This window comes from Podarcis vaucheri (genome assembly GCF_965113315.1).
Source record: "Podarcis vaucheri genome assembly, chromosome: 6".
Classification (NCBI taxonomy): domain Eukaryota; kingdom Metazoa; phylum Chordata; class Lepidosauria; order Squamata; family Lacertidae; genus Podarcis; species Podarcis vaucheri.
Window position 1 is genome coordinate 50,270,772 of NC_138764.1, and position 54,451 is coordinate 50,325,222.

Consider the following 54,451-nt stretch of genomic DNA (forward strand, 5'->3'; position numbering starts at 1 on the left):
ACAATGGAGTGCACCTCTTGGGGTGAAGTCAAACTGCTGCGTTAGCAGTACCAAAGTGACCTCCCCAGAGTACAAACCTGGGCAGTGTGTATGGAGGTCTTGAGCTGCCCAGACAACAAGGCTCCCCTTTCAGCCTTGCTGATGTGGTCCAAAGGAAAGCAATATGCTTGGCACCAGCTTGGCTGCGGGAGGTGCCAGAATGAGGCATACAAGGTGCTATGCAACCGTCTTAGATTAAAGAAAGATGACTAAGGAAGCTGATGGGGTAACCAATAATTTCCACATTTTAATTTCCATACAATCACCAATTTAAATCATTTGCATACAATTCACATAAGCATGGCAGAGTACCAACAATAGCTTTTGAAGTTGTCCCTTTTCTGTGATGCCAAATGCACATTTTCCGGGGGTAAGAGCAGCGGGTCCTTAGGGATTTTGATGAAAACAACTGGTTGAGATCTCATTCTACATTTTTAAAAAAGCTTTGGCAATAATGGAGTGGACAGATGGAGCAATTAGTGTTGGAGTACTGGCATGATGCATGGAGCATGCAGAATAAGATGCTAGACCATTTCTCATGCCAAAAATCAATTTAATATGACACTTTAAAAAAAAAAACCTATCACAAAAGCACTGTGATGGTGGGGCTTGTTGTCTCTGACTATTCATATCAGCTTCAGCCCCTACACTATGGAATAGAAAGGAAAAGTGCAGAGAGAGGAAAACAAAGTGATGTGTGGTTGCAGACAAACTTGTGAATAAGAAAAGAGAGGATTGGTAGACTAAAGTACAGAGGGGGAGCAGAGAGATAATGGAATTCAGAAATGGAATTCAGTGGAGGAGAATGTGGGCAAAAACAGATGAGGCAGTTGAGAAACTGAGTGTACAGTATCTGGGGAAAGCAAACAAAATGCAGACTTGTGATTGTGCAGAGAAAGAAATAGTTCGTGGAGAAGGGCTATAGTTTAGGGACAAAACATCTGCTTTGCATGCAGAAAGGTCTCAGGTTCAATCCCCAGCATCTCCAGATAGGGCTTTAAATGTCTCCCTGCCTGAAACCCTGGACTACAACTCCCATCAGCCCCAACTGACATGACCAATGATGAGGTATGATGGCACTTGGAGCCCAGCAACACGTGGAAGGCATAGCCTCCCCACTTCTGGGATACAGAAAGAAATGACAGTGTACTATGGAGCAGAGAGAAAGAAAGAAAAGGTGGGAAAATGATCAGAAAGTGGAGTTCGGTATTAGTGAAAAGTGAGAAAGCACTGCATAGCACAGAAATGAAATAGAGAATGAATTGAAAAGATGACAATGAGTTAACACTGTAATCAAAATACTTTTCTATGGTTCACATAACAATGTAGCTCACTTGAGTTAGCAGAACTACAGAAGTGGCCCTCAAAGTGATGTGCAGCCTTTCCTGCTATGAATGAAATATTTATTTATATAGCCATGGGTTTTCCACCCCATGCAAGTTTATGTCTATAATTAATATAGGAGAGTTGATCACTGTAAGCCTTCAAAAATAATAGTGTAAGCTAAACAGACTTGCTTATCGTTAACATGATGCATAGAAGACTGTCAGCCTATGGTTTAATGAGAAACAGCTGCTCTGATGAACAAAGGTGTCACTAACAGATGTCTTTATAAACCGTAAGCCACTGAAGCAGATCCTGTGGGCCTCAAATGCTCCTGGCAAATTAGTAAACTGTTTACTTACCTGCTTTTTAATTTTATCAAGCCAATTTCATGGAACTGGTTTTAATTGCTAATTGCATCTTTCTATTTAGGATTATGTAATACATTGAGGAGTCTCTTCAATTTGGCTTTGAACATGCACTTTTAACTCTTGCTCATGTTGGTGCCTTGAGTGAAGCACTGTTGGTTTTTGCTACAATTTGAATTGCCACAACTAACTTTAATAGTATATATAGTAAAGTTATCGTGCCTTCTCAACATCTGCCTATTTTCACCCTAAGAGCTGCAGGGGAGGCCCTGCTCAGGGTCAGTGAGCATGGCCCATTTGGCAGTGACATTGAACAAGACCTTCTCTGTGGTGGCACCCCAACTGTGGAACTCTCTCCTGCTAGAGTTGCATTTGTGCCCCCCTCCCTGATTCTGCCAACAGCTAATCCAGGCCTTTGGAGTAGAGTGAATGCAGCTGATCATTTGTAATCCCTTGTCTGATGTACTGTGAATTCTGTCTTTTAAATCATTTTACTGATATTACTTTGTATAATGTACTTAAGGTTTTTCTTTGCCATCTTAGACCCCTGGGAAGGAAGAGTGGGGCAGAAATAAATAAATAATATGTATGAGCAGATATCATCAAAATGTGTTTCCGCAGTACACAATGAAGACACAAATGAAATCTTAGGAAGCGGGGTATTGTCTGTTCAGAAAGAACCACGTGTTTAACGCAAATGTTTGCAGATGCATAATTCAAAGCAAATATTGGGACACAAAAAATCACTTTCTTAACGGAAGTTATGCAGATCAAAATATACTGTTGCATTTGCATTTTGGGCATGTAAGATGGTCTGTATGAACAACAGGTTACTTTTTTTAAAAAAAAAAGCAATAGTAGCTCATTTAATTAAAAGTGAACATTCCTGCAAATATAAGACAATACATACTTGTAAAACAGAGGGGGAAGGTTGTCAGTGGATCAGGGCCTGCAATGTACATGAATGGTGACAATCATGATTTCGTTTTCCTGGATACTTGTCCAGGTTGGCCCCTGAGCATCAATAGCCTTCACAGCAGCAATAGAACAACTTTCAAAGTGCTCCTTGGCTTCTTGAGTTGGATTCTTCCAGTCCAGCTTAAAGACAAGAGACTCCTTTTGTTTCTGTGGGGCTGTGTAGACAGTTTTGCTGGTGTGTTCTGAAAGATGCAGTTTTCTGCTATGGAAACAAAACAGAAACCACTATTAAAAACTCTCTCTCTCTCTCTCTCTCTCTCTCTCTCTCTTTCTTCTGAATAGATTTGTCTTTGTCATACTTGAATCTCACTCTTCCTCCATGGAGCTCAGGATTGCATACATGGGGCAATCATATTTTATTTGCACAATAACTCTGTGACTAATAACCTTAGAAGCAAGAAATAATGTTACCCCAGCCAAGATCAAGGGCTAAGCAGGAATGTGAACCCCAGGCTAGAATCCTAGATCTGGGAATGCCCCATTAAAGTCAACTGGACTTGCTTCCAGAGAACTGCACTATCCGTTTCCTACCCAGGAACACGTTAACTACTACAGCTGTAGCTCTACACATGCTTCATAAGTATAAGCTTTAAAAAAAGAAAAGACAAGAACACTGAGTTAACAATCCAGTTCTGTGATGAAGCACAGAAAGTTATTAATACTAGCCTAAAAGAATGCATGAAGAAGATGACAAAGATATCTTGGCATGGGGCCAAATCAAGTGTGATGTGGGACATCCACAATTAGGATCTTTCAGCTCCTGTTTTGCTTACAGTGACTTTGAAGATCAGCTCTGGGAAAGTTTCACCCTTTCTTCCTATGTGTTTTCTCTAGTGCAAATTGCTTTCCCCTCCCAAGCTATTATTAGCTCCAAAAGGAGGCAAAAGACAGGAAACTATTAGCAGCTCCATCAGAAAAGGGGCATGGGAAGAAAGGTTAAATAATATTCCTCAGAGCACTACTCTGCCAACCTCCAAAACAGCACAATAACAAAAACGCGGGAGAGTCTGTTAGTGGATTTCCGACCTCACAACTAACTTGTCACTAATTTAGCCAAATCAACAGCTATCTGCCATAAGCACAAACAGATTCATCAACAGATAGTAGCTGAAGTAGGAAAATGCCCTCTTGCATTCTGCTGGGGACAATGGATCAATAATGCCCAAGGTCAGAGTGCTAGGAAGCTTGCACTTCAACAGCTAAAACAACCATGAAGCTTCACTCCATTTGCCTGTATAAAATCCCCACTCATTTGTCAGAGCAATGCTGATACAAATGCCATGCACAGCATTGCCTCTTTCTCCATCGTTTTTGCCCCAAGTCAGTCTCTTGGATGCCAAAGCTGCTCCATGAAAGGGGCTTGCAGGTTTTCTTTTTGGTGTAGCTGAGTAAGATTGCCTTCCATGAACACAGTCTTAACAGTGAATCTGTAAGTGACTGTGGAGGCCAGTTCTAGATCCACATGTCCTTCCACATTGGGGACATAGGTTTCCGGGCGGAAGTTAATCATGGTGTGGATTTGCCAAGCTGTGCCTTTCTCTTAGCACATTTCTCCCTTTTGTCCTGAGTTCGAGCGTCTTTAAAGTCCATGACATCTTTGGTAAAGGCTGTTCTCCAACTGGAGCGCTCACAGGCCAGTGTTTCCCAATTGTCGGTGTTTATATTTTTCAAGATTTGCCTTCAGAGAGCCTTTAAACCTCTTTTGTTGACCACCAGCATTACGCTTTCCATTTATAAGTTCAGAATAGAGTAGTTGCTTTGGAAGACGATAATCAGACATCCAAACAACATGCCCAGTCCAACGAGGTTGATGTTGAAGAATCATTGCTTTAACAATGATCCTTGCAGGTACTGCTGCTACAGTGTCATGGCTTCAGCTCCTCCCCCAGCAGATGGAGTAGGGCAGCCTTGCAGTGGTGGAACAAAGATTTCATTTGCACAGGGACTAGTCAGTGTGAGAACAAGGCTTCCTGTTACACCAGCTTAGTGCTTGATGTAGTGCTATGTAACTACGGTATAACTACATCAAATCAGGTTTCAGTCCCATTGTTGAATCAGTGCTAGCTCTCGCACAGTTGGCTACATTACATTCTGTCATGCTGTGCATCAAAGGACGTAGCAATACAGGTGTGCATCAGAGATGTGCATCAAAGGCACAGCAGAAAGATCTGATCAAGCCACATTTCAAATGTGTACTAATAAAACATATCAACAGGCACAAAGTGCAAACAGAAGGAAACAGCTTCTTCATGAGCAGCAGAAGACTGTAAAGTGGCATCGGGGGGGGGGGGAGGACAGTTACACTTCTATAATATATGCTTGAGAAGACTTGCTTTTGAAACTCCAAGGGCTCTGATTTCAAAAACAATATTAAACTGCATGGTTTTTCTTTCTTTCTTTCTAGGCTATCAAGCTAAGTACCATAGAAAGCATATGTTATATATGCATTCCTCTTTGGCCATGGATTGATCTGTTCCCATTCACAATTCTGCATTAAGCAAAAACCATAGAAATTTATGGTAGCTGCTTTCCAGCCCTCTTTTTTATCTGCACTGAATTAGCCATCAGATCGTTTTCCTCATCTTAAATACACACGTGGACATGGAAGAAAGAAGTATATCTACATAAACTCTAAGCTCTGCTTCAAGACCCAGAAAAACAGCTTGGAGAAAAAGCCCCTGCTATTAATAATTTTGTTATCTTCACTTTGACCCTGCCTCCCATGTTCATCAATATACTAAGGCTTAATCACTGGTAACATAAGAGGGAAATGACTGTTATTCATATTTAATCTAAGCACACACACAAGGGCTTCTGATCACAAGGTGTTTAGCGCTGCAATGTTGAACGCTATCTGTTAACTCTGTTCTACCCTGTTTCCCCATTGTTTAAACCAATTCACAAACCAAGAACTTACACACCTAACGCTAATAATGAACCATATGTTGCAGATATTACACATGACAAGAAGACTTGGTCTATTTATTTGTATCATTTATTATGATCCTTGTTTATAAAACCCAATAAAAAGTTATTTTTAAAAATGCACCCTGAAACTCACAAATAAGATTATAAAGCCAACCAAAGGAATGCAGTATATTTCATTTGTTGACTAAAGCATGTTTCTTTTATCAGCATTTTTAGTTCAAATCCTCATTGATCAGTCAGCAACACTGTGCTGCCTCCCTTTCAATAATCCACAGACAAGTGCACTACAAAAATAATTTTCTTCTGTCCAGATGAATCAGTGTTTATTATCAACGGCTAAATCCTTCTGTCTCAGCTGAATTATGTGCTCTATGACGCAGACAGCTTGGCCTTTCACCTGAAATGTTACTACTGCAATACAACATACTATCTCCCCATCTCTCTGAGGAAGAAACAATCCACACTCATTATTCAGGAAGTAGAACAATGCTAAGCTACTTAGCCCAAACTTAATTTCCTGTCTTACCCAGGGGTCTATGTCCCAGAATATTTGCTTTCATGAAAATGTTTCATTGACTGTTTCCACAATGAGTTCTAACGCTTCCAATTGTCAGTTGTGAAATTCATTAACATTGCATAAGGGTGGGGAGGGCAACCGGTGGCTTTCAGCCTAATTTCATGGGGTAAGGGGCAGGGCCGGCCCACCCATGAGGCAAGTTGAGGCAATTGCCTCAGGTGACAGGATCCAGAGGCAGAAGATCCTAAAAGGGATCTTAATTCCCCCTTTGTTCCTGATGTAGATCTTCCCTCACCCCTTCTTCCCTGGCAGGGAGCAGAGTACCATTTTGTGGTTTGCCTCAACATCAAAATGTCTTGGACTAGCCACAGGTAGCTCAGAATAAGAAAACGAGGATTTGGGGAGAACCTCTGCCAAGTGATCGGTTCAGACCTCTAAGAAGAGTGATTTGTTCTACCCCCAGCAATCTGCTAAAGAGAGAAGGGGGTGACAGAAAGAGACGACTTCTCTCCTCTGTGAACCTTTAAAAGATGCTGGGGGGAGGCGTGTCTGGAGGGTGCACAGGGGTCTGGAGAGGAGGAATGGGGAAAGTTCCCTTTTGCAAATGGAAGTCTACTGCACTAGTGGAACATCAGTACTGGGTATAACCCAATGTTACCTAATCCCTGCATTTCACAAAAGCTAATATTTGACCTGAATGGGCCTGCTCAATGAAAGTCACAAAGATGGCAAGGACTCTTATGGACTAAATAATACAGCAACAAAGTAGGCATACAAATGAACAATCTTGCAAGTTCCATGACTGCATGAGAGGGTAGTGGGAACACACCCTCTGCCATTGTACAGGTGAAGGGATTTGTTTGAACACACCTATACTGTCTTTCAAATAGCAAACAATTCTCATCAATCCTGAATTCAAAAGCAAACATTCCCTCATGTACAAAGAAGAGACTGGGGGCTGTAACGGGAAGAACAGTGTACCTGTTTGCTTGCAGAACTGGTCCGTACATGTCCTGTTCCACACACCTTTCTTTAACATAAAGAACTTCCTCTAGTTTCTCGACCTGAAAAACAAAAAGGACATCTTTCTCAGTCAACCTGAAATGAAGGAGGCATCTTTCAGTTACAGGATCTAATGAGGATGCTCTGCTGGTATGGTCTGAAGGTACATGAAGCCATCACCTTGCTGAAGTTAAGTTGAGTCTGATCAATATCTGGATAGGTGACTGCCTTGGGTCCAATGACAGGGGGAAAAGGGGTTCTAACTCTAAGAAAATAAATAAAGGATGCTCCAGCCACATAGTTAGCAAGAGCAGGCAGTGCAGTGGGGAGGTGTCTTACCAGGGCAAGGCAGCAGCTAGAACAAGGCTGTGTCTGCACACTGGTGGGAGCATCCATTGGTGTGCTTGCACAGCCCCAACCTTGCACACTGCCCTGCTCTGCCTCATCCCAATAAGTGACGGTGATTACTGTGTTAGGTGGGTAGCTCTGCAGCGCTGCCCCATCTCCTCCTGGTAGTTATTCTTGATGGGATGAATTAGCATAATTTCTTTCCAGATCTGATCTCTGAGCTTCTGACAAAGCAAGGTTTAGGAAGGCAATGGCTGCATAAGCTGAAATTGAGTTTGCCGCTTAGTTCTGAACTTGCTCTATTGTCACAATTAAAATGCATCTTGTACTATTCTAGTAAGTTGGCAACCCTAATAAGCAGAGACACCAAAGTCAACTTGTGTAGTTGGCCTTTTAACACTTACTGCACAGAGTGTCAGCTGTTCCTCAAAGCCTCAGATTTATCACTTAAAAAGGCCAAGTAGAAAGTTTCAACAGCTTTACTGTTTCTAATTAAGCAGATTAGGGACATTCAAAGCATGACTGACTAGTTCCAAAGGAAATGAACAGATATCCAGTTATGATAAAGCAACTTGATCATCAGCTAACCTTATAATTAAGAGAGATAAGAACAGGTATCAACAAATTTAAGTTAACGCACTCAAGAGTATAATAATCATTTTTAACAAGCTGGAAAACTTCAAATTCACATATATATATTTCAAATCAACCTAATTAAGGTTGTCATAGTTACCAAATGTGCCACTTAGTGATCTTTCCCCAGGTCATTCTTTTAAGGGGAAAAACAGGAAATAAATGAGTTTATCTGATTCTGAAGTTCCTTTAATAATTAGACCAATATGTCTGCTGCTGTATCTGTACCCACAAGCAATTGTTGCTCAAAGATGGACATTAAAGCTTATTCCTTTTCTAGTCCATTGACAGCTAAGTCATATTTTCTACTGTGACCTGGTGTTTTCTGATGGTAGATAAAGTTCCACAAAATCAACTGTTTTACCATAGTTATGACGACATATGAGGCAGAAAGGGGGTGCTTCCAGATGGGAGGTTTTGTCATGACCCCACTGAAGGAAACCTCTTTGGAGGATCTGGAGAAGCAGCCTACATCACAGGGTCATGAAGCAGAGGAGAGGAAGGGACCCTGGGGGGTCAACTAGTCCAACTCCCTGCATTGCAGGAACCTCCCATACAATTTGAAACCATCCCGGACCATGCTTAGCTTTGCAAATGTGCTAGCAGTCTTATTGCTGCACCACTAGTTGACAGTATATATGCTGCTAGAGCTTTAGTGAAACACCACAGCTGCCCCCCCCCCCCAATTTCAAAAGATTGAAATAATAACTAGAAAAGTAGCTGGAGACTGATGATGGGTTTAATTCCAATTTCAGAGGATAATCAATACAGTTCCCTTGAATTCACAGAACAAAAAGTTTTCATCTGGAATTGAATTAAATTGAGTAGGTCTGTTGCCTAAGGATGAGACAACTAGGACTAAGAATCTCTTAATTAGCAGGCCGATATGCTTGCCATCTCTAGAGAATGTCCCATTAGGAACCCTTTAACAAAAAAAGGGAGCAAAGAAGGCAGCTTGCTGTTTCTGTCAGGCTCAACTTTGCCTTTCAAAAAAAAAAGTATTAGGTGTTTTTGCTAATTAAAATAAAATAAGAGAGCTGACAGAATTCTCTATAATATGATTGCACCTCAAAGATCTTTCCACACCTCTCTGTTGGAATCAGGAAATCTTTCGTATTAGAAAAAAAATTCTCTGCTGCTCCTTCAGCATGGCTTATAATACTCAGCAAGAAGGTGAACAGGAGGTCTCTCTTTAAAGAAATGCTGGCTCCTGTCATTTATGAACATTTTCAATATGACCTTTGATATGAGTTTGTTTGGTCTTATTTTCTGTATATCAGCAGTAATGAAGGAACAGAAATTGGTGATGATTAGCCCGAACCAGAACTTGCTAACATCAATGGGAGCCTTTAGTCTGGAGCTGAAGCCAGACCAGGCAGTTGTGGTTATGGGCAAGGGAGCTGCATGCTTTGTATAGTGTGGGGGTGCCCATGATTAAGGTGGCTACCATGCATGTGGTAATCAGATTCAGCATCTGAATGTAGTCCTGGACCCAGCACCAGTTTTGGAGTTGCAGGGCACTAACAGTGTGGGATTATGACCACACTTCAAAATCAAGGATCTGCCAACTATCATCCATGTTCCCCTAACTGCCAGGATGAACGCATCAGATAAGTCTTCTGATATTGTATTTAAAGACAAAAAGACACTGTGGTGATCAGTTCATAGGTCAGGCCATAGCTCTCACTCAAATGGTGATAAGGTCTTCCCCAACATGATAGTGGCAAGATCTAAGAGAACTGCTAAGTTCTCCCAGTCCAGGTGTGCATCTTTTCCAACAAGCTATACAACAGCCCATTCCCTTCCTTTCCTAATGAGCATAAAATGAAGCCCTGTGATTGGCTTGCTCCTTTTCACTGTTGTACTGAGTGACTGTTCTATTGCCCAATGGACTACTTGTTCTCCTGCTACATACTGTCTGAATATTTTTTTGCCTCTAGAACTTCAAGAAGGAATAAATGTTGCCTGAGCCATCTGAATTTGGAAGACTCGGAGAGCTTAGTGTTGATTTAGAGAGAGGCTAAAATTTGAGACTGCTTGATATCAGAACAATTTAAAAACCCAGGTGGTGAGGAATCTTGGAACTACTAAGGAAACATCTGAATGTTCTCTGCTAAATGAAGAGCTCTTACCTGCTGACTGTAAGCTTAAACTGAGGCCTCTATCCAGTTTGCTTTGTGGCTTCGTGCTGATAAACAAGTAACAAAGAACGCACACAGTGATGATAAAAGCCAGCAGGACCACTGCTGCAATTGACAAGCCAATAAGTGCTCCAACACTGAGAAAAGAAAGCAACAGAATTTAATGTGCTGGACATTCTAGGAGCATTGTCAAGCACACCACAACAAGAAATTATCAGCATCACATGTACTTAAAGAAGGAAGACAGATGTTTTGACAGAATAGAGATAAACTGATTTGTCTTTAATATTCTCATGGGAACTGAATTTGTCATGAAATTCTACTCTTATTGATCCAGAGCAGAACTCCAACGTATAGTGAGCAGAGTAAAAACTTAAACACGTTGCAGGATTCCCAAAAAATAGATCAGAGGCAATTGTATTTCATCCAGCAGAGCTTTACTGCTACCGAAGGCAAATGAGCATAATGGTCACAAATCCAATACAATCAGGATTGGCACTGTCCATAAGAAATCTAGTTGCAGCGGACTTAACTTAAACTTACAATAACTTATAATAAGACTAAAACTTAGCACTATATACAGAACACCACACCAGAAGGAAAAGAGAAAGAAAGAGAAAGTGAAACCCAGGCTCCTTCTGGCCTCACTTTTATAGTCAGCATGATCTTGACAGAAAAGAGATCCAGTTTCAACCAGCTGTACTCAGCTTCTCTGAAGGAATAACCCAAACATCATGAACCTTCTGCTTGTTTCTTTCACACAGAGAAGCTTCCAGAACCCTCTTGAATTAAGTAGAATAGGAAAGATTTTTACACATCAGAACAATACTTTCTGTACTGAGAAAATGCAAACTGATACTCCCCCCATTTATTAGGTACAGGAAGTACTGATATGCAAAACACCTATAGAAAAACATTGCATGTACACCTTCCTTCTACAAGAATAAATCCTAGCCTTTTGTTGCTAGACCTGCAATTTACAGCAAACACATTCCTTCACTATTCCCGGGGAGATAAACATGGACTCAGAGAGAGAAGGGGACTGAAGCTATCTAGTCCAACTTCCTGCTGCAGGAAGGACAATATGCCTGTCAGCCACACACACCCATTGTGATATTCAGTTCTAAATGGACTAAAACAGAAGTGGTGTCCTGAAGCAAATGTTTTGCCACAGGCCCCCATTGTAGATTCCATTTGCTGGTCTGGTCTTCGCATGCAACAGAAACAGGTGTAGAGTCCCAAGGTATGGACTGTACCACTTCAGACCACATGTGGAGGATCATTATTTTGAATGATCCTTTGTATAAAATTATTACTTTTTAATATGAAAAAAGTGAAATTCCGCAGGTTTCTTTTTAACTCCTACACAGGAATTTAATTCCTACACAGCCTTTGCTGTAGAAATTTTGTATTCTGTGAGGTGGACTTCTCTCACATGAAATGTAGTAGCACCATCTGCCTGAATAGCTTAGTACCTAAATTCAGTCACTGATGATTGATATTCTTGTTTTGAGATGGCATCTGTTACTTCTGAGGAAGAAACTGGCAGACGAGAGAGTGTAATGAAGAACGTTAAGTGTTATGTTGCTATTCCAACCATAGTTGACATCCCATCCCTAATGACGCCGTCAGCATTGAAAGTGCTGCTGTTTTTGACTAGTCATGACAATAAAATAGCTGTTCTTGTTGGTAGCTATTTGGTCTGTCTACTTTTCTGAAATAACTCAGCATGGTGTCAGAAGTCTAAGCCTTAAAACTCACAATTGCTTACTATGACAGTTTTAAGCTCCAGAAAGCTTCAACTTTGATGATACATGTGCAAGGCTATGCCTCCTAGGAGCCACTTATTTGGCCACAGTACTTAGTGATGTCTGCATGTACAATAGGTGTCACTGAACACATGAGGGGGAGGCAGGATCCCACCCACAAGATGTCATTTGCAAATACTCTTTTACTCAATATCCAAGTGATCACAGTTGATACTCCTTAAAAATATAAACTTATTCAATACTTTGGTTTCTCTTCAGATTGGAGAAATCTTTTTATCTTTTACTCATACAAACTTAGCAGTAACATAGAACTTTTTTTAAAGTGTTCAAAGTGTTTTCTGTGCATTAGCACAGGCTTGTTGTAAACCACTCACAGGGTTGGTTGCCTGTGACAATTATTAATCACCTCCAGGTAACCAGGCAGGGAAACCTCTACAATAGTTTGTTCCTCTTTTGAGCACAAGTAAATACAATAATATATTGGAGGACTAGACAAGGGATTCTGCCTCCCCCTGCCCCCTCAGCTTGTTAACTCAGGTGGACTTTTCCAAGGCTGCACAAAGCCTTGCCACAGCTACACTATCCATATTGCAAATGTGACATGGAGGCTACAAGCTTATACTGTACCCACTTATCTGGGAGTAAGCCTCACTGAATTCAACAGGATTTACTTCGAAGTGGAAATGCATAGGATTGCACTGTGAATATAACATGACTTGCCTAAAACCACCTGGATTAAGTTTGAACCAAATCAGATTCTTGTTAAGAAAACTCTTTCGCCAATTATTAATGATCAGTTATTTCTACAAAGAGACAAATCTTTCATTTGGATTAGACTAGGCTAGTAGCTACCATTATCCTGTTCTGTACCACTAATATTAATTAGAGTTAATGAAAAGGCATGCATTGGAGTCTCAGACAACCCATCCTTTTGTCACTCTGGTTGTTGCCAGTAATAGATATACAATGATTCAAAGGACAAGAGGGGAAATTACGGTATTATATGTTAAGTCGTCTCTTGAGCATACCTCTTTGTCTCGCTGCAAAGTGACGATCCTCTCACACTGCTGCTGCTACAAGGTTGCTAAAACAGGGGTAAAAAAAAATCCCCTCCTAAAATAATACAAGCTCTAAGCAATCGGTTTAGATTGCAGAAAGTTCCCATATTTGGTTACACTACCAGTTTGCACATTCACACCCCTGCCACACACATTCCCTCTCTGCTAGTGGCTCAGCTTAACTTAGTGCCACAGCTTAGCCTGGTGCTAAGGCAGCACTGAAACGGCCACAGAATCATTATACAACCTCTGAGCGTGTGCAGAGCGCATTCCACTAATTCCACACACAGAGACACACCAAAGGGTCTTGGCACTGTGGTGGACTGGGCGGGCAGCCCCCCAGCCTGTCTCCTCGTCTCACCTGAGCCACCACATGTAGTTGTGCTCGTAGGGGAAGAAGCTGTTCGGGTCATCGCAACAATACTTGAGGTCCTGGAAGCCGCAACAGTAGATGGAGCCGGGCTCGCCTTCCTCCCCCGGGCAGCTGAAGGCGCTGACCAGCACCTTGTCGGCGTTCATGTAACTCGTGCAGTCGGCGCTCATGGTGCAGCCGAGCGAGCGGAGTCTGCGGCGAGGCAGCTCGGCTTCTCCTTTCAGAAGCGGCGGGGAATTGGAATCGAAGGCGCCGCAGAGCAAGGAACCGCGCGCCGGAGGCAGAGCGGGTAAAAGACGCCCGCGCTAAGGGAGGAAGAAAGGCGCAACCCGAGGGCGCAGGAGGAGCCGGCTCGCCTTTCCTGCCACTTCTGAGGCGCCACAGGCGCGCCCCCTTCCACCTCCGCCGACGGACTGTCTGCTGTCGCCAAGGCGGAGGGTTTCTTTCTCCCTCTGCCGCCACTCCCGCGCTCGCCCTGTGCGACGCCCCGCCTCCCTCGCCCTGCTGAGCCTTCTGGCCATTGCTAACGCAGCAGCGATCCTGTGAAGGGAAGCGAAAAGGATGGATCACGCAGCCTCGGCGCAGCGTCGAGGGGATTTCAAGAGAAACCATTTCAGGCGTTATTCCAGACCCTTTTTCTTGTCCGGAGGGTCCCATTCATGGGTGCGAATAAATCCACATCAGCGCCCAACTCTGTGTTTGAGGAGCCAGGTCTGGCAGGCTGCAGCAGCCTGAAAGATTGCCGTCGTCTGAAGAACCCGTCCAACCAACGCAGTTAAAACGGTGAGGTGACAGACCACGATCTTTGGACACCTGGTTTCCAGTTTTGACATTTGATAAGCAAAAGACGCCCCGGAATCAACCACCCTGGGATCACACGGATAGTTTTGGATTGATCCAAGAATGGAAGAGGCAGGGTAAGAAGGAGATCAGGGTAGCTAAGAACCAGCTCTGAACTGTGAAGGTGGCACCTGGTGCTAGGTGACAAAAGTGCACACACTTCAGTCTAGACTCAGGATAAGTTATGGGTTGGCCCTACCATTAGGCAAAGTGAGGCAACCGCCTCTGGTGGCAGATTTGGGGTCACAGATTCCCCTCTACCAGAGGAGAGAGCTAGGTATGCACTCCCTAACCTAGCCTCCTTATCTTGGGTGTCATGGAGGGTGCCATCCTAGTGCCAGTACTGCAAGTCACATTTCACTGCTGATTTTGTTGACTTCCATATATGGAGCATCAGGCACCACCTTGCCTCTCTTTCAAAGCGGCTGAAGTCGGGGGGGGCCAGAGAGAGCCCCACCCCACCTCCAACCCCAGTTCCCACCCGTCAGCCCTCCCTTCCCGGTTTCTACATTCACCTGCCAACCCAAGTCTGATCCCAACAGTGCTGCAGGCCTTTTGACAAACAGCATAAAGAAAGAAGTGAGGGTGACACTGTGATCTAAACCACTGAGCCTAGGGCTTGCCGATCGGAAGGTCACCGGTTCGAATCCCCATGACGGGGTGAGCTCCCATTGTTCAGTCCCAGCTCCTTCCCACCTAGCAGTTTGAAAGCACGTCAAAGTGCAAGTAGATAAATAGGTACCACTCCAGCGGGAAGGTAAACGGCGTTTCCGTGCGCTGCTCTGGTTTCACTGGAAGTGGCTTAGTCATTCTGGCCACATGACCCGGAAAAACTGTCTGTGGACAAACGTTGGCTCCCTCGGCCAGTAAAGTGAGATGAGTGTCGCAACCCCAGAATCATTCACGACTGGACTTAACTGTCAGTGGTCCTTTACCTTTACCTATGCCCTGCCCTTAAAACAAACATTGGCTCATTCTAAAATCTTGCACCCCATAACCAGGATGAACTTCAGCCTTGTAATTACAAAATGCACTTTAAGTATCCTTAGTGTTACAAAATGCACACTGTAAGTCTAAATAGTGTTCTAGGACATTGTCACTTGGGGCTTTAGTTCTTGGTATAAGGGCTAAGACAGCGGTTAACCAAACGGTGAAGTACAATGGTACCTCAGTTTACGAACTTAATCTGTTCCGGAAGTCCGTTCTTAAACAGAAACCATTCTTAAACTGAAGCACGCTTTCCCTAATGAGGCCTCCCGCCGCCGGTGCCCTTCCACTGTTCAGATTCCGTTCTTAGACCAAGGTGGAGTTCGTAAACCAAATAGTTTGTAAACAGGGCTGTTCTTAAACCGAGGTACCACTGTAAAGCTCTACAGCACTAAAGTCAGGTGGGCCAAAAATACTGAGGGTAAGGAAGGAATTTGCCCTAAATCACACACCCACACCCATTTATCCAGGGGACTGTTTGTTTACTCAGCTAAATCTCAAAGTCATATTATCTCAGTTTTACTTTAGGGCAATAGCAGTGAACTTTGGTGCTACACAGGCTGCAAGTCACCCTACAACTAGAGCACAGAGATTTAGCAGTATCAGGAAATTGCTATGCAGTAAGGCCACAACTTTTGCAAAGGTTATGTTCAGGGCATTGTGCCCAAAGTCAAAACCCAAAAAGTAAAAACAACAACAAGCAAAGTCAAAATTGTGTGTATAGTCAAAACCCATTGGCTTCTATAAAGCATATAATTTAAATGTGTACAAGTTGCAGGCATACTATATTGCTCTGAGGTTTTACCTAATTAAGCAGTATGTTCCCAGTTCACTTCTATAATGCTCAACATCAGGGTGACATTAAGAATAAAAAGGGAAAAAACAAAGAACACATCCATGCCAGCACACACACGGATGCAAAATTGTAGGATATAATCTTCAAACAGAAATGCTAAACTAATGCAGAAAATTAGGCATTACTGACAACTGTTAGCACCATCAAGTGGAACTATGGAAGCCTGGGAAATGTTTACATCATGCAACAGAACGCTCAGTCCCAGTGCCAGACTGCCACTGGTGCTATTTAAAAGAACACAGAGGTTCTAAACTGTTCTAACTGTTAGAGAGAAACGAGTAACGTAGCTACAAAAAGGAAAGTAGCAGATCAAGGAGCTGAATCATCCAGAATAGTAAGTGAACAACAAGAGGAAGTAGGATATTAAACTGGGCTAATGTTGTAACCGTTAAAGATTTAAAAAAATAAGTCAGTCGCTAGTAACAAAAAGTGGGGGGGGGGCAATTTCTTGTTGCAACACAACATAGGACCCCAGCCCCTTTTTCTCTTTCACATTAAAGAGCAGGTATTCACCTGCCTCGGGGATGGCAAAAACCTGTTCTGCCTGCAATTCATTTTGGAAATAGGACCATGAACACATACCTTTAACTAGGCAGCAGTGTTGGGGCTAACCAGTGGGGCTAACCAGTAGGGCCACAAAACAGGACCCCTCACGGATAGGGTAGCAGTTTCTGTATATTGGAGGTGGGGGCATCTGATATAAGCAAATACTACTTTGTTACAAAAAAAGGAGATAATCATATTCCCCTGCCAATCCACTACTGATATAAATCTGGTTTATTACTCTTAAATACTTTTGGTTGTTTTTTTTAAAAAAAACTTCTCTGCTATGTCTTGCTGTTAAAGCTTAGATTTTAATTTGGCAAGCCACTTTGAGTTTATAATTATTAAAGAGAAAGGCTGATGAGAGTGGTGATGGCGGTGCTACAATTTTTAAGTTCTAATTGTTTCCACACACAAAGCAAACTTTTCTTATCAGTCCTTTAAGAACATGTTCTCTCATGTTCTTGTTCAACTTATTTCTTTGTTATTTAGAGCATTTGTACCCCACTCTTCAGCCAAGAAGGCTCCCAGAAGGGCCTTTACGCAGTCATTTAAAACAAGAGAGTCCCTACCCACCAGCTTGCCTGGAAGACACAGCACAAAAGGAAAGAGGAAGGGGGAGCCAAGAAAAGCAAATTCAGGTGCCAATTCTTAAAGTTCAGTTGTAGTTCTTATAACTACCAGATAGAATATAAATACAATTATTTTTATCCTTTTACTTATCCTCTAGCCTCTTTCAGTCTTTCTCATATAACCAGCCCATAGGTGCTGTTGCACTAATATGAAAAAACTATCTAGAATTTGTGGGAAATTATTAGTTATTCTTCATGTTGTGATGTCAGATTATCCAGAAGCTTTTTGATTTTCCAAAAGGCGTGAATCAAACACCCCCCCCAATGGCACCTTCCATGCTATTGCTGATCAAAAATAATAATAATTAAAATCTGTCTTAGTGGATAAAAAAGGATAATGAAATGGCTAATGATCCTTCTATTCTATTTCTTTCTTGGCTGATTCATGAATGTAATTCTCTCAATTACGCTGAAAGGACTGCCACAAAGAACAGCACTTCTGTTTTCTGTCACTGGATGGAAGTACTGAATAGTTCTTAGAAGCCAGCCAATCCATTTTCCAGGGACAAATATCACTAAGTATTAAGGCTTGACATTTTCATTATTTGTGTAACTGGTTCTTTTTAAAGGATATTCGCCACAAATGACATTTTTTAACAAAACAGATCAATAGATCTCAAATAACATCTGCCTATCAACCTCCAAGGTCATTTTAAAATCATTAACAAGACCATGTAAAATTATTTCCATCTCTTTCTGCCTCATTGATTCTCCATTCTTTTAACTATTTCATACAAAAGTATAATTTGCCTGGTTTCATGTGAGCCCCCTAATATAATTTTTTCCTCTCTTGTTGTTAACTCAGTTCTGAAAAAGAAAAAGAAACCCTTTGCAGGCACAAGTTGTAAGATGAATTCTATAGAAATAATATATTGGGTTAAGTTAGGTTTAATGCATTCGCCGTGGGGAACTTCAGGAAAAGCCACCCTGATAATAATAATAATGGGACAATACATTGTTTTATAAGGCATATTAGGAAAACTAGTTTTTTTCTTCATCAAATTCTGAATTTTTAAATTTTAATCATTATTTTATATACAATCAAGGTGACCAGAGAGCTGCTAGTACAGATAAACCTCTCTCCCCCCCCAAATGTTTATTGGCATGTAAATAAAAAGCAGGCCTTCTCTTTACCAGGCTCTCATATTTCATATCTGAGACTTCTTGAACTATGTTTCCACCACTATGTGGTGGATGCACTGATCAGCAGTTGACCTGGTTTTGCTTTGTGGACTGAGAACTTCAGTCTCCGGGGTCAGGCTTGCCCCTGCTATAACTATAACTTTCTGATTTCAAAAACCTTACGAAGTGGCAGGAGATTAACTCTCCTGATCTCATTGGTTTTTTGTGTTAATATGTTAGAACCACTGTGACTAAATGGACTCAAATGAGAATATTGTTAATGAGAGACATCCACTGAGGGTGACATACCACATCAACCGAAAAGTGTACAATGAAGAAGAATTCCAACAAGATCATGACCAAAAGATTTATGCCACCTCCACCAGGGAACTTGATACCCCTCCAACAAGGCGGAAAATCCAGTGCAGGTATTGTAAACTGGGACTCCTATCCCTTTGAAGATTACCATTGACACTTTATATTATAAGTGAGCAGCAAAAGCACTGAACCCAAATAGATCCCCATTTCCTGTATATATTAGAAATGTTAGCACTATTTATAAACTGTGCCTGGAGAGCTTACACCATGAATAAAACACATACATAGTTAGACTGAAATTTCAGGCAACTACCAATCCCTGAGCTATGTGGAGAAGAGCCCTTTTATTGGAATGGATAAACATAAGGATACATATAAGGATCCCAGAACTCCTCTTGACGTAAGGCATTCAGAGAAGAAATTAAATAAGTGCTGGGAGAGAAAAACTTTGCAATGGAATGCAGAAAGCACCCTGGTGGTTGAATCCATTGCATCTGATATCCATTCCTCTTCCTGCCTGCAGAGCTAAACTTGCCCAAGGAGTGGCCCAAGGAGAGGAAAGCAATGAAATGGCATGGATAAGGACTAGATCGGGGTCAGCAACCTAAGGCCCATGGGCCACAAGCAGCCCACGGGGGTTGTTTAACCGGCCCACGAGCGGCCCCCAAACTGAGCCACTCACTTGGCGAGTCCCCGTGCGCTGCACTAAACCAGGGTGGCGCGAGGACTCGTTTCTGCAGCGCTGGAAATCGCGCATGAGCAGACACCGAGAATTGTGGCTGCACAGATGCAGCTGCCGGAAATTGTGTCTGCACATACGCAGATGCCCGAAATTGTGTCTGCGCAGACACCGCGGCAGGCGGGCATGCGCGCTCATGTAATCCAGCCCACAAAGGGATCTCCGCTGGAGTGAACCAGCCCAGGCAAGGTAAACCTTGCCAACCCCTGGACTAGATCAATAGTGGCATGTGATGAATTCCAAGACCAACATCAGACCATTTCAAACTTTGCCTGCAAATGGCCCCATGGCTCAAAAGGCCACCGCTGCAGTTCCTACTGCTTCATTCTGCAGCTGCCAGTCGTTCACCTCCCTTCCTCCCTACAAATGTATTGTGAGCTAAGAGAAGTGGCTGGGGAAGGGGGAGAAATAGGATTCAATTTGTATTTAAAGCCGAAACAATATGAGAACTGAAGCAGAGCCATCCTTCCTAAAGTTGCACGTCTCTGAATTTTGTGATGCAGTTCTCTAACCAAACAAAAATGCAAAATTAGGGGGAAATGTGTATAAGAATGAATATGTTAGTAAAACAGCATACCAAAATGCATTATATGAGGATAATTTGCTTGCAAAAATGTGTATATTAGTTGAAACTGCAGGCCAAAATGTGTTTATTAGGGTAAATTTCACACGATTTAAAAAAATATTCATTTTCCAGAAAAACTGATGCCTATTGGGTGGTGGGGAGACCCTTAAATTTCACATATACACTTATGGAGTCAGAACTGTCAGTATCATCTCAATGAAGATGTCAACCTAGTGTGTGGCAGCTGTGGAAAAAGCAAATTCCTGCTGATAATGCATTGATGGTGTGATTGTATTTGGAACGCTGTGTATAGTTCTGGTTCCCTCACCCCTGAAAGGATACTGTAGAATTGGGGAAAGGTTCAGAAAGGGGCAGCCAAAATGACCAAGGGATAGAGCAGCTCCCACCCCCACCCCCCACCATGAGGGTATATTAAGTTTGAGGATTTTTAGTATAGAGAAATGGCAAATAGGAGGAGACGGGACTGAGGTGCGTTGTGTGGGGAAGTGGAGGAAGAAAGGTTTTTCTCCCTCTCTCATAACACTAGAATTTAAGGACATCCCAAGAAGCCGGGTGTTGGCAGATTCAAGGCAAACAAAATAAAGTACTTACTCACACAGTGCATTGTTAAACTATGGAATCCGCTCCCATAAAAGGCAGTGATGGCCACTGACTTGGATGGCTTTAAAAGAGGATTAGGCAAATTCATAGGGGATATGGCTATTGGGGCAACTAACCATGAATACCAGTTGCTGCAAATCAGAGGAGAGGGCTCTTGTGCGTGGGTCCTGCTCGTTGGTTTCCTACAGGCATCTGCTTGGCCACTGTGAGAGGAGGATGCTGAGCTAGATGAGCTAATGGCCTGATCCAGCAGCTGCTTCTTTCATTCTTACGACGTTTATGTATTCAGAATTTCTGTCTCCTGGAATGAAACCCTCACATTTTTATTTTTTATCTTTTTTGCAAACATGGATGTAAAATTGATATTAAGCTTAACACAATTTAAAGGCATCAGGGATATTGGCATTTGTCACCAAACATAAATGAAAGCACAGGGCTGATAAGTATTAATCCACAAAGGTGTCGCTCTAGTTAGTGGAGAAAGTCATCCAGTTGATGAGTTGCAAAGCTTTTTCTTAGAAACAGCACAGTTCAATTTGTTTCAGATTCTCGTGGGTACTCTTCCGGAAGTTCATTCTCAATGTGTTTCCCTTTCTAAACTGGCTTTGTTCATATCGTGTCACTGAATGGATTTTAGGAGACATACACGCTGGCATAAATGTTGGGATGGTGCAGATTTTTCAAGGTAAACAAGCTGTCTTTATTATTTATTTTAAGTTCTCTCCCCTTTCCCTTAGGAAATACTTAAGAGTTTCCACCCTTGGATAACACAAGCTTAAAAAGTATTAGGGCTGGGGTGGTGAAACTGGGGTTCCCCAAATGTTGCTAGACTCCAGCTCCTATCTGCCCCAGGCAACACAGCCAATGGTCAGGGGTGATGGGAGCTTGGACCAAAAACATCTGGAAGATTGCAGGTTCTCCATCCCTGCCCTGGAGTCCCCCTTATGCAGGGCTGGTCTGCCCACGAGGCATGGGAAATCGGTCACCACAAGGTGGCAGGCTCCAGACAGCTGAGAGGGGCACTGCTGGTGCCAGCATATGGTTGTTGTAACCACCACACACCCTCTTCCCACCCATGCACCTGCCACACACTACCTGCTCCTCTCCATCTTTCTCTGAATACCTGGGCAGAGGAGGAGGGGCATTTTCAGTTTTGCCTGGAAAAGCGAAACATCCTGGGCCAGCCCTGCCCTTACCTTACTCCAGAGGAGAAGTAGTCCTCTGTTTGGCAGACCAGAAAATATGGGAGCTAGAGAATCTTCTCCTTTACCGCTCCTTGACTCCTAGGTGATAAGGGGAGTCATTAAACGTTGTGCTACTTATAATTTTATTTGTGTACGGCTGACCGAGAAAGCCAAACCGAAAGGAAAGGCAGATCAATGCCATAAGCACATCCAATATGTATTTAAAGCACCTGACTTCCCTTCAAAGAATTTTGCAAACTGTGGTTTCCCCATCAAACAGCTACAATTCCCAATGCCCTTAAGAAATCACAGTCCCCAAGCTTTTTGGTCATGTGCTTTTAATGTGCATTAGCTGTGCTTTAAAAGTATGGTAAAAGAGAGGCCAAAGAGACTCAGGAGGGAGAAGAAGTGGGCTTTGAAGGCCAAAAGAAGACCTTACTTTAATTGCCCAACTAGGAAGCCTGCCAGGGAAGTTTTTTTTATTCACTTATAGAGGGCATGGCTGCAGTTTCATTGGAACCACAGCATACACGGAGGGAAGGTTCCTTAATTCAAATTAGTATCACCCCTTGCACTGAAATTAGCCTTAAGGAAAAACTCCTATTGAAACCATTGTAAAGCACTTTGTGCACAGAAAAGTGCTATAAGAGTAATTTATCACTTATTCTAGGCTTGGCTTGCTTCCAGTACTTAATGAACTGTCTGCTTTGACACAATCTGTCTGATACTTTTGATACATTGTTTGTAAAACACATTCTTCCAGGGCTATCAGGAATAGTGATAACCGGACTACCGCTACCAGTTATCAATAGTTTTTATTCTGCATTTTGCTGCTCTCTAGCATATGTCATATTTGGAACTTCACGTCATATGTCCATTGGTGAGTACTGTTCTGCCCGGCTATTTCAGTCTTCTAGGGAATGTACTGTTTGCCAACAGAGATTGTAAACTTTGTTTTTATTAATCTAGGGGTCATATCCATGTGGATAGGAGGTTATTTGCTCCAGCAGAGGCTTCTATCAGTAGAAGAAGGAGGGAGGAGAATTTTGCTGATGGCCCCTCCTCTCTGAAGCCCCTCCACTCCCAAATTTGCTCCAAAGAATTAACTGACCCTTTAGCACAGTGTGGGAGGTGGTGTGGGGCATTGTAGTGGGACAGGAAATTGGGAGAAATTGCCTCCCTCCCCATTTTGTTGATAGAAATCTCTGCTGAATCACAAGGGCCTTTAATCTGCATGAGTAATACCATTAGATATTACCCTCTGTCTTCTGACATATCATCTTCTGTTTCATTTTGATTTATTGGTAATAAATATTTCACTCACAACTCACCAAGCCCCTTAAATATCAGTTGTCTTGTTTTTACTGAAGTGCTGTTTGATGATCTCTTTTCTGCTAAAACCTGTACCACGTGAAAAGGTTTGCAGAGATATTCAAAACAGTTTAATAATGTGTCAAAATGGGTTATTCTCTTCTTCTTCTTCAAGATTCATTAATTATAATTTTCTCTATACATGCCATTACCATATGGAAATGTATTCATATCTGTGTCCTCACCTGTTTGTGGGGAGTGATTCATGTCCTATTCTTTGTCAATGTGTAATGGGCCACCCATGTAGAGTGAGCTAGTGGATGATGCCGACTGAGGCCTAGGAAAGCTCTGCTTAAACTGCCTGGCATGGCAGAGGAGAGTAGCAAGTATGTTGGAAGGAGAACCCCATTACCACCTTCTCTCTGAACCTGAAAGAACAACACCAGCTCCAGGTTTACTGAGGCCCTTGAGCAAGCTGGTCTTGGCAGGCTTTCTTCCTGATTGGGCCACTTCCTCTTTACTGCTGCCACCAATTCTCATTCACTCGCCCTCTCCCTTTGGGCCCTGTTGCAACGCAGCCAGGTGAATGGAGAATACTGTTCCTTGCTCCTCCTGCCAATGTCCACTTGCTTAGGGGAGACAGGCAGAGGAACATCAAAGAGAATGAGCAACAGAGGCAGGGCCAAGAGGTGTCAGTGGAGCATATTCTGGGACGTAGGCTTCTGCAGGTGCACAGCAATGCCAACCCTGGACAGCAGCCCTGTAGAGCCAGGAAGGGGAACTTCTGGCCTATGAGCTGAATACAGCCCTCTGAGCCTCTCTAACCAGCCTTCAGGATTCTTCCCTAGGCCAGACCACTCACTGGCCCTGTTCTGTGTACTCTCCATTTTTGCCTGGCTGGCATATGTCCTAGAACTCTGATGACGCCTCTTCCTTGCCTATACAGACAGGTATATGTGTGTGAGACTTCCAGCTGTTGAAGGGTTGTCATGTGGCTTACTGTACAAAGTTAAGAATGGCTGTCCCTGCCCACCATAAGTGTGTGGCCCCTGGAAGGCTGCCCGTAAGGGAATGTGGTCCCTGGGCTAAAAAGTGTTTCCCCTTCCTGCTGTAATGGGGCAAGGTTATAGCTCCGACCACTTGGCAGCCCAGGTCAGTCATATACTCTAAATGCAGACTGGCTGTCCTTATACCTTCTGTGCAGGGAGTCTGGCTGTCCTTATACCATCTGCTCAGGCCAGAACAGTGGGGGTCCAATTAGCATGGGCCAACAATTTTGAGGGCACCTGCTCAAATCCCCCCATTGAGGCAAAGGGGATTGAAATGGGGCCTACATTTCCCATCTGGTCTGGGCCTGTTACCAGCTCTGCACAGCCCTGCTACTGTGAAACCTATCGATGGACATTTTATGCCTTGAGCTCTCTGGTGGAAAAGTGGGATATAAATTTAATTTTTAAAGTGGTTGTTGGAATTGCTTTGTTTTTAGCTCTGGGTTTTCTCCTTCTGTTGGTAACAGGTTCTTTCAGCATTTTGAATGCAATGGTGGCAAATTTTCAGAACACCCTTAATCTCAATTTAAGAATGCCATTTAACGGAACTGTGGCCAACTTCTCAGATGCAGCGTTTATGGTCAATTATATGGAAGTATTAACTTACACTGCATCTACGACATTTTTGGTTGGGATTATACAGGTAGGAAACACACTTGGATATTGGTTATCATTTCTGAAATGTTAATTTTTTCTGCAGAAAGCTTTCCATTCATTAAAACTGGTTCATGAAATTAACGATTGACATAGCATATGGCTTCAATACCAGTACACTGGGCAGTTTCAGTGTTGTAAGTAACTTCCCCCAAATAACCATATTTCCCTTCCCATGTTCCATACATACATTTTATATTGGACGAGAAAAGGCTATGCATGCCTAGGTCTGTTCTTGCTACCAGGAAAGGTGCCACAATTGAGTTTCCGGATCCCACATAGAGTTGTATGGATATAGAACACATTCTCACACTCCACTCCCTGTGAGGAGGATATGGACAAGACAAGCAAGCATGATCCCTCTTCACGCTTGATCAAATAGGTGGGAAACATGAGAACAGGGCTTATGGTCAGAAAATATACTAACATTAGCTGAGTATTAGCTTATATAGATATCTTGTGCAGATACTTTAAATAGGTGAACATTTTCCAGTGCCTTCGTGCTTCTCCTTAGAACTTAAACCAGGGATCAGCAACTTGGTGCCTGCAGAAGCACATGCAGCCACAGATGCCCTTCTCTGGCACTTACAGGGTCTTTGGCCCCCCACCATGCTGAAATTATATTGATTCCAACTGTTCGTCTCATTTGCAAATGTGCCTACTTTAGGGTTGGACGTTAAGAGCAGGCTAGGGTGTGAGTGAGATTTAGAATTATAAGGGAGGGCGGGAAGTAGGTCTGAGGATGGGGGGGGGCAATGGTCTCTGAGGTTAGATAGAAAGAGGTTGCTGAAAAGTGTGGGGGATGGCAACAATAGACTTACTTCAGGCAACTGAAAGGGTGGACTAATTTGGAGACTCCCCAGAACAGTCTCTTCCTGCCTTCCTTGCAGAATGGACAGCTGGAAAAATGCCTGCCTGCCTCTAACTCTAAGCAAGTAATATGGCAAGCTTTTATAAGTAGACTTGGCACGGCAGAAAGTTGGGGTGTACAACTGGGCCTTAAAGGTGCCATTTTCTTTCTTTGCCTCTCTTCCTTTCAGCTGTTCTTGTGCTGCATTGGCTTGGGTTTTGTCACAACATATCTTTCAGAAAGTCTCATCAATGCTTACCTCACTGCAGCAGCGCTACATGTTATTATCTCCCAGTTCTCCTTCATTTTTGGGATTGTAATTGACTTCCATTCAGGACCCTTGGCATTTTTTTACGTGAGTAAATCCAGCCTTTACTCAAAGCTAATCCTGTTTCTTGGCAGGGGACAGGGAGATCAGTTTAAGAAGTTGCAAGCAGAAAGTTGTAAGCCACTAGTTGAAATGTCTGTGAATTTTTTTGGGGGGGCGGGGCAAATGAATGCAGTACCAGTTCCCTCCAGAGGCTTCCCTTATGTCTCCCTCATGCGTTCGATGTAGGAATGCAGAAGGAATTGATTCACTTCCCATTTAAAGGCAAATCTGCCTACCGTATTTTTTGCTCTATAAGACTCACTTTTTCCCTCCTAAAAAGTAAGGGGAAATGTGTGTGCGTCTTATGGAGCGAATGCAGGCTGCGCAGCTATCCCAGAAGCCAGAACAGCAAGAGGGATTGTTGCTTTCACTGCGCAACGATCCCTCTTGCTGTTCTGGCTTCTGGGATTCAGAATATTTTTTTTCTTGTTTTCCTCCTCCAAAAACTAGGTGCGTCTTATGGTCTGGTGCATCTTATAGAGCGAAAAATACGGTGATTTGCCATGTTATGACCTGTACAGACTTACACAATTTTGCTAGAGTGTTTGAACATTCCCAGTGCATTTACTTGAGTAAAAATGTATATGTGACTGAGGACTATGCTTTTTGCCTCTGATGTAAAGTCTGGATGCACACAAGGGCTGTACGCATAGTCTAATGACACTGCATAAATGGGAATTAGGTACAGATAGGATCCCACTTTTTATTTTTTAACTTAGGTCAGCCATGTTTCTTTTAGACAATTCCATCTGAAAGTGTTCGAGCACCACCAAGTCCCATTGCTCCCAGGGTGGACTGAAGTTGTGCATGATAGCTGCTCTAGGTTGTGGGCAGATGTATAACCTTCCTTGAGCCTTTAAAAACAGGATTTTAATAAATCCCGAAGCAATGGATTCAACTTGCAGAAAAGAAGTTTCTTACTAGACATTAGGAATAACTTTCTGGCAATAAGAGCTGTTCAGCAGTGGAACGGACTACCTTGGAAAGGGGTGCACTCTCTTTCTTTGGAGGTTCTTAAGCAGTGATTGGATGGCCATCTGTCAGGGATTCTTTATTTGTGATTCCTGCATAGCTGGGTCATTCCAACTGTACAATTATTTGATGGTGTGTTTTTTTATTGAGAGAGAGAGAGAGAGAGAGAGAGAGAGAGAAACAGTTTGGTAACTCTTAGACCGCCCTGTACAGGGACCAGCAGCACTGCAGATTCTGAAGTGGACACATGATCCAATCTGGAATATAGCCCACCTAGATCAAATCATTTGAGTCTGCTTTTGAATCTGAGTTCTGCAAATTTCTTCCCCATCCCTGGTTGTGGGACACATGAATGATGAATACAGATTTCTTCTGTTGTAATATACAGAAATGTATAGCAACGTTGTGAAGAAAGCATACTTGCCTGCAGTTGCTATATTTTGTGTGTGCATGTTAGTGATTTTCCATACTACTGAATTTGATTTCCATGCTACTGAATTAATTAACCCTTATAAAAATTCCTCCTGCTGAGTATTTTCTTTTCCCCTCAGAACTTGGTGTATTATTGCATGGGCCTCCCAAAAGCTAATTCGACCAGTATCCTGCTCTTCTTGCTATCTGTACTAATGCTGAGAGTCAGCAAATGCATTAAGATAACTTACAAACATAGTCCCGTTGAGTTTCCCATGGAGCTTCTTTTGGTAGGTACCTTACATTCTTTGAATAAGAAATATGTTAGGTTTCACAGACAGTCATTTCCTCACTAGATGGAAAATAACCTGAGTGGTGTTTTAAGCATAGAACCTGTCCAAGGAACAATATCCGTGAACCTTTGTATTATATTTAGGCTTTGGTACAGAGAAGAGAGGTTCACCAAGTAAATTCAGCTTCTCTAAGGCTGAAATCCTAGGCACCCTTATGGAGTAATTCAAACTACCAGTTCTGCTGGCTGGGAGGGGTCAGGATGAGCAGGAAGACATACACCTCTGGTGGAAATAGGTCCATACCAACGGAAAATCCACATGCTGTTAGAACCACATCCTCATACCAGTGGAAAGCATGATAGGAACAAGAGATGCCTGGGAAGAGACAGAAGAGAGATAAAAAATGGGGTGTGCTAAGGGTGCATTTAGGGAAAGACATTTTGCCACTTACCCTCACTGGTCTTGCCTTTGGAATGGGGCAAAACTGAAAGGGCAGGATTAATGAAATTCAACTCTACAGGAGTTGGAAGCTCCACATTACAGGAGCACTATCTCAGTTGCCAATCACAGCACAACAGGATATAAGCCCTGCATGTGCCAGCCACAACTCCAGAGACTGTCTGCATGTCATGGAGCTATGCCCAACATTACCTGGTTGTATGGGCTTTGATCTCATGAGATGGGACCTTTGATGAAAGGGGACCATGGTGAAAGAGCACAAACACAATGCACTTTCTGCAATAACACAGAACCACGGAGGAATCTCAAAGCTGAATTTCAGTGGGTGAGTTCAGTGTAGGTTCAGTCGCCATGGCTGTCTGAAGCAGAGTCAATGTTAAGAGTTGGCATTAGAATTTCAGGTTAGCTTTTAAAAAATTCCTGTAACATATTGTTGGAAGCATCCTATTTGAATATGTACACATCACCCCACAGAAGAGATTTGCATAAAATGTGGATATGCATATTTGTACGCATGGATACAGATTTAGAAATAGCCACTATAATTTAAATATAGTACATGTTGTCTTATTGAGGAAGGTTGTGAACAGGCGGCCAATATGCCTGCTCAGTTGGCTACCCAGGTACCTTCAAGGCTCTTGCTTTCCTTTCTTAAGGTTCTTTAGCTCTAAAATCTGACCAGATATCTCTTCAGATAGAGGACTGTCCTCTGTAAAATGGGCACACATGGTGACCCTAACAGGGAAGGTGAAATGGTATTCCTGAGACATTTCGAACTTTAATCAGAGCAAGATGTAGGAATTGTAGGGATGTGCTTCTAATTACTTGGTTAGTATTTTGTTACCTGCTCCAAGGTGGGTGGGTAGGTAGGTAGATATTATACATTGTACATTAAAAATATATATATTATCTGTTGGTTAATTTCATTTTCTTTTACAGATTATTGTGTTTACCATACTTTCCACCCACACCCATATGTACGCTGAATCCAGTATGGGAGTTTTTTCAATGGCCCCACAGAGGTTGGTAATCGACAACTTAATATATTGTTTTATTAAGTACCTGTGTGTTTTAATCACCACCTGGGCAACAAGTAACAAATCCCGTTAAAAAGGCCATTTTGAAAGGGAGCGTCATAAAAACAGGGCAGCGGGGGGAACGAGTTCCGTAAAACAAGGCACGGCAAGAGGTTCCGGTTGCAGCAAACGAGTCTCCGATCCTCTGGGCTAAGGCAGCTCGGGTGCAAGAAGAAGCAAGCGTTTAAATTAAGTGCGCTGGGGAGTTGGGGAGGGGTGTCCCCCCCCCGCTCAGTGGAGCTGCGCGTCCAGGTCGTACTTCTCACAGAACTTGTCCGTGAAAGGGATGCAGGTGAGGAACTCGCACCACTCGCAGCGGATGGGGTAGAAATAGAAGAGGACCACCAGGCCCGACAGCAGCCCCGCAAAGACCAGCTGGAAGACGATGATCTGGCAGCGCTTGCGGTACAGGTCAAACTTGCCGAAGCTGATGTAGGGCAGGAAGGCGAAGGAGAGGAAGAGGCCGCTGACGAAGCCGCCCACGTGGGCGAAGTTGTCGATCCAGGGCAGGAGGCCGAAGGCGAAGAGGAAGAGGACCACGGCCAGCAGCTTGAAGAAGGCCCTCCAGGGACGCGCCAGGATCTGCCAGCTCTGGAAGAGCTCCACAAAGAGGCAGGCCAGGATGCCAAACTGGGAGCCTGCAGGGCCCACCTCAGCTCTGTGGGGCAGGAAGATGGCACTGGCCAGGTTGCCCGTGATGCCGCTCAGAAGATAGATGATGGAGATGCGGTGCCAGCCAGCCAGCTTCTCCAGGTCTCGCAGGATGGTCATCTGGAAGCACACTGACACCAAGCAGTGCAGGATCCCTGCGTGGAGGAACAGCGACAGCCACAGGCGGTACACCTGGTCTGGGACCTCTGGGTTGAGGAAGGGCAGAAGCCCACAGACATCATCCATGCAGTGCACCTGGGAGCAGAGGGTGGCCTCTTCGTGGAAGTAGCCGTGCATGAAGGTGCAGTATTCTCGAGATGTGATCTCACACCTTCCCTTGGTGCCAATGCAGCAGGGGCGGCCCGTGAGGACGCAGTCCATGTGCGGGTGGTTGGTGTAGTTGCCAGCGCTGTTCTTGGTGCAGATCGGCCACTTGGTGATGCCATCCGGCCACTCGTGGGGGTCCATGGAGGCTGGCTGTTCACAGACCCTGGGGTCTTGGTGACAGACCGAGCCAAACTGCCGCTTGTCTCCTGCCAGCAGGGGGGCGCTGGGGTGCCGCGGCCATTTCACCCACACGGCCAGGGTGGACGAGCACTCCTCCGCAGGCGTCTGCACGCAGCCGGACTTGTCGTTGCGCACGCAGCAGGCGGAGTGCTTCTCCTTCTGGCGGGCAGCGCGGATGAAGCTGTGCACCTGCTGGTCCTGCCGCATGCAAGGGGCAAACTTTGCGCCCAGGTGGATGAGGGCTTCCGAACTGGGGCCGATCCAGAAGTTCTCCTGCTGCACATACTTCACGTTCTCGTAGACCCCGCGGTTTCTCAAGACCGAATCCACCGTCTCGTGCTGTGAAAACCCCACGGGGGCGATTCCGTAGATGGAGACGGCCAGGATGGTGATGAGCGAGTGGACGAAGGTGAGCCAGTAGGTGAAGAACGGCCGGTACCGTACTCTCTGTTGGGAAAGAGGCAGGGGAAATGTGCCCTTGTTAATTCTCCTCAACCTTCCAGCAGCTTTCGATACCAAACCTCTAGGACCACCTCTCTCCATATGAATCTCAAGTCCCCTGCAAGCATCATCAGAGGCTGCTCTTTGTGTGCCTCTGTAAGAGGTCCAGAGGGTGGGCCTTTTCGGCAGCAGCTCCCCATTTTTGGAATGCTCTCCCCAAGGAGGATGGACTGGCACCTTCATTATATACCTTTAGACAACTGGTGAAAAGGTTCCTCTTCAACCAAGCCTTTGGCTGATTAACATGTTTGTGGGAGGGAAGGAGGGGGGGTGTTTTGTTTTGTTCTTGTTTTTATTATGTATTTTGTGTTTTTATCTTGTATTTTATGCTGTGAACCACCCTGAGAGCTGCTGATTAAGGGTGGTATACAAATTTAATTAATAAGAAATAATAATAATTAGGAATAAGAATATTGGTCTCTGGTCACTGAAAATACAGTGGTGCCCCGCAAGACGAAATTAATTCGTTCCGCAATTTTTGTCGTCTAGCGAATTTTTCGTCTTGCGAAGCACGAAATCCCATAGGAATGCATTGAAAATCAATTAATGCGTTCCTATGGTCAAAAAAAGTCCAAACAAAGCCAAATTTGGTACAACAACAGTTTATTAACTGCTCTTTAAAGTCACACATACTGTAAAGAGCAGTTCAAAAATTTAAGGGAAAATAAATTAACTTTATAAACAAAACATGTCTTTGTTTTTAGTCAAAGAAAAAAAGTCGCGAGACATTTTCATCTTGCGAAACAAGCCCATAGGGGAAATTCGTCTTGCGAGGCAAATCGCGAACGGAAAAAACTTTCGTCTAGCGAGTTTTTTGTATTGCGAGGCATTCGTCTTGCGGGGCACCACTGTAGTTTTGTGCCCCTAGAGTCAGTCATGTTCATGCACCATCAGTCAACATGAAACCTGTATTTATTGTGGTGCTCCCTATCCAACAACACTGGGTCACCAGGCTAGTTTCTGTTAAAAGTTGCTTTATGTTTTTTATTGATTTTCTTATTGCAGATTTATTTTAAAAAGCAAACAGAGAGAAAAAAACCCAAACAAAAAAATAGGAAAAACAAAAGCAAAATCGTCAACTCACCTTCACAGTGCAATAAGCATCAGTACATACATCTTAATTTACACATACAGATAAAGACAATATATGTCATTCAAATGTCTGAATAGATATCCAGATAAAGTTGATGCTTATAGAACATGCGTTCAAATGCAACAAGGGCATTAAGGTCTGTTTTATAGTAGATGGTGAGTATTTATCCCAGGCCTGAAGTACAAGTTGCTTAGTAACTACAAGAACTCATAAAATCCATTTTCGTTGTCCTTCCATTAGTCCCCATACTACAGACTATAATTTGAAAGTACACGAGCACCTGCTAATATAAAGGATTTTGCCAATACAAGATGAATACAGATGGCAACTTCAGGCCAAAAATGAAGCAATCACTGGACAAGCCCACCTCATATGCCTCTATAAGACATTTTTATCATTACACCTTCATTTATTTCATGCTTAAAAGATTTGTGCCCCATGTTTTGGCAAAAGCTTCCAAGTTAGCTAACAATAAAATGATTTCATTGCAGCATTCAAGGTTTGGCTCATAATTCTCACTACAGACATCTCCATCTGTTTGTTTGTTTAATTGATTAATTTGGTCCTCAAGGCAACTCACAATCAAGGCTATTAGAAAGTAAAGGTGTTTGTGTTTAAACAGAAATAATAAATCCTGTACCTAAATAAAGTTACAAGGCAGAGTTCTCAGGAATGTTCATTGAAAAATGAAGAAGGCACTCAGAATCTTTCTTATTTCAGATTTCTGCATCCTACATTACCTGACTTTTCAAACCTGAAAAAGATTTTATTGCACGCTTCATCCCTGGCCATAGTGAGCTATTTTCTTCTCATTTTTGTGGCAAAGAAGTATGGAAATATCCACAACTATCACATCAGACACACTCAGGTATAAATTCAATGTCATATGCCAGAAACTTTGAGAAGATTTTGTTGCTCAGGGAGATTAAAGCAATGAGGATTAAGTATAATTTCCTGTAGTTTTACAGGATGACTGCAGAAAGGATGCTGATCTCTAGTTATTACTAGTTCTCTAAGCAAGTTGGGGTGCACACTGGGATATGTTACATGATAATTATAGAATTCATTCACCAGTGTTTGTTTGTTTGTTTGTTTGTTTGTTTGTTTGTTTAATTGATTAATTTGGTCCTCAAGGCAACTCACAATCAAGGCTACTAGAAAGGTTTCAAGCAGAAGGCACAACAGATAAAACCATAAAAAGTAGCATGTCCAAAAAAAAGGCGGGATTACATTAAATGCTTGGGTAAATTGGATAGTTTTCACTGTTCCCATGAACGATTTTACCCATGCATTCTCCTTTAAGATTTGTAAATGCATCATACTTCAAAAGAAATTATTTTTTACCATTGTAATCTGATTGTGATTAATTTTTATTTACCTCCTACAGGACTTGATGGCAATTGGGCTATGCAATGTCGCCAGTTCATTTTTTAAAAGTTTTGCTGTCAGTTGTGCTCTTTCTACAACTGTTATTCAGGAGAAGTCAGGTGGAAAAACTCAGGTGTGTTGGTTGATTGTTGAAACCCACTGTTTCTTTTAGACCTCCATTAATAGGATGGGCAATCCAAAACATGTTTAACCAGAAACAAGCTCAACTGAGTTCAATAGAAGTCTGAGTAGGGTTATTTATGAGGGCTTATTTTTTCCTCTGAGGAATGTGGAACTAAAATAGCACGTATTGTCAACACGTATTGATTTTACATAAACCTATTTAAAATGGAGTGTGGATGTTGTTTATTTAATGAGAATAAATAATGGTGGAATAAAATGTTCACCTAAAAGACAGCAAAGAAGAGACCAATCTGACTTGAGATGGAGTTTCACAATTGTAGTAACACCACCAAAAAGGTCCTATCGCTTGTTCTTGCCAGCTACACCTCTCTTGGCTACCTTATTTCCTATATCCTGTATAGTTTAAGACTTTATATGTAATAGTCATCAGCACCTTGAATTAGTCCCAGAAGCAAATTGGTTAACTACTGTATGTGAAAGGTGAAATTGGCACATCATAATTTTGCTTTTTGAAACTTCTGCTATAGATCCAAGGCTCTATACTATTACATTCTTATCAAATTAATAAAAATACCTATCCACACAAACTGAAATGTCAAGGTTTTAACCTCCATCAAAGCCACCATTTTGAATGTGTTCTCAGTAAGATGGACTGTTGTACCTGATAAAAACTTTGATTTTTTAAACCACTGAACTCAGCACTGGAGCCTCAGTACCAGAACACATTTCTAATGCAGTATTTATTTTTAATTAGCTTGCAGCTCTCATTGGAGTTTCCTTAATGTTGGCAGTTGTGTTAAAGCTGGGAACCTACTTCCAGTACCTTCCTAATGTAAGTTAATGTGAAATGCTATTTCAGTAAACATTGATTCCACACCTTTGACATATTTCTATTGTATTCTATTATATAAAAGGCACATCTTTTGACCATGTAAATGTTGGCACATTCAATGTGTCACGGTTTTGAGGCTGTAGGGAAGATGACTGTAGCAGATAGGGCAGAATCAAAGAAACAAGACATGGTCTTTCAGGACCCTGGACAGAGCACCATGGAAGGCACTCCAACATTCACACACACACACACACACACACACACACACACAAACCCCACACGGGAGCAGATTGCTGAGGCCCTATGAAGTTGGCAGGGGCTTCCTTACTGTTTACCCACCTCCATTATTAAAGGGCCTCTGTTGGCTGCTACAGCATGGGGAAGGTGTGAACTGCACTGAGACTGTCTTCTGAGTCTGTGGAGTCTGGCCAAGTCACATCTTCTGACCTTAAAGATCCTGGTGGGGGAGAGATGGCTCCTCCATGTTTTTCTGTGACCTCGCAAGTGGCTGAGAGACTGCAGAGCTACAGTGCTTCCTTGAATAGCTCTCTGGGTCTGTTTCTACCACATGTAGGGAGAAGCAACTCAAGGGATTGTTAGTTTCTCCTGGAATAGTACCATCTTTCCACCTTGGGCAGAACTAGGTTAGTGGAAATACCACCTCTGAAATTACCTGAAAGTGGTAGGAAAATTATAATATGTACACATAATGGTAGAGGCTTTAGAGTTATACAACATGATATATTAATATAGCATTGGCTTGCTAAACAAATAAAACTGTTTGTTCCTACAAAGCCATTTTAAATGAGCTGTGTATCCTTGGCAAAAGACTAGTCAGTTATTGTTGTTTTTTCCACAGGCTGTTGTGGCTGCTATTGTACTGGTCAACATGTTCCCATTTCTTGAAAAATTTATGGATGTCCCTTTCTTGTGGAGGCAAGATAAATATGATTTTGTAAGTGTCGTATGATCCACATAGGGTTGGAGAGGGGAATTAAATGGGGTATCACCTAAAGTTACACCATGGCAGCAGCGGTGCAATGCCAGTGTAGATGTGCTGTCATACATATATTTGCATGTACAGCTGCTCAAGATGATTTGGGGATCCAGCTAGACAAATTGACAGAGAACTGTTGTCAGATCTCAACATCTCTTTAAAAACAAGAACACAGCCATGGGGTGTCCCAGTGTGGCTCTGGACCATGGAACTGTGCGAGATGTAACTCTTCCCCCTTGTGATATTTTCCTCAATGCAAACAAAGCTTAGAAGTGTATGTAAGTTTTTCCCAGTGGTGTTAAGTAACCACCTCCCAACCAGGAAGCTGTGGTTTAAGGGCTCTCTCCAAACCAGTACATATAAAACCCAAGATGTGATGCTGGTTTTGGACATCATGGGAAACTGTGGTTTAAAATGCTACGATAGCTTGGTTGAAGCTGTGCATGGGAGGAGGGGTGAGGAGGGAGCACATAGGCACACTACTTGTTCTTGGATCAATTATTGTTTATTAAACCAAGACCATCATGACTCTGTAATGTTAACAGTGCATAGATCGTTTCGAAGTTCTAGTAGTTTTGAGAATTGTACCCTAAATTCAAGCACAGAACCTTCATGGTTTAAATAACCAGTACTTCAGATGTTTTATTCTTTATATACAAAAAACGGCAGAGGGGTGTCTTGTCGCATTGACACTGTACTTCGTTTTATCTTCAACTTTGTCCCTGCTAAGTAGCTTATATTGCCCCTATTTCATTTTTCCTTAAAGGGAATTTGGATCGTGACCTTTCTGTCTGTAATCTGTCTTGGTCTGGATATTGGCTTGGGAATTTCTATGGGATTTGCCTTCTTCATAATAAGTGTGCGGTCACACAGGTACTGTCTCCTATGGTAGTGTTGTATTATAGGGCTACAGGTGAGTGTGTGTGGAGAAAGGGAATTATATTGCTACCAGAGTATATTAGAAAAGTGTCTAGAATGATGAATTCTATGGGAAGGGGCCACTACTCAGGATACTGTTGTGATTACAAAGAATAGTACCTGGGTTGTGACATTCTCCATATATTGATGTCAGTTGTGACAACCTAAAAGGATTATTGAAAAGAAAAGAGGAGGATCAAGAGTAGCCATTAGGGAGCCACCACAGAACCTTCCACTGCTACTTGCCAGGGTGGTGAGGGTGCAGGGGCTCAGCAATACCAGGATGTGCTAATTGCTGAGTTGGCAGAGTCAATCCAGTGCTCCTGTTGGTGCACCTATGCTGGCCTGACTGTACCAACAGCCTGTGCCACACCATCCTGGTAAGCAGTAGTGATGCTGCTACTGGGAGGCTGGATCTGCAGTGGTGCTACACCAAAAGCTCTTGAGGAGGAGTGTATCCCATAAATTTAAAGTTAGCAAGTATATGAATTAGATATAATTAGATATAATATATAACTATCATTTAGTTAATTAATTAAAAGTGCCTTCTCTAACTTCCTTAGCTCATTTGTGGCCTCACTCAAGGCATACAACAAATTCTAAAATTCAAGTTTACTGGCCATGAAATATTATAATGAGTAAAGAAGCAGAGGAGAAGTAAGCAGAGTGCAAAGTGAACTAAAACCCAAAATTAGCATCCAGCTGGCCTTACCCTTGAGCAAGCCATGAAGCTCAAATAATATGCCTGGAATATGCATTTTTCTTCAGTGTATATTGTTCTTCAATGCAAAGACTAGTAAAATCCTCTCACCATATATTGGGGTAGCAGGGTGGTGGAAGAGAGAGCACAAGTAATTGGGGCTTGAGACAGCATGAGCAAGGTCACATACGCTATAAACCTTTGGAGATGGGTGCTTTGGGCAATAATTGCTTTGCCCAAATTGGGGAAGATGCGTAACTTGAAAGGATCTCTTCTTGGGTTCCAGTCAGATAACTAAAGAGAAAACACTATCATGTATTTGTGGTGCTTGCAATGATTTTGAGCAATGATCTAAGGAAAACAGTGAGTGGGTGGAGTGGCAGGAGTTTCTGCAAGCCAATTAGGAAAAAAATCCTCACTGTTTTCTTTGATCTGCGCATAGCAAGGGCAAAGATAGAAGGATGATAAAACACCTTCCCTACAGATATAACTGATGCTCATACAACTTGTGGTCTGGCACTGAGCCTGGAGTAACAATATTGTATGTATTCTTATGGAGAGACATACTGCACATTTGACTAAATGCTCTGTTTCCATGCTACAGCAAGATTAGGATCAGATTTTACCTGCTCTTTTCTTATCCACTCTCCATGGAGAGACATGAAAGTAAAAAAGATAATTCAAGGGGAGCTTGTGACCATTCCATTCTTTAAAACTACATTCAAAGTTGAATAGTTGTCTGTGTCTGTCATGGTTTCTTTCCTTGGCTAAAGGTTTGGCTCTGCTCAATTTTTAAGAAGGCAATCTAACTTAACATTTTGTTTCAGAATGAAGATGTTGACACTGGGTCAGATTCCAAACACCAATATTTATCGCAGTTTTTCTGACTATGCTGAGGTAAGGGTGGGAGGGAATAAATATTCTTTGCTGTAACCAGTCCCCTTCACTAGCACACTAGCAGCTGACACATCAGGTTGAATTAATTTCAGGAATAGTGTTGTGTATAATTACCACCTTTATGACTCGTAATGAAGAGCCATACTTGAAAAGACAGAGTTGCAGGAACCCCACAAGCATCTCTGAAAAATACACAGCATAGTGATCCTTCTGACAGGATTTAATTAACAACTATAGCTTGGTGACCCTGACATCAGCAATGAAAGCAGATTTGTAGCACAAATGTTGTGTTATATACTCTGTTCAATCTCTGCATGGTCCAAATGTTGTTTTATATGTCTGGCTTCCTTTTGTATTAGATCATACCAAAAGTGCAAATTATTCTTCTTTGCAAGGTGCCAGTTTATTAGCAAATAATCTCAATAAAAATGTGAATAATGTAGCCAAATGATGACATCCATGCACAGAAGAAAGGTATTGGTAGGACTGGGGAAAGTTTGCAGGGATAAAAATTAATCCATAGAGGAGGGAAACCCAAAAACAGTTCTGCTGTGATTCTGCATACTTAGTGGGCAATGAATGCTTGGGGCTACAGAGGAATGGTAAATTGTATTCTGAAAAAGAGCACATCAGGAATTCTGAACAGGAGCTCTGCACACTACAACATTTTGTTGCAGGTTCCACTAAGAAAGACTTAAATTTTATTTCTCTTTTTAGGCTATAGAGATTCAGGGGGTGAAAATGTTCCAGTGCTGTGCCTCCATTTCAACTGCAAATATGAAACATTTCAAATCCTACATTTTACATAAGGTAAATGGTGCCCTCCAAATGATTATCAGATAAAGATCCTTCCAAAATTGCACTTTTCTGAATTTTGAGATGCAGTTCTCCTGTAGTGTACACAGAAGTGCATATACTGGTGCAAATTGTGCAGATAATACTGTACACATATTAGTGAAAATAATATTAAAAATGCATTCTATTAGAAAACGTTTCTTTGCAAAAATGTGTATATCGGGCAAAGCTGCATACCAAAGTGTGTATTAGGAGAATCATACTAAATGTTTATGAATTTTAATGAGGACTTTGACAACAACAAATAATCACAAAGATGTGGAAATGTGGAGAATCAAATTTAAAATTGGAAAAAGGAGAAAATGAAATTGGCAGGTTTGCCCTCCCTACTCAGAACCTCTGCAAGTAGACAAAGCTGGCCATATCTGATAATCTATCCTTATTTCTATTTCAGATGGACCTGAAGGCTGTGCCACTTGATGAAAATGAAATGAGAGCTTTGATCTCAGTCAGTATGTCTAGCGTTAGGCAGAAAAAGGATTTGAATTGTACTTGTGTTTGTGAGCCACCTGAACCATTACCCAGGGTGAGAGATTTTGTTCTTTGTTTGTTTTACATAGAACTCTCTTAGAATTCCCATACAGGTGTCACTTAGACAATTCCTTCCACCTTGCCTAAATCAAAAGCCCACACCTGCCTGGTGTATACATCTACACATCACTCAGTGAAAAATACCTAAGCTCTGGTTATCTCTCGCTTTAACTACTGCAATGCGCTCTCTGTGGGGCTACCTTTGAAGATGACCCAGAAACTACAACAAATCCAGAATGTGGCAGCTACACTGGTGACTGGGAGCGGCTGCCGAGACCACATAACACCGGTCTTGAAACACCTACATTGGCTCCCAGTACGTTTCCGAGCACAATTCAAAGTGTTGGTGCTGACCTTTAAAGCCCTAAACAGCCTCAGTCCAGTATATCTGAAGGAGCGACTCCACCCCCATTGTTCTACCCGGACACTGAGGTCCAGCGCCGAGAGCCTTCTGGCGGATCCCTCACTGCGAAAAGCCAAGTTACAGGGAACCAGGCAGAGGGCCTTCTTGGTAGTGGCACCCGCCTTGTGGAATGCCCTCCCACCAGATGTCAAAGAGAACAACAACTACCAGACTTTTAGAGGACATCTGAAGGCAGCCCTGTTTAGTGAAGCTTTTAATGTTTGATGCATTACTGTATTTTAATATTTTGTTGGAAGCCGCCCAGAGTGGCTGGGGAAGCCCAGCCAGATGGGTGGAGTATAAATAATGAATGATTATTATTATTATTACTACTACTACTATTATTATTAGCAGCTCCATTTACCAGTTTATATAAAACATGGCATTCCTTAGGGCCAAACTAGATGTTCAGTGGAGGAATACGTGAAGAAGAGATGCCTATTGTACACTGTGCTTACATGATTTTCTCGAAGTGTAATTGAGGTAATGGCCTCTAATGCAAGCAGACCTCTATTCCCTTGCTGTAGTGGTGGGAGCTGGTCCCACTGTGAGCCATTGAAAAGGCTTTTTGTTGTTGATGCTTCAGTTCAAGCAGAAAGCCTCTATGCTGCACAGGAATACTGTGCATGTAATAGGGAAGGTGAGAAAACTTTCTTTCAATCCCTTCTTCTCCTTTAGGTCAACAGAGTGGGTTTTCCATTCCCATTATAAATGCACCAAGGTTTTTATTTTATGTATTTAGACATTTGAGCTTTGGTGGCTTTGCAGACCTACAGCACTCAAACCTATATGTCAGAATGAAAAATCCACATTAGTTTTTCCATCCAATACCTGGATCATAATTCCTGTTGAAAATCACCCCACTGTAAATGGGACAGGATCAGATGCTCAGCATTTCTCATCCAGTTCACTGTTTCTTTTTCTATTGACATTAAACTCAATGCAATGGTGTTTTTACAAAGATAGTTTCTAAAATTAATATGCTTTTGATAGCACCAAGAGGCATGATTAACAGTGCCTCCCTATGCATATCCACTCAGCAGCAAGGCTCAGTGAGTTCAGTGAAATTTGTGTGTAGGATTGCAGCCTAAATTGAGAATGGCAGAATTCTTGGGTGCGTGACTGTTCTTCTTGCTTTAGCCAGGCTATGCTTATATATCTTTGTAACACAACCATAGTTTTCTTAAATGTATTTTAACAGGAGAAAGGAAAAATGCATAAATGAAGCTGAGTATTGTCCTAGCCTGCTCTAGAACCTCATCTCTCCTGCATTTCTAGGTACCTTACACAGAGAAACTTCTAAGGCGGGTTCGTACAGCTAATGAGATATCATCTGCTTCTTCTTTGGCATTAATACGCTGGTCAAGAATTGAGAGCAGATACCCTTCTGAGATTCATTACATAGAAAGGGAAACAGGACAGGAGTATGTAAAGAGGAAAGAAGATCTCAGCAGGTTATGGTTTTGCTCAGACCCCCCTGTCACGAGATCCACAACTCATTTGCACCCACTTGAATCAGAGACATCCACTCACATGATCCACACCATTATTTTAGACTTCAGTATGGTGCACTTTGTTGATCTACAAGCTTCCTATTTGTTACGAGAGGTAAGTTGCCTGAACTATTGCAGCTTAGTGGTTTTTATTTAGCTATAGTATTCATTTAAACTAGTGCTCTCTTGCACTCGTGCTCTTATTTTTAAAGGCCCTTTAAAAAAATAATAATATGGGTGGTCATGAACACGTTATACGAGAGTAGAAGCAAGATCGGCTGCAAGCAATGTGGCAAAACTAGGTCTTAGGAGAAACTAGAATGATTCAGATAGCCAGTTTCCTACCCATAATGGTGGGGGGGAATATTTTAATACAATAGCTTTTCAGTTACTTAAAGGAGGATTGATGTGCAATATGATCCTGCCACATGTTTAAGTTCCAAGACCACTTACATTCAGCAGGTGAGTTTTTCAGGCTTGCAGGAAATGTCTTGGTAGCCAAATGTTTGATAAGTTTCTTCAGAATTGAATTATGTATAAATGCAATTACAAAAAAAAAAAATATGATGGGGAAACTAGGAGCATAACTTGGGCTTCTAGATACAAACTAAATTGATGTTTGCCAAAAGTGTTAGAATGTCAGCCTGCCTGGATTAAGGATGGGAGGAAGGATTAAGGAACAACACCCCCCCAAAACATTAACAACCACACAGGGGTCAGATCAGATTAAGAACTGAGTCAGAAGAGGAGAAAAAAAACTCCACAAAACTGAAAAAGCAAGTACAGTCATATTAGCATGAAGCATTGAAAATGAACGTCCTAAAGCTTAAGAATTGGAAACAACAAAAGGTAGTTAAGAGGGGTTGAAAGAATTTACATCATCAAAGCAATAGTCATTTTGCTGAAGAGATGACTCAGAAAAGAACAAATATCACTGTGGCAAATTGCCCAAAAATATATGCATTTCACTAACATAGGTTTTCATATGGACTGTAAACACATTACTGCTCACCTAATGGGCTACAGATTTGACCTTTCTGTTTTTCATGCCTTTCCACCATTTAGTACCCATTCATTCCTCCAGTTATTTGTATACCTGCCTTTCATTATTTGTACACAGCCTTTCATTAAAAAAATACCAAAAGCAAGGGGGGGGGGAGAGAACCAAAACCATCTTATCAAATGATTCCTCTGATTACTAGGAAGTAGGGATGTTGGAAGGCATCGTTTTCCATTCTGCTCTGTATTCGTCACATACAGTACTGTGTTCATTCCGCTGCAGTGCTTCTTACACTAAAAAAACTATATCTGAAGTGTATCTGAAGAAGTGTGAATGCACACGAAAGCTCATACCAAGAACTAACTTAGTTGGTCTTTAAGGTGCTACTGGAAAGAATTTTTTTATCTTGACTATGGCAGACCAACACGGCTACCTATCTACTACTGGAACCATGGAAGGCACCACATTGAGCCGCATGAAATGGAAGTCCATCAACCTCACCAAGAAACTTGCACAGGTACAGACTGATATCTTCTTTCTTACTAAATGCAAGAACCTGGGCATTATACCCAAGGGTCTTAGAATTAAGAACCCTCTACAATCCACGTATCCCACTGAATATGCAAGAAAACTATGCAACACTTTCTCTAAGAAGCTGCTCAAACATCTGATCAGCGTTCTCTACTCTAAACAGAAGCTAATAAAGGAGGAACTCCTTGTATTAGACAACTCTATCAGTAACCACCAAGCTTGGCAAGAGTTCCAAAAGGAAAAACAAAACATTTACCACTCTCAACTGGAGCTACTGAAAAAACAGAAAAACAAGAAACTCTCTAACCTTTCCAACCTACAGGCTACTAATCAAAACAAGATCAACAATATTGTCAATCTCTCACAACAAGCACTCAGCCCAGCCGAGGAATCAGTCCTTTCACGTGGACTGTCATTCTGCCCTGCCAAATCCCCACACATGATTCAGTTCTACGGGCACTTGGAAGCATTTTTCCGCCGTTTACGCCTGAAGGAGTATTTTCAACACACACAACAACAAGACAAATCAGAACAAACAACAACTTCACAACACAACACCTCTCAACCCACTGGAGAACAACAACCACCCTCCCAACAGAACACTGACCACCAACTACCACCGAAAAAGTGTTACACAAAAAGGGACTCCACATGGACCCCTCCTGATGGACGCAATACCACACTGGACTTGTACATTGACTGCTTCCGCCACAGAATCCAAACAGATGTGACCAGAAAACACCATCGCTTACAACAAAATCTAAACCATGCTGAAAGGAGAGCCATAGATAATCTCAGAAACAACCCAGACATTATAATAAAAGAAGCAGACAAAGGTGGAGCTGTCGTCATCATGAACAAAACTGACTACATTCAGGAGGCTCACAGACAACTTTCCAATACCACCTTTTACACAAAATTGGACTCAGACCCCACACAAGAATACAAGAAAGAACTAAACAAGATTGTTAAGGAGCTACCCCCACACATCCAAGAACAGATCCTCACCAACACACCAACAGAACCTCGACCAGGAACTTTCTATCTTCTACCTAAAATACACAAACCAGGAAATCCAGGACGCCCCATCATTTCAGGTATTGGCACTGTTACAGTGGGTGTCTCCGGTTATATGGACTCTGTTCTGAAACCATATGCCATCAGTGCTCCCAGCTATGTACGTGACACCACAGACTTTCTGAGGAAAATACAATCTTTAAATAATCTCTCCAGTGTGTATCTGAAGAAGTGTGCATGCACACGAAAGCTCATACCAAGAACTAACTTAGTTGGTCTTTAAAGTGCTACTGGAAAGAATTTTTTTATCTTAAAAAAACTATACTATTTGTCTCTCTGTCTTCTGTAGCAAAATTACTTAACTTACATAATTTATGCATAATTTTTGCTGTCTATGTTATGCCACCCCATTGCAGAGGGAACACGATGACAAGCGGAGGAAAGAATGTATCAGTAATCAATTCCATATTGTTTGCTGGGATGATTTCCATTCTGGATGTGGGACAAATAAGCAAGCACTGGCAATTTCTGCTCCCACTCCTGTTTTTGTTGGAATTCTCCAACATCCCTCCTGGGAAGGGAGCAGTTTGCATCCCCCATCAGGGCTCTGAATTAGGTGGAGAACTTTGAACTTCTCTGCCCACCCCTGCACCAATTCTGCTTTAAATTGTTTTGGTGTATGTTTACTGTTGCCAGTATTGGTGGCATGCCAGGAAAATCTGCTTGGGATTCAGAATTAGGCCCCAGAACCAGGCGTTAGTCACCCCTGATCTAGAGACTGAAAACATCACCCATTTTAATACATTGTTTCCCTTCTACAGCTGTGTCACGCATTTCAGAATATTGGCATCACACTCCTGATAGCTGCCTGTCATCGTGAGTATAGTTGCTGCACTTTTAAAATTAGCAATTTTGGATATTGTTTGTATGATTAATGCTGTTGTAAAGCCACATCTTTTAATCATGCTGTTTTGTGTGATTATTCTTTCTTTCTTTTTTTAATCTTATAGCCACTGTAATAAGGACCTTTGAAAAGCATGACTTTTTTGACCAGTGTGTTACTAAAGCACGGTTCTTTCCAACCTTACACGACGCAGTACTCTATGCAGTGGAGCCAGAACTCTTGGAAGAGACGGTGCCAGCAGAACCTAGTATTAACCTGCCTGAGGAAGTGTTGGCTGAAGTAACTCTAAATGAGGAAAAGGTATAATAGTTGGCTGAGACCCATGATCAATGTAATGACCTGACAAATGCTAATCCAGAAAAGCAGTCTGATCATTTCAACTAGGAGTTACATAAATGATTTGTTTCAGTGGCGTTTTTAGCAGTAAAAGATCTTTCCAGATGAATTATTAAGCCCAGTAGCATAGAACATTCTATCTGTTTCCTGCAATAGGGAATCAGTCCCAAATATTTTGCTGCTAGGAAAAATAAATACTCCCCCTTTCTCCTCTACTAACACCTAAATTGTGAGTACTATGTGAAATGCATGGGACGCGGGTGGCACTGTGGTCTAAACCACAGAGCCTAGGGCTTGCCGATCAGAAGGTTGGCAGTTCGAATCCCCGTGATGGGGTGAGCTCCCGTTGCTCAGTCCCTGCTCCTGCCAACCTAGCAGTTCGAAAGCACGTCAAAGTGCAAGTAGATAAATGGGTACCGCTCCGGTGGGAAGGTAAACGGCATTTCCGTGCGCTGCTCTGGTTTGCCAGAAGCGACTTAGTCATGCTGGCCACATGACCCGGAAGCTGTATGCCGGCTCCCTCAGCCAGTAAAGTGAGATGAGCGCCACAACCCCAGAGTCGTTCGTGACTGGACCTAACGGTCAGGGGTCCCTTTACCTTTACCTTTATGTGCAATGCACAAGTGTCAGGGATCCCTGTTAACTAGTGTAATTTTTTGATGGGGGGGGAATGCCCTGAGAGCAGCCTCCTGATGGTCTGTCACCCCAGGCACCTTTGGCCCAAGCTGAATCTGACACCAAGGTTTAACCAGGCTGGGAGTAATATGTCTGTGGCAATAACCAGCTGACTGTCAACCCTCCCTTCTTCTGTGCAGGTAGGTGTGGTTTGGCTAAAACAGCCTTATGGGCCAATTGGGGAGGCAGGGTGGGTCAAAAGTAGCCCACAGGCTTGGATTTCCTCACTCCTGCTTTAGATATAGTATCTTCTCCCTGGGACCTCACATTTAATTTTTCCGTGCATTTTGGAAGACCAGGGGGCTAACACATGTAGTCACATAATGTTCTGAAGCCTATAAATGCCAGCAGCTTTGTTTCCCATTGTCCCTGTGATCATGATGTTCAATATTAGTATGTTGCCCAAGGCTGGCCATATCATTCACCATCAGGTAAAATGAAGTCCTGGTGTCAGTTGATGTGTTGCAAAATTTTTGATAAAGGTACCAATGTCCAATTCAATAGAGTCAAAGAATTGACAGACGCAGCAAATGGAGAAAAAGAAGGTGAGGTTTATTGCTGAGCAATAATTGACCCAGTGGAATCCTTTCCAAAAGACTGGGCCCAGAGCATTGTATATCTGGGGTTTTATACCTGAGTACAGCATCACAGATCATGACATAATCAAATACAATCGTGAACGCCAGCAAAAATAAGCTAATGAGCGCATTCAAGCCTGGCTCCTGACCGTACAAAGAGTTCTCCTCCCAACTTCTGCTTTTTCAGTCTGAACACCAGACCAACCTTTCCCCTAGATTCATCAGTGCAGAATAGAAACTTAAGGCAAGGAGGAACTCTCCCCAATGACCATCTGTTCATTTAAGGACATCGTGGTTAGCACCTTCCTGTTTCGTGTACCGACTTAGTCTGGACTAAAGGGGGGAGATGTACCAGCATCTCAGATTTATAGCTTCCTCTTTTGTAGAGAGCAAGAAAGTACTGGGGCAGGGTTCATTATGGAAACTTGCAATTTCAAGCAATTTTGCTGTTAAGCTAAGCAAAAGCTTTTATGATTCAATGGATTATAAAATCACTGTAAAACTCTGGTTATGTGTGAATATATGTGAATATATTGATAACTGATTACATGGATAACTGATTATATGAATAACATAAGGGTAAAATTCCTCCAGACCCTGCTTCAGATGCTGTGGATGGAGAGAAGTTGTACAAGTGCAATGTGTGTGCAGGGGAAGATACAGTCCTATCACTCGGAAAGTAAGATTTAGCTGCCAGCACAACCAGACCATGTGCATGGAATGGGAATGGGAAGGTGTCATCTTATCCTTTGTCTTGGGCTGCAAAGCATATTGGCCTGACCTTGCTGCTGCCAGCCAACTGCCGCGGCCTGATGGCTCCTCCCTCCTGTGCACATTAAATACTCTTGGAAACACTTGGACTAACCGTTCTTGAAATAGCAAGTTCACATTCAAATATGACTAAATGCATGGGCTAAATTGATTGAGTCAGGATTTCACTGCTAGTCCGGACCCCAATATCACCATGTCATTAGGCCCCATCTCTAATGTCTGCATATTCAGCCAAAAGGTGTCTATTTGTACAGTCCTGATGTTGCAGGTCTTCTGAACATGTGGAACACCTGTGTACAGCTGGACATGCAGGGCCATTCCTTTGCAGGTGTCCCACTCAACGTGGGACCAATAGGACATGCCAATATTGTGGGTTGGGCCACAGCGCATGGTTCCCCTCCCCATCTACATGTTTAGTTGACATGTAGCGGGAGCACCTAAATAGGGCTTCTGCCTTATAGGATAGTACACAGTTTCCTGTTTCTCATATTCAAGCCCTACCCCCTCTTTCATGTTCTCTCTTATTCTCTGTTCTAGACAGAGCAGCTCATAGTTCAGAATGTCACTTGTTCTGTTTTAACACAGTTTCTGATAGACCATAGTGAATCTCACAAGATCTGAACATCCCATATAAATACAGGGGAATGTTTTGCATAAACATCCTCAAGCCCAATCTAGAAGTTCTATTCAGATGCTGCTGCACTCAGCTTTCATCATCCTTGATGATTGGCCATGCTGGTTGGGTTAATGAGAACTGGAGTCCAAAATCATTTGTAGCATGACCACTTCCCTACCCACTGTGGTTAGTTTACTGGTTTCCCCTTCTTCCATCTCCACCCATTCTTGAGCCCTGCCTGGAAGGGGACATATTCAGGGCAGAAAATGCTTCTGGGCATCAAGCTAGTCTGAAAAGAATATAATAAAAGCAGCCTTTAGGAATCAAGCTGCCTGTTTACTCTGCATTGCCCAAAGAGAACCCAAGAGATTTGGACTAATATGCAATTAGTAAGGCACAGATTAGCCGTTGTGTCAACAGGAGTTATTTCTAAGTAAGTGTGAAAAAGATGGTAGCTTTCAGAAATTCCCTCCTCTCTGGAGGTTGCCTGTGGTCTTTTAATAGGACAGACTGAGCTTCTTTATTTTAACTTCCTCAGCTAAATTGCAAGTTTGTGGAGTTATGGCTTTCTGCAGCTGTGCATGGGCATGGGGACTCCTACGAACATATAAGATGTAGTACCTTTTTGGCAACCAATTGGATGGACCAGCAACATTAACTGGGAATATAATATATATATATAGGCATTGTGCATTTTTGTGTGTTTCAGGATAGGAGTCAACACTCAGGGAGGAGTCCTCATTCAGATAGGAGGAGCATGCAGTCCAATGGGAACAGAGAAACTACCTCAATCAAAAGTGCACGGAGCGAAACTTACATTGATGAGCCCATATCAGATCTTTTCCGCACTTATTCTCTCCAGAGTGACATAGAAGCTCCCCCTCAGCATGAAACATCTCCCATTGAAGAAGATGAAGATGATCAAGACTGGGATGGAAAATGGAAATATAACAGTGATGTCTAAATTATGAGATCTATTAGAATTAGCTACATTAAAAAATGGTGCATATGTGACATGATTCAGGTCAGTACTGCTCCTTTTTGAAATTCTGCATCTAAATTAATGTTGTTAAAATAGCTAACCATTTTCCCCCTGACATTGCTGAAGGAAATGCTGTTGTACATACAGAGCAGATCAGAAACACATTGTAAAAGAGTGAGAGAAATGACATTAACTATGACACTCAGAACCATTAATTAAACTGTTTAATTTCCAAAGCTTTTGTTCATTTTGCCATGTGTTATTGTTGAGTGCCTTTTCACAAAAAAGACTCTCTACTTTTAGTCTCCGGAATGTCTAGAAAAGGAACTGTCTTGTAAGAAGCTGTGCTGCTGAGAAACCTTAAGTAACCCTCCATTAGAGCCTATTTTGAACAACTGAATGAGCAAAACAGAAGCCATGAAAGACCCATTGGTGCCCAAATAGCAGCGCCATGTTTTTCCTCTGCTGGCAATAGCAGTGGATCCTAAGGGTGTGCACCAGATTCATTCAGACCAATCCCAAACTGAGCCAGGGTGCCTTAAGATTTAGGACTTGTCAAAGGTGAAACCGAATCTGTACAAGACTGCACAGCTTTGGCAATGCAGTGAAAATCTCTGGTTAGTGCAATGGTGGATCTGGAGTTCTTTTGAGAGACAGCCATGTGATCTCTTCCAAGAGCATCCTGATAAAGGGGGGGGGGCTTGCTATGTCCTAATATATACCAAGAAGACAGATGCATCAGGAATTTAAAATGAGAGAAAAGGGAGAAGCATGAGTTGCTGTGGATAATGAGAAGCCTTTCACCTTTAGACTGAAATAAAAGTATAGTATGTAGGTGAAAGATTAGTGCTAAAAGCAGGAAGTGATTTCCATTATTGCTATCTATATTTAAATTTACACCAACTCAATAGCTCCCTCGTGCCCTTTTGCCTACTTCATGAGGAGTACCAGGCAAAAACATAAGAAAAACAGTAGGGGGGAAATGAAGCTGTTTCAGCTTGCTTACTTTGTGCATTGTTTGCAGTGATGTACTTCTAAATACCCCTTCATGGATCACTGCCTTGCCGTGGCGAAGGGGCTTGAAGAACTCAGAGAAGCTATGAACTACGCCGAGCAGGCCACACAAGATGAACAGGTCATAGTGGAGAGTTTTGACCAAACGTGATCCACCTGGAGTAGGAATCGGCAAGCCACTCCAGTATCCCTGCCAAGAAAACTCCATGGACAAAGACAACAGGCATATAAAAGTTATGACACTGGAAGATGAGCCCCTCAGGTCGGAAGGTGTCCAACATGCTACTGGGGAAGAGCGGAGGACAAGTACAAGTAGATCCAGAGCTGATGAAGCGGCTGGGCCAAAGCCGAAAGGACGCTCAGTTGTGGATATGCATGGAAGCGAAAGGAAAGTCCAATGCTGTAAAGAAAAATATTGCATAGGAACCTGGAATGTAAGAACCATGAACCTGGGTAAGTTGGATGTGGTCAAAAATGAGATGGCAAGAATAAATATTGACATCCTGGGCATCAGTGAGCTAAAATGGACGGGAATGGGCGAATTCAGTTCGGATGACTACCATATCTACTACTGTGGGCAAGAAACCCGTAAGAGAAATGGAGTGGCCCTCATAGTCAACAAAAGAGTGGCGAAAGCTGTACTGGGATGCAGTCTCAAAAATGATAGAATGATCTCGATACGAATCCAAGGCAGACCTTTTAACATCACAGTAATCCAAGTTTATGCACCAACTACTGGTGCTGAAGAAACTGAAATTGACCAGTTCTATGAAGACTTACAAAACCTTATCGAAGTGACACCAAAGAAGGATGTTCTGCTCATTATAGGGGATTGGAATGCTAAAGTAGGGAATCAAGAGATAAAAGGAACAACTGGCAAGTTTGGCCTTGGAGATCAAAACGAAGCAGGGCAAAGGCTAATAGAGTTCTGTCAAGAGAACAAGCTGGTCATCACAAACACGCTTTTCCAACAACACAAGAGACGACTCTACACATGGACATCCCCAGATGGGCAACATCGAAATCAGATTGATTATATTCTCTGCAGCCAAAGATGGAGAAGCTCTATACAGTCAGCAAAAACAAGACCTGGAGCTGACTGTGGCTCAGATCATCAACTCCTTATAGCAAAATTCAAGCTTAAACTGAAGAAAGTAGGAAAAACCACTGGACAGGTAAGATACAATCTAAACCAAATCCCTTATGAATACACAGTGGAAGTGAGGAACAGGTTTAAGGATTTAGATTTGCTGGACAGAGTGCCTGAAGAACTATGGATGGAGGCTCGCAACATTATACAGGAGGCAGCAACTAAAACCATCCCAATGAAAAAGAAATGCAAGAAAGCAAAGTGGCTGTCCAACGAGGCCTTACAAATAGCGGAGGAGAGAAGGCAAGCAAAATGCGAGGGAGATAGTGAAAGATACAGGAAATTGAATGCAGATTTCCAAAGAACAGCAAGGAGAGACAAGAAGGCCTTCTTAAACGAGCAATGCAAAGAAATAGAGGAAAGCAACAGAATGGGAAGAACCAGAGATCTGTTCAAGAAAATCGGAAATATGAAAGGAACATTTCGTACAAAGATTACCATAATAAAGGACAAAAGTGGTAAAGATCTAACTGAAGCAGAAGACATCAAGAAGAGGTGGCAAGAATACACAGAGGAATTATACCAGAAAGATATGGATGTCTCGTACACCCCAGGTAGTGTGGTTGCTGACCTTGAGCCAGACATCCTGGAGAGTGAAGTCAAATGGGCCTTAGAAAGCACTGCAAATAACAAGGCCAGTGGAAGTGATGGTATTCCAGCTGAACTGTTTAAAATTTTAAAAGATGATGCTGTTAAGGTGCTACACTCAATATGCCAGCAAGTTTGGAAAACTCAGCAGTGGCCAGAGGATTGGAGAAGATCAGTCTACATTCCAATCCCAAAGAAAGGCAGTGCCAAAGAATGCTCCAACTACCGCACAATTTCACTCATTTCACATGCTAGCAAGGTTATGCTTAAAATTCTACAAGGAAGGCTCAAGCAGTATGTGGACCGAGAACTCCCAGAAGTGCAAGCTGGATTTAGAAGAGGCAGAGGAACCAGAGACCAAATTGCAAACATGCGCTGAATTATGGAGAAAGCCAGAGAGTTCCAGAAAGACATCTACTTCTGCTTCATTGACTATGCAAAAGCCTTTGACTGTGTTGACCACAGCAAACTATGGCAAGTTCTTAAAGAAATGGGAGTGCCTGATCACCTCATCTGTCTCCTGCGAAATCTCTATGTGGGACAAGAAGCTACAGTTAGAACTGGATATGGAACAACTGATTGGTTCCAAATTGGGAAAGGAGTACGGCAAGGCTGTATATTGTCTCCCTGCTTATTTAACTTATATGCAGAATTCATCATGCGAAAGGCTGGGCTGGATGAATCCCAAGCCGGAATTAAGATTGCCGGAAGAAATATCAACAACCTCAGATATGCAGATGACACAACCTTGATGGCAGAAAGTGAAGAGGAATTAAAGAACCTTTTAATGAGGGTGAAAGAGGAGAGCGCAAAATATGGTCTGAAGCTCAACATCAAAAAAACGAAGATCATGGCCACTGGGCCCATCACCTCCTGGCAAATAGATGGGGAAGAAATGGAGGCAGTGAGAGATTTTACTTTCTTGGGCTCCATGATCACTGCAGATGGTGACAGCAGTTACGAAATTAAAAGACGCCTGCTCCTTGGGAGAAAGGCGATGGCAAACCTAGACAACATCTTAAAAAGCAGAGACATCACCTTGCCAACAAAGGTCCGTATAGTAAAAGCCATGGTTTTCCCAGTAGTGATGTATGGAAGTGAGAGCTGGACCATAAAGAAGGCTGATCGCCGAAGAATTGATGCTTTTGAATTATGGTGCTGGAGGAGACTCTTGAGAGTCCCATGGACTGCAAGAAGATCAAACGTATCCATTCTTAAGGAAATCAGCCCTGAGTGCTCACTGGAAGGACAGATCGTGAAGCTGAGGCTCCAATACTTTGGCCACCTCATGAGAAGAGAGGACTCCCTGGAAAAGACCCTGATGTTGGGAAAGATGGAGGGCACAAGGAGAAGGGGACGACAGAGAATGAGATGGTTGGATGGTGTTCTTGAAGCTACTAGCATGAGTTTGATCAAACTGCGGGAGGCAGTGGAGGACAGAAGTGCCTGGCGTGCTCTGGTCCATGGGGTCACGAAGAGTCGGACACGACTAAACGACTAAACAACAACACTTCTAAATAAGCATTGCTGAAGTCGAGTATTTAGTGTCACTGGACCCATGCTGTGGAACACACTTCCAGCACAGATTCAGCAGGTATCCTCACTTTTAATTTGCATTTCTTGAAGACCTTTTATGCCGATAGTCCTATGGAGCTTAAAAGTTTCATTGAGCAGCCCGCCATTTTAGTGATTGTTTTGTACTGCATTTAAAGATTTTTACATTGTTGAACACTGCCTTGATGTTTTGTGAGAGGGTGGTTGTTGTTGTTGGTTTCCATCTGTCTTGGGAGACTGGAGGAGTACGCCTTTGCAGGTGAGGTTAAGCTGTTGGAAGTTTGCAGTGCCTGCTGTGGCTGTAGAGGCCAATGCGGGAGAGACCTGTTTTTTTGTTGCCGCTGGGGCAGATGAAGGCATCCAGTTTTGCTGCTGCAGATGCACCTTGGGGGTTTTTTCTCTCTGTGCTTCTCCCGGTGGTCATTTCTCCTCTGCCTGTCTCCAGGCTCTGTGTTTGTCTGCAAGGGATTCCAGCATGTCAGGGTTGATGTTGCCAGCCTTCATGTCATGTTTGCAGTCATCTTTGTAACACAGAGTTGGTCTGCCAGCTTCCTTGGGGATCCTGCCATCTTCCATTCTGTGAGCATGACCAAGCCAGTGTAGACATTGTTGAGATAGGAGTGCAAACATACTGGAAATATAGGCTTGGGAGAGCACATCTTTGTTGGGAATTCTGTCCTGCCATGGGATACTCCAAACCTTCCTGATGCAGCACATGTTGAAAGTGCTGAGGTGTCGTTCCTGATGGTTGTAAGTTGCCCACAACTCACTTCCATAACGCAGCATGCTCAACACACAGACCTGGTTGACTTTCATCTTGGTATTGGACATTAAAGGTAAAGGTAAAGGTACCCCTGCCCGTACGGGCCAGTCTTGCCAGACTCTAGGGTTGTGCGCCCATCTCACTCAAGAGGCCTTGGGCCAGTGCTGTCCGAAGACACTTGCGGGTCACGTGGCCAGCGTGACATCGCTGCTCTGGCGAACCAGAGCCGCACACGGAAACGCCGTTTACCTTCCCGCTGGTAAGCGGTCCCTATTTATCTACTTGCACCCGGAGGTGCTTTCGAACTGCTAGGTTGGCAGGCGCTGGGACCGAACGACGGGAGCGCACCCCGCCGCAGGGATTCGAACCGCCGACCTTTCGATCGGCAAGCCCTAGGCGCTGAGGCTTTTACCCACAGCGCCACCTGCGTCCCTGTATTGGACATTAGGAATACCTTATAAATAAAAATCTATTGTATTTGAAGGTGAGAAGGTTAATGAACCCCTGATGTTGTAGGTGACGCCATTAGGTCCTGTAAGAGTTGGCATGGTGTGTTAGCGGCTGGGTCTGCCACAGGGTCCTTGTGTCTGTCTCTCTGTTACATAGCCTGTAGTTGCTGGCATGAAGTGGACTGAAGTAGCTGCCTCAGGTGGCGGAATCCCATGAGCCAGTACTCCCATGGACACCCAGCCCTGCTGCTGCCAGAGAAGCTGTGGCGGCTTCCGGTGAGATATTGCATGATCTCATAGAACT

At 42.8% G+C, this 54,451-nt stretch overlaps 2 protein-coding genes and 1 pseudogene across 8 annotated transcripts; 1 reads left to right on the plus strand and 2 right to left on the minus strand.

Moving 5' to 3' along the window:
- Positions 1 to 266: 266 nt before the first annotated feature.
- On the minus strand, positions 267 to 14,741 carry SHISAL2A (shisa like 2A). Of its 3 annotated transcripts, none has more exons than XM_082228201.1 (4): positions 13,466 to 14,562; positions 10,269 to 10,414; positions 7,135 to 7,217; positions 267 to 2,907 (listed from the first exon to the last, which is right to left on the minus strand). In XM_082228201.1, the coding sequence occupies exons 1-3, from the start codon at positions 13,645 to 13,647 to the stop codon at positions 7,186 to 7,188; spliced, it is 360 nt and encodes a 119-aa protein (XP_082084327.1). In that variant the 5' UTR covers positions 13,648 to 14,562; the 3' UTR covers positions 267 to 2,907; positions 7,135 to 7,185. The 3 variants fall into 3 exon arrangements, with proteins under 3 accessions (XP_082084327.1, XP_082084326.1, XP_082084325.1); XM_082228200.1 differs by having other exon boundaries at positions 267 to 2,910; positions 13,466 to 14,558; XM_082228199.1 differs by lacking the exons at positions 267 to 2,907; positions 7,135 to 7,217 and having other exon boundaries at positions 9,829 to 10,414; positions 13,466 to 14,741.
- Positions 14,742 to 16,354: 1,613 nt separating this feature from the next.
- SLC26A8 (solute carrier family 26 member 8) lies at positions 16,355 to 48,865 on the plus strand. 4 transcript variants are annotated; one of them, XM_082228188.1, is made up of 22 exons: positions 16,365 to 16,494; positions 17,196 to 17,344; positions 17,752 to 17,854; positions 18,698 to 18,885; positions 21,246 to 21,385; positions 22,648 to 22,764; positions 24,712 to 24,887; positions 25,939 to 26,103; positions 27,642 to 27,791; positions 29,193 to 29,275; positions 32,802 to 32,949; positions 33,469 to 33,582; positions 34,348 to 34,425; positions 35,285 to 35,380; positions 36,189 to 36,295; positions 37,868 to 37,937; positions 38,655 to 38,747; positions 39,187 to 39,318; positions 41,005 to 41,334; positions 44,589 to 44,643; positions 44,778 to 44,971; positions 48,357 to 48,865. In XM_082228188.1, exons 4-22 carry the CDS (start codon positions 18,713 to 18,715, stop codon positions 48,609 to 48,611), a joined length of 2,676 nt encoding a protein of 891 aa, XP_082084314.1. In that variant the 5' UTR covers positions 16,365 to 16,494; positions 17,196 to 17,344; positions 17,752 to 17,854; positions 18,698 to 18,712; the 3' UTR covers positions 48,612 to 48,865. The 4 variants fall into 4 exon arrangements, with proteins under 4 accessions (XP_082084316.1, XP_082084313.1, XP_082084314.1 ...); XM_082228187.1 differs by lacking the exon at positions 17,196 to 17,344 and having other exon boundaries at positions 16,362 to 16,494; XM_082228189.1 differs by lacking the exon at positions 17,752 to 17,854.
- Positions 29,324 to 31,030, minus strand: LOC309534696 (inactive rhomboid protein 1 pseudogene; annotated as a pseudogene). Its single transcript has one exon. The product of its transcript is annotated as an inactive rhomboid protein 1 pseudogene (transcript).
- Positions 48,866 to 54,451: the final 5,586 nt, after the last annotated feature.

What these genes read in the sequence shown, in the direction of transcription:
- SHISAL2A (XM_082228199.1), bottom strand. Translation starts at nt 13,647, where the DNA reads ATGAGCGCCGACTGCACGAGTTACATGAACGCCGACAAGGTGCTGGTC. An exon ending in AACTACATGTGGTGGCTCAG is followed by an intron (nt 10,415 to 13,465) that starts GTGAGACGAGGA and finishes TTCTTTTCTCAG; the next exon opens with TGTTGGAGCACTTATTGGCT.
- SLC26A8 (XM_082228190.1), top strand. Translation starts at nt 18,713, where the DNA reads ATGGACTCAAATGAGAATATTGTTAATGAGAGACATCCACTGAGGGTG. An exon ending in AGTCAGGTGGAAAAACTCAG is followed by an intron (nt 33,583 to 34,347) that starts GTGTGTTGGTTG and finishes ATTTTTAATTAG; the next exon opens with CTTGCAGCTCTCATTGGAGT. An exon ending in ACTTCCAGTACCTTCCTAAT is followed by an intron (nt 34,426 to 35,284) that starts GTAAGTTAATGT and finishes TTTTTTCCACAG; the next exon opens with GCTGTTGTGGCTGCTATTGT.